A 72089-nucleotide genomic window follows, 5' to 3' on the forward strand; every position below is an offset into this window, starting at 1 on the left:
CAACAACTTGAAAAGAATTTCTCCTAAATTTCTAATTATCTGGACTTAACGAGATACGTGACCTCTTATATTTGGGTAATTAGGGTTTTTGTGGCATATAAACTAGAATTGAACTTCAACCTCTAATTGGAATTAAGTGACCCAGGAATTGGCGATTGATGAAGGTTAGATGAGACTAAAAAGTTCTAAGGAATTAGGGTTTAGTCACATATAGTTTTCCATGAATTGAATCTTGGATGATTAAAATAGTTAGTTAGAAAAGTCAATCTGGAAGATAGATATCTCTGAAGCCTTAACTGTTTCTCCATATATATTTCACAACTTGTTTATTGCTTGCTTTCTGATATTCTGAATTTACTGTTAATGCTTTTGAACTCTCGTAACACCATTTTCTATTTGTCTAACTAAGTAAATCACTTAACCATTGCTGCTTAGTCCATCAATCTTCGTGGGATCGACCCTCACTCACCTGAGGTATTACTTGGTACGACCGGGTGCACTTGCTGGTTAGTTTGTGGGTTATAAATTCCGCACCAAGTTTTTGGCACCGTTGCCGGAGATTGACTGTGATTGACAACTATTAGTTGTTTAATTGCTTAGATTAGGCATTTTAGTTTTAATTTTGTTTAATTTTACTTAGTAATTTTCGAAAATTAAGTACTTGTATTTTTCCTATTTTCTAAAATTAAGTTTGGTGTTACTTAGTTGATTTTATTTTAATTTTCTTAGTAAATTTCAAAATTTTTTGCTTAATTTCAGTCATCATTTTCGAAAATTTTTTTTCATTAATTAGTAAGTGTTTTTATTTTATTATTTTGCATAGGTTATCTCATTGGGAATTTTCTACACTCTGACGTAGAGAGTCCCATCTTTTCTTATCTTTTGTCTGTTTATGAGCAGGAACAGGGACAAGGAACCTCTTATAGAGTTTGATCCCGAACCTGAAAGGAATTTGAGGCAGCGCTTACAACAAGCTAGACTTTACAAGGCTAGTAAAAATCTGAGTGAAACCTCTATGGATTATAATCGTGATGTGAATGCCAATATGGCAAATCTGAATGAGAATAAGCAACCTAGAAGAGTGCTTGGCTCATACACTGCTTCCAATGAAGATCTCTATGGCAAAAGTTTTATGGTGCCTCCTATAGCTGCAAACAATTTTGAACTAAAGCCTCAGCTAGTCACTCTTGTGCAACAAAATTGCCAATATCATGGACTTCCTCATGAAGACCCAAATCAGTTTATTTCTAATTTTCCACAGATTTGTGATATTGTGAAAACTAACGGAGTGAATCCTGCGGTATATAAACTCATGCTCTTCCCATTCGCTGTGAGGGATAGAGAAAAGCTGTGGTTAGATTCTCAACCCAAGGAGAGTCTGGATACTTGGGATAAGGTGGTCACTAGATTTCTGACTAAATTTTTCTCACTACAAAAGTTGACAAAGCTGAGGGTGGAGGTTCAGACCTTCTGACAAAAAGATGGTGAGACCCTTTATGAAGCTTGGGAAAGATTTAAGCTACTGACTAGGCAATGCCCTCCGAACATGTTTTCTAAATTGACTCAGCTGGATATCTTTTATGAGGGCCTATGTGAAATATCCAAGATGTATTTAGATAATTCTGCAGGTGGTTCACTACACATGAAGAAGACACCAGAGGAGACCACTCAGCTTATTGAATTGGTTGCTAAAAACCAATATTTATACTCATCTAACAGGAATCCTGTGAACTATGGAACTCCTTAGAAGAACGGTGTCATGAAAGTAGAAGCTTTTGATGCACTTTTTACTCAAAACAAAATCTTGTCTCAGCAGATGAATTTACTTACTCAACAATTGAGTGGGATGCAGGTTTCATTAGTCAACACTCAGACTGCACCTCAAGAGGCCCCTTATGACATAACTGGTAACTCTATGCAAGGTGAGAATTATGATTATGTTCAATCTTCTACTGAACAGGTCAATTACATGGGGAATGCTCCTAGAAACACCAATAATGATCCATACTCTAAGACCTATAATCAAGGATGGAGAAATCACCCAAATTTTAGGTGGAGAGAGAAACCTCAAAGATCACAGAATTTTAACAATAATTCTCAGGGCAATTTTCAATAGAACAATCAAAATAACCGCCATTTTCAATCTTATCAATAACAACCACCTCAGTACGCAAATTCTCAGCCCCAACAGAACACTAATTGGGAAACACTACTGAATAATTTTATGCAGGAAACTCAAGCTTCCATCAGAAACTTGGAGGTACAAGTAGGCCAGTTGAGCAAGCAATTACCTGAGAGGCCTCCAAGTACATTTCCTGGTGATATAGTGGTGAATCCAAGAGAAGACTACAAGGTCAAACAATTGAGAAGTGGTAAAGTAGCTGGTTCTGAGACTAAGGTCAATGAAGAACTAGTTGAAAAAGGGGCTCCAGAGGAGAAGAAAGAAGAAGAGGAGCAAGCCTCTCCTAGGCGTGCAGATAACCATTCCCAGTCTCTCTTGACACTCATCCTACATTGCCAAAGGTGCCTGAATACAATCCTAAAATGCCATATCCTCAGAGGCTTTAGAAGGCTTCCAAGGACAAGTAATTTTCTAGATTTTTAGAAGTCTTCAAGAAGCTGCAGATCAACATTCCTTTTGATGAGGCTCTTGAGCAAATGCCTCTTTATGCTAAATTCATGAAAGAACTGTTGACTAACAAGAGGAATTGGAAGGAACAAGAGACAATGGTGTTAACTAAGGAATGCAGTGCTATTATTCAACATAACCTTCCTGAGAAGATGTAGGATCCAGGGAGCTTTGTAATTCCTTGCACCATTGGGGATGTCACTATTCAGAGAGCTTTGTGTGATCTTGGAGCTAGCATCAATCTTATGCCATTTTCAGTGATTAAAAAGCTCCAAATTGAGGAGGTAAAACCTACTCCTATTTCTCTTTAACTTGCTGATCTTTCTATTAAATTTCCTGTGGGGGTTGTTGAAGATTTACTTGTAAAAGTAGGGCCATTTATTTTTCTTGATGATTTTGTTATATTGGATATGGAAGAGGATAAAAGGTCCTCTATTATTCTTGGAAGATCCTTTTTAGCTACAGGTAGAGCTCTGATTGATGTACAAAAGGGTGAATTAACCCTGAGGGTCAATGAAGAACAGGTGGTCCTTAATGTATTTGAAGCCCTCAAACACCCTAATGATTCTGAAGGGTGTATGAGAGTTGATGTTGTTGAACCACTTGTTCAAGAGGTACTAGAAGTTGAGGTACTTGATGATATTCTGGATCGTCTTTCTGAATATGAATTACTTGAGATTAATGATTCACCACCCCAGAAGAACTTGGTGAACACGCCTAAGGTGGAGGAAGAAGTCCCCAAGCTTGAGCTAAAGCCTTTACCTCCTTCTCTGAAATATGTGTTCTTAGGTGAAAATGATTTATATCCAGTGATTATTAGCTCTTCCTTGAAGCCTGGAGAGGAAGAGGTGCTTATTACAGTGCTCAGGAGCCATAAATTAGCTCTTGGATGGACCATTGGTGATTTAAAGGGGATTAGTCCAACCAAGTGTATGCATAAGATCCTTCTTGAAGATGATGCTAAATCGGTTGTGCAACCACAAAGGAGACTTAATCCAACTATAAAAGAGGTGGTCCAAAAAGAGGTAATGAAATTATGGAAAACCGGCATTATATATCCTATTTCTGACAGCCCTTGGGTGAGTCCTGTGCAGGTAGTTCCCAAGAAAGGAGGGATGACAGTGATCAAGAATAAAAAGAATGAGTTAATTCCTACAAGAACCATAACAGGATGGAGAATGTGCATAAACTACAGGAGGTTCAACACTACTACAAGGAAGGATCATTTCCCCTTGCATTTCATTGATCAGATGCTTGAGAGGTTAGCTAGTCATGCTTTTTATTATTTTCTAGATGGATATTCTGGATATAACCAAATTGCAGTAGACCCTCAAGATCAAGAGAAAATAGTATTCACATGTCCTTTTGGAGTATTTGCTTACAGGAGAATGTCATTTGGACTTTGTAATCCTCCAACAACTTTTCAGAGGTGTATGCTTTCAATTTTTTCTGATATGGTTGAAAAGTCCATTGAGGTGTTTATGGAGGATTTTTCTATTTTTGGTAATTCTTTTGAATCCCGCCTTAAGCATTTATCTCTGGTCTTGAAACGGTGTCAACAATCAAACCTTGTTTTAAATTGGAAAAAAAATGTCATTTTATGATTACAGAATGTATTGTTCTTGGACACCGGATTTCAAGCAAATGGATTGAGGTTGATAGAGCCAAGGTGGAGTTAATTGAAAAACTACCACCACCATCTAATGTTAAGGCAGTTAGGAATTTCTTAGGTCATGCAGGATTTTACAGAAGATTTATAAAGGATTTTTCTAAAATTGCTAAACCATTGAGCAATCTCTTAGTTACTGATGTTCCTTTTGTATTTGACACTGAATGTCTGCATGCTTTTGAAACTCTAAAAGCAAACCTTACCTCTGCGCCCATCATAGCCCCCCCACGGAGATTTACCATTTGAATTGATGTGTGATGCTAGTGATTATGCTATAGGAGCTATTTTAGGACAGAGGCATAGCAAGCTTATACATGTCATTTATTATGCTAGTCGTGTGTTAAATAATGCTCCACGATTTGATATATAATTTTCCATAGTGGCCATAGAGCTAGGCGATGCGAACGCGTGCTCCACGCGGACGCATCACAGTGACAAAATTCAGCGTGGCAGATTTCGCCCCCAGCAGATTTCTGGGCTGTTTCTGGCCCAGTTTTCGGCCCAGAAAACACAAATTAGAGGCTATAAAGTGGGGGAATCCATTCATTCATAAAAAAGCTTTGATATACACAATTTTAGGATTAGATGTAGTTTTAGAGAGAGAGGTTCTCTCCTCTCTCTTAGGATTAGGATTAGGATTAGGATTAGGATTAGGATTGCTTCTCAATTTCCAGGTTCAATGTTTCTTTTATTTATTTTTCCCAATTTAATTTATGAATTTCCATGTTAGATTTGAATATTCTATTTAATATAATTTGAGGTATTTCAGATTTAAGATTTCTTTCTTTTATTTATGTTACTGTTGCTTCCCATCTGAAGGCATTTTTATTCGAATAGATTTTCCTCGCTTTTGGTTTCGGTTAAGTAATTAGTAACACTTGAGTTATCAAACTCAGCTGTTGATTGAAATTGGAATTCTTTGCTGGTTAATTTGTACTCCAATAACTCTAGTCTTTCCATAGGAGTTGACTAGGACTTGAGGATCAAATTAATTAGTCTACTTGACTTTTCTTTGTTTAGCAAGGGTTAATTAGTGTGGGAGCAGAATCCAATTCTCATCACACCTGATAAGGATAACTAGGATAGGACTTCAATTTCTCATACCTTGCCAAGAGATTTTATTAATTATTAATTTATTTTTCTTGTTATTTAAATTACTTGTTCCCTATTTCAAAAAAAACCCAAAAATATATCTTTTTACATAACCAATAATAAATCATACCTCCCTGCAATTCCTTGAGAAGACGACCCGAGGTTTCAATACTTCGGTTATCAATTTTATTGGGTTTGCTTTAGTGACAAACAAAACTTTTGTACGAAAGGATTCTCTGTTGGTTTAGAAACTATACTTACATTGTGATTATATTGTTTTATATAAAATCTCTTTACCGATAGAAAATCCGATCGTCAAAATGGCACCGTTGCTGAGGAATTGCAAACGTGTGCCTTATTATTGGTTATTGTAAATATTTACTTTTAAATTGATTTTTTTTCGGAAAAAACAAATTCAGATTTTTATTTTAAAATTTTTATCTTATCTTATCTTAGTTTATATTTCAAAATTCAAAACTTTTTCAAAAAATCATATCTTTTTCAAAATCTTATCTTATCTTATTTCAAATTCAATTTTCAAATTTCAATTAAATTCCATAATTCAAAATTCAAATTTTAAAATTTAAATTTAAAATTTAAAAAATCAAACCTTTTCAAAATTTAAACCTTTTTCAAATCTTTATCTTATATTGTTGTCAGTGTTTCTAGTTTTAGGAGTTTATTTTCATAATTTTTTTATTAGTTTTTGTTTTTATTTTGTTTTGCTACTATGAATTCTCACACCTTTGGTTTCAAGTTTGGTTCCAATGTTGTTGTAAGGAATGGAAACTATAATGAAAATAGGCATCAAGGTTGGAAGAATTAAAGATGGGAAGAGCCACAAGGATTTGATCAACCCTCTTGGCAACAACCCCCTCCAATGCGCTATAACCAACAACCATTCTGTGATGTATACCAAGACAATAGTTATGGTGGATCCTTTCGTGACGAACAACCTCCACCAAATTACTATAGTCAAGAGCCATTCCAGAGAGCGTACCAAGATGATGGATATGGTGGACCCCCTTGTAGTTACCAACAAAGCCCACCATATGATTATGAACTGCCTCCTCAACACAACTCACAAGCCCCCTACTACCAAACACCATCACATGATTCTAACATTTATCCACCATATCAACCATCCTATGAGCCATATGAGCCATACATAGATCCACCCCAATTCCAACCCAGTTACTCCCAATGACCACCACCTCCATATACACCACATCCATATCCATCAATCCAAGAGCCTTATGATCCTACTTATGATATCCGAGTAGAATAAGAATCAAGGGATCCTCTCAAGGAAACAATGGATCGATTTCAAGTAACCCTGTGTCAATTGGACCGAGCGATAAACCAAACAGCACCCGAAGCTTTCATGGCTAAGGAATCTCAATTTGAGAGCAAGGAATTGAAGTGTGCTGTGCAACAAGTGGAAAAGATGGAGAGTGATGAACCACCCTCTTATCATGAACCTTTCCTCCCAAATAATGAGCCCTCACATCTACCTCAACCTTCAATGCATGATACTATTGGTGTTCTTCTTCAAGGGCAAAGAGAGATGAAATGGGGAGTACTAAAATTCGTGACTGCCTTTACCGAGGTAGTAAATCGATTAGCTTCCCAACATCGGAGTACTCAAAGTAATCCCATCGCTACATGTGGAGAATCAAAAGAAGAGCGTAGCATAAAAGAGACACTAGAAACTCTGGTGGACAACGAGGAACATGGCTTTGTATTGGAAAGAAACTCTGGTGGACAACGAGAAACATGGCTTTGTATTGGAACAAGTGGAGGAAGCCATAATAGTTGCAGACGAAGAAGTGGTTGAAGATTTAGGAGATGCTAAACCTCCATGGGAATCTAGAATTGTAGAGTACTCCTCCAATAAGATTGAAATTGATGTCAAGAAGACCAGTGCACAACCTCCATGGCATATTCCTTATGAAGACTTGGATGGGATAGATCAAGAAGAAAGTTCCCTTGGTGATGTGAATCATGCATCAAGTCCTCCTAGTGATAAATCTACATCCACAAACGAACTCCTTGAGTATGAAGACTCTTCTCTGATTGAGTCTGCAAATGATGTGGAAGTAGAAGCCCTTCGAAAAGGATGGACGGGAGTTATGTACGCTTTGTCAAGAACGTTGGAGACTTCTCAACCTAGGTTGTCGTCTACTCCTTCACTTGAGTGGGTAAAACTTATCTCTGTTCGTCTTCCTATCCCACTTGAGTACGGTATTCTTGAAACGAACGGCCAACTTAGGAACCTTTGTGGCATAAAGTGTAAGAGGAGACTGTTTAGTGGTTGGAGTTGCAAATCAAGGCTCATCAAAGTTGATATTTCAAGGGCTAGATATAAGGGCTCAACTGGTGATAATTTAGTTAGATCTAAAAGAAGAATTTGGTACTCCGTAGAGAATTCAGATTGCTTACCACCCGGATGGAATCATCATGTTCCACTTGAAGACGGGTGCAGAAACAGGATTTGGGATCCAGGCATACATGAGGATCCACTTTGGGAGCTCAAGACTTGTGAAGAACTCCCTCAAGGCTTGGCAAATTCACTTGAGGATAATGAAGATTATTGGAAGTCCAAGCATTGGTGGCAGTTTCAGGATGAATTCAAGCTCAAGCCTCCATGACAAAGAGCTCAACAAATGTCCAACTTAAGGACTTTAACTAAAATTACTAGGTGGGAGACAACCCACCATGGTATGATCATTCTCTTTCAGTTTTAGTTTTATTTTAATTTGTTGATTGCTTATTTTTATTAGTGTTCATTCATAATTCCTACATATTCATCTGCATTTGCATTTGCATTCTGCATAAAAAAAAAGCACGCAGGCAACGCGACAGCGTCGCTGACGCGTCCTCGTCACCAGTGCGATTTGAAGAAAAGAGAATAGGACAGCAAGTCACACGAAAGCGTGGCTGGAGTCGTGCCTTAGGCACAACCATTACCACGCGACCGCGTCACCCATGTAGCCACGTCATTTGAAAAATAAGCCTCCCACGCATCCACGTCACCCACGCGAACGCGTGCCCTTAAAAATCGACGTAAAAGAGGTGTATGGCAGCAAGTTATGATGGAGTGGGGCTGGAGTGATGCTAGAAGCACCAGCCCTATCATGCGACCGCGTGCCCCACGCATCCGTATCGTCCTCCAAACATGGCCATCCACGTGATCGTGTCAACCACGCAATCGCGTCACCTAAATATTTTGGCAAAATGAGTTTGAGACAGAGAGTTGCGCGAACGCGTCGCTGCCCTCGCGCCATTCGCACAAATCAAGTCACGCGACCGCGTGACCCACGCGTCCGCGTCACTTGACAAAAATCACACACCACGCGATCGCGTGACCCAGGCGTCCGCGTCATATGCAACGCACAACTTATCCAGATCAGCCAAGATATCTTATCTTTTCTTCCCGAAATCCTAATTTCTTTCTTCTTTCTTTATTTTCTTCTCCCCCTTTACTCTTCTATCCCTTTAATTTAATGCATTTATTTGTTCTTTTTTTCTTCTCAATTTCATTTTAGCTTAATTCCTTTTGGTTTCTTTTTCAATTCTTTTTCATGCATTTTTATGTTGGTGTTGGAGTTTTATTTGGATAGTACCTTATTTTATTTGAGCATGTGGCTATTCTGAGGAGAGATTTGACAATTGACATTTACTTATGGCTCTCATATACATTTGGATTACATTATTTTCATCCTTATTTTAACTTGCACACCCAGTGTTTATGAAAAAGATTTTATGGCATTTTGAATCTTATTTTATTTTACTCTTTCACTTGCATACCTCTTTTTCACAACACTTGTGCTCCACATGTATTTAGGATTATCATTCACAATTGTCATCATTACACATGCTCTTTAATTTGACACATTTTATTACTTGATGCTTGAGCTATGCTTCTCATGCCTATTATTTGCATGTTTTTACCCTCTTGCATCTAATTATTTTGAATTGCCCTTTTTTTATCTTTATTGTGGTCTTCCCTACATGTTGTAGCTACCATGTAGTTGGGCTATCATCTTTTCTTTGGCATTCCTTATCACTTGGAATTTCCTCCCTTCCAGTCTTAGTTTTCTATATTTCACACTATTCCTTTTTGTTCTTCCTTAGGCATGGGTACCAAGAAAGGAAAAGAAAAGGCCACTGACAAGACACCGGCACGGAGAGGAACCAAGAGACCTCCAGCTAAGGCGCCTCTATCTACAAGCATCAGTTGTAGCAACCCGTCCACTTGTACATCTCAGCATGCACCGTGGATGGTGAAATCTTTAAGTGTGGGGAGGTCGATACCGATCTCCATGGGTTCGTTACTCTTCTATCTCAACACCAATGTTTTATTTTCTTTATTTGTTCATTGTTGCATTTGCATATTTGATTGCATATTTGTTTGATTTTGTGCATATTTTACCACTTGGTTGAAGTAATATTTTCTTTTTCAAGAAACTTTTTATAGCATTTCACTAATTTGAAATAAACCTTTTGAAAAACTTGTTTGAAGAAATTTTAATTTGGAACATAGTTTAACAAGCTAAATAACACACAACCCGTAAGATTTTGAGCCTAATTACATGGTTTCATTATTTAACCAAAAATTTTTATTCTTGTGTGTTTACTTCCCTATGATTGCAATCTTTGCTTTGTTCCACTCTATATGTCCATTATTTAGTGTATTTACATGCTTGCATATGATTGAGACCATTATTTATTTTTGCTCACTTATCCCAAATAAGCCTACCCTTTCAATTACTTTTGTTAGCCATTTTGAGCCTTTTAATCCCATTTGTTCTATATTTTACCACATCACTAGCCTTAAGCGGAAAAATAAGTAATCACCCCAATTGAATCATTGGTTAGCTTAAGATAGAGATTGTGTATCAATTAAGTGTGGGAAAACTGTGGGAACATGGATTAATAAGGGAATGTGTTATGTTTTTACTTTGATAAAATATTGGGAATTTGGGTACCTACTCATGTGAAACTAGAAAAATTAAAAATTCATGTGCATTGATAAGTTATGTTTACTTTTACTTTTATTTATAGATTTAAAAAAAATCCAAAAATATTCAAGTAATTAAGTAATTAAATAAATAAGGGGACAAAATTACCCCAATGTTAAGTCTAATGAAAAATCAATGCATATGTGATGCAAGTTAAGAGAAAAGTTGATACATGAGTATGTGAAATATGAAAAAGTGGGAAAATTATGGGTAGCTAGGCGTGATTCTAGGGTTATATAGAGTGTATGTATGTTAGGTGATAGCTTAGGTTACTCAAAGATTCAATTTATAGCTCACTTGGCCATACATATATCCTCACCCTTACCTTAACCCCATTACAACCTTGAAAAGACCTCATGATGTTTGCATTGGTGCATTAAATAATTGTTGATTAGTTAGATGAAGAACAAAGTTTTAGAAAGCATGACTAGATAAGACTAGAGTGGACTACCCTATACACCTGAGAGATTAGAGTGCATATACACTACCAATGAGGGTTTAATGTTTAATTATATGTTCCCTGCTTTCATGAGCTATCTTCTTACAAGTTTACTTGTCTTTTATTGTATAATTTGAATTAGTGAAATCTGATTTATGTTTGTCTTGAAGAGCTTATTTACTTTTAACCAAGTAGGTAGAAATATTTTACATGTAGTTGCATTCATATAGATAGGTTGCATTTCATATTCTTTACCATTCCCCTTCACTCTTTTAGTTCTCTTGAGCTTAACATGAGGACATGCTAATGTTTAAGTGTGGGGAGGTTGATAAACCACTATTTTATGGTTTATATTGTGCTAAATTGAGTGGTTTTTCATTCATTATTCTCACGCTTATTCATAGAAATCGCATGTTTTACATTTTCCTTCCTGATTTTATGCTATGATTGAAACCATGCTTCTTTGGCCTTATATTTGCTAATATTAATCCTCTCTTATTACAATTCGATACCGTGATATGTGCATTAAGTGATTTCAGGATTACAGGACAGGAATGGCTTGGAGGATGGAAAGGAAGCATGCAAAAGTGGAAGGAATACAAGAAATTGAAGGAACTGCAAAGCTGTCAGCCTGACCCTCTCGCACTAAAATGCACATAACTTGAGCTACATAGGTCCAAATGATGCGGTTCCAATTGCGTTGGAAAGCTAACGTCCGGGGCTTCGCGAACGCGTGCTCCATGCGGACGCGTCGCAGTGACAAAAATCAACGTCCCAGTTTTCGGCCCAGAAAACACAGATTAGAGGCTATAAAGTGGGTGAATCTATTCATTCATAAAAAAGATTTAATATACACAATTTTAGGATTAGATGTAGTTTTAGAGAGAGAGGTTCTCTCCTCTCTCTTAGGATTAGGATTAGGATTAGGATTTAGTATTTCTCTTAATTTTAGGATTGCTTCTCAATTTCCAGGTTCAATGTTCCTTTTATTTATTTTTTCCAATTTAATTTATGAATTTCCATGTTAGATTTGAATATTCTATTTAATATAATTTGAGGTATTTCAGATTTAAGATTTCTTTCTTTTATTTATGTTACTAGTGCTTCCCATCTGAAGGCATTTTTATTCAAATAGATTTTCCTCCCTTTTGGTTTCGGTTAAGTAATTAGTAACACTTGAGTTATCAAACTCAGCTGTTGACTGAAATTGGAATTCTTTGCTGGTTAATTTGTACTCCAATAACTCTAGTCTTTCCATAGGAGTTGACTAGGACTTGAGGATCAAATTAATTAGTCTACCTGACTCTCCTTTGTTTAGCAAGGGTTAATTAGAGTGGGAGCAGAATCCAATTATCATCACACCTGATAAGGATAACTAGGATAGGACTTCAATTTCTCATACCTTACCGAGAGATTTTATTAATTATTAATTTATTTTTCTTGTTATTTAAATTACTTGTTCCCTATTTCAAAAAAACCCAAAAATATATATTTTTACATAACCAATAATAAATCATACCTCCCTGCAATTCCTTGAGAAGACGACCCGAGGTTTCAATACTTCGGTTATCAATTTTATTGGGTTTGCTTTAGTGACAAACAAAACTTTTGTACGAAAGGATTTTCTGTTGGTTTAGAAACTATACTTACAACGTGATTATATTATTTTTATAAAATCTCTTTACCGATAGAAAATCCGATCGTCAGGCACCTAACTTTGCAAACTTGAGTTAGGTGCTACATTCATGCCAGGATTGGAATTCCTCTCGGGAGGGGTGGCGCCTAACTTGAAGTTTCTCAAGTTAGGTGCCACATAAAGCGTTGAGCACCATTGTCTGGGAGTAACTGAAAGAATAATTAAAACTTAAAGAGAGTTCCCCAGTTAAGTGCTTGTGGTGTTTTTCTGTCAAGTGAAGCTTGAGACAAAATATTTAAAGTCACGGCTAGGCTCAAGGTGCAAAGAACCAAAGAAAAGAGAATTAATGGAAAATTGCTGTGTTCAAGGATTAAACTGAAGTATAAAAGATTAGAGAATTCATAATATTATCTGGATTCTAACTCCGAATGACAGTGACATTCCTTTGATTCAAAGGATAGTGGGATGCCAAAACTATTCAGGATTGCAGTGTGTAAACCCCACTTTAAGAAGAGACGTGAGCCTAACTGAACTATCACTTCTCATGCAAATTCACATTTTAAACCTGTATTAGTTTTGGTTGTTTGAGGACAAGCAACAATTCACGTTTGGTGTTGTGATGCGTGAGCATCTTTCCTATCTTTTCCTAGTGAATTTGCATTCAAATTGTCGAGTTTAATCAAGAATTAATTATCTTTTAGCCACTATGGATTCTACTTTGAGTCGTGTGCAATTCTGTTTATTTCAGGTAGTATTCAGATGGATTTCATGGATTTTCTGTAGAAAAAGAGAAAAAGGCGAATGATGCTGTCAACCCTGACCTCTCTGAACTCTAACGAAAATAAATCGAGCTACAAAGGTCCAATTGATGTGCTTCAAATGGCGTTGGAAAGCCAACTTCTAGAGCTTTCCAACGATGTATAATAGTCCATACTTCTTTTCCACAATTTAGCAAGGGTGGCACCTAACTTGAGGTTTCTCAAGTTAGGCGCCAAGATCAACTATATACACGAATCCAAGGCTGAACAAGTGGCGCCTAACTTGAGATTTCTCAAGTTAGGCACCAGGACAAAGCAAGGGGCGTCCAAGGAGTCTGCCAAGGTGGCGCTGATGAACGGATAATTTATACGCCTTTTGGCATTGTTTTTACATAGTTTTTAGTATGATTTAGTTAGATTTTAGTATATTTCTATTAGTTTTTAAATAAAAATCACATTTCTGGACTTTACTATGAGTTTGTGTGTTTTTCTATGATTTCAAGAATTTTCAGGCTGAAATTGAGGGACTTGAGCAAAAATCTGATTTAGAGGCTGAAGAAGGACTGCAAATGCTGTTGGATTCTGACCTCCTTGCACTCAAAGTGGATTTTCTGGAGCTACAAGAGTCCAAATGGCACGCTCTCAACTGCGTTGGAAAGTAGACATCCAGGGCTTTCCAGAAATATATAATAGTTTATACTTTGCTCAAGTTTAGATGACGAAAACTCGCGTTCAACGCCAGCTTTCTGCCCTATTCTGGCGTTAAACGCCAGAAACAAGTTGCAAAGCAGAGTTAAACGCCAGAAACAAGTTACAAACTGGCGTTCAACTCCAAGGAGGACCTCTACACGTGAAAGCTTCAATGCTCAGCCCAAAAACACACCAAGTGGCGCTGGAAGTGGATTTCTGCATCATTTACTCATTTCTGTAAACCCTAGTTACTAGTTTAGTATAAAAACTACTTTTAGTGATTTATTTCACATCTCTGGAACACATTATGTAACTTTTACGTTCTGAGACCTCCATGGGAGGCTGGCCACTCGGCCATGTCTACCCCATTTTCACTTATGTATTTTCAACGGTAGAGTTTCTACACACCATAGATTAAGGTGTGGAGCTCTGCTGTTCCTCATGAATTAATGCAAAGTACTATTGTTTTTCTATTCAACTCAAGCCTATTTCTTCTCTAAGATATTCATTCACACACAAGAACATGATGAATGTGATAATTATGTGACGCTCATCATCATTCTCACTTATGAACGCGTGCCTGACAACCACTTCCGTTCTACATGCAAACAAGCTTGAATGCATATCTCTTAGCCTCTTGATCTACGATCAGAGTCTTCGTGGTATAGGCTAGAATTATTGGCAGCCATTCTTGAGATCTAGAATGTCTAAACCTTGTCTGTGGTATTCCGAGTAGAATCTAAGAAGGGATGGCTGTGACGAGCTTCAAACTTGCGAGTGCTGGGCATAGTGACAGACGCAAAAGAATTACTGAATCCTATTCCAGCATGATCGAGAACCGACAGATGATTAGCCGTGCAGTGACAGCGCATTTGGACCATTTTCACTGAGAGGACGGGATGTAGCCATTGACAACGGTGATGCCCAACATACAGCTTGCCATGGAAAGGAGTATGAAGGATTGGATGAAAGCAGTAGGAAAGCAGAGGTTCAGAAGGAATAAAAGCATCTCTATACGCTTATCTGAAATTCTCACCAATGAATTATATAAGTATCTCTCTCTTTATTTTACGTTTTATTTATCTTTTAATTATTAAAACTCTATAACCATTTGAATCCGCCTGACTGAGACTTACAAGGTGACCATAGCTTGCTTCAAACCGACAATCTCCGTGGGATCGACCCTTACTCACGTAAGGTTTATTACTTGGACGACCCAGTGCACTTGCTGGTTAGTTGTGCGAAGTTGTGACAAAGAACAAAAATTATGAACGTGCGCATGAAGTTTTTGGCGCCGTTACCAAGGAATGAACGATCACAATTTCGTGCACCAGGCGCCTAACTTGAGATTTCTCAAGTTAGGCGCCAGACACAACATCAACACGCAAATTGGTTCTGATTCCTTCAAGTTAGGTGCAACTCCTTCTCAAGTTAGGCTCAGCAACACACACACAAATTGTCCAAACCACTCTGCCCCTTCCAAGTTAGGTACCAACATTAATGAGCAAAATGGTCCCCACGCCTAAATTACAGAGCCACGAAGATCTCTTTTAATTCTGATTAAACTTTAATTCATTTAAAAATAGAAAAATATATTATTTAGTTTTTAAAAATATATTTTACATTAATTAGGATTAGATATAAAAGGGAAAAGAATCAGCCCTTTGGGCACTCTTTTCTTCTCTCTACCTCATTCCGTAATTTACAGTTTTTCAGAATCCTTGTTTTCTCTCTGAACCATGAGCAACTAAACCTCCACTGTTAAGGTTAGGAGCTCTGTCAATTGTATGGATTGATACTATTATTTTTCTATTTTAATTCATGTACTGATTTCTTTTTCAAGAATTCTTCTCGTTCTTTATCTTATGAATCTGGGTGGAACGGAAGTATGACCCTTATTCTAATTGAGTTCTTGTAAAACTTGGAAAAGCTCTTTACTTGAACAACAGCTTGAAAATAATTTCTCCTAAATTTCTAATTATCTGGACTTAACGGGATACGTGACATATAATCCCATTATATTTGGGTAATTAGGGTTTTTGTGGCACATAAACTAGAATTGAACTTCACCCTCTAATTGGAATTAAGTGACCCAGGAATTGGCGGTTGATGAAGGTTAGATGAGACTAAAAAGGTCTAAAGAATTATGGTTTAGTCAAATATAGTTTGCCATGAATTGAATCTTGCATGATTAAAATAGTTAGTAAGAAAAGTCAATCCGGAAGATAGATATCTCTGAAAGCCTTAACCGTTTCTCCATATATATTTCACAACTTGTTTACTGCTTGCTTTCTAATATTCTGAATTTACTGTTAATGCTTTTGAACTCTCTCAACACCATTTTCTGTTTGTCTAACTAAGTAAATCACTTAGCCATTGTCTTAGTCCATCAATCCTCGTGGGATCGACCCTTACTCACTTGAGGTATTACTTGGTACGACCCGGTGCACTTGCCGGTTAGTTTGTGGGTTATAAATCCCGCACCACCTACTAGAAGTAGGATTTTTAAGGGAGGTAAAATATCCTCTTTGGCTGGCCAACATCGTATTGGTTAAAAAGCAAAATGGTAAATGGAAAATGTGTGTTAATTACACTGACCTCGACAAAGTCTGCCCTAAAGATCCTTACTCACTCCCCAGCATTGATACTCTGGTCGACTCAGCCTCAGGCTATAGATATCTTTCCTTCATGTATGGCTACTCAGGGTATAATCAAATCCCAATGCATGAATCAGATCAAGAAAAGACCTCGTTCATAACTCCAAACACAAACTATTATTACGTGGTAATGCCTTTTGGGCTGAAAAATGCTAGAGCTACATACCAATGATTGATGAATAAAGTATTTTTCACCCACATAGGAAAACTAATGGAGGTATTTGTGGATGACATGCTTGTCAAGACCCAAGAAGAGGAGACACTACTATCTGACCTCTCTGAGGTATTTTCCACCATAAGGAAGCACGAAAGGAGGTTAAATCCCTCAAAATATACATTCGCAATAGAAGTTGGAAATTTTTTGGGATTTATGCTAATCCAAAGAGGCATAGAAGTGAACCGGGACAAACGCCAGGCTATACTTAACATGGAGAGTTCGACTTGCATCAAAGAAGTTCAACAGTTAATAGAAAGTTGGTAGCTCTATCCAGATTCTTAGCTGGATTAGCCTTAAAATCATTTTCCCTCTACACAATCCTAAGAAAAGGGAAGCAATTTGAGAGCACCCCAGAGTGTGATCAAGCCTTTCAAAGCCTTAAAGCATTCTTGGGACAACCATCATACTTACCCGACCTTTTAAAGGGGAAGAACTCGTGTTATATTTGTTAGTTGGTAGTCGGGCCATTGCTTCAGCCTTGGTCTGAGAAGACGAAGAAGGGCAATGACCCATCTATTTCATTAGCAAAGCCCTACAAGGGGCCAAGTTGAATTATCAAAAGATAGAAAAATTTGCTTACGCCCTCATTCTCACATCCAGAAGGCTCCGGCCTTACTTTCAGGCTCACACCATTAAAGTCCACATTTACCAGCCCATAAAATATATCCTACAAAAAATGGACTTGGCTGGAAGGATTCTACAATGGGCGGTAGAACTGTCCGAGTTCGACCTCAGGTACAAAACTCAGACAACCATTAAGTTGCAATATCTGGCCAACTTTATTGCTGAATACAATGAAAGCCCAGGAAATCACATCGTGTGGAATTTATATGTAGATGGGTCGTCTAATAAAGCCGAAAGCAGAGCTGGTATCATCCTAGAAAGTGATCAAGGAACTCAGATAGAGCTATCTTTAAAATTCGAGTTACTTGCCTCTAATAACCAAGCAGAGTATGAACCCTTACTTGCTGGCTTAAAGCTGGCTAAGGAGATTAGAGCAAAAAAAGGTGATAGTTTTCAGTGATTCACAAGTAATCACTTCGCAAATCAATGGCACCTACTAAGCTAAAGACCCCACTTCGCAAATCACACACTTTACAGAAAGTGAGGTACAACATATAGCTCGGGAATCCAACGCCTGATCTTATGCCCTTTCAAAATTAGCCAACACCAAGCTAGGGGGCAACAATAGAATCCTCATTCAAGAGACTCTACAATCACCATCAATATCAAAAGAGGAAGAAGTACTAACTATATCCAATCAAAATTTAGGATGGATGACTCCCATAGTCAACTACCTTAAATTCGATGTACTTTCCAAAGAGGAAACAGAGGCTAGAAAATATATAAAAGAAGCCCAAAATTACACGCTCGTACACAATGTCTTGTACAAAGGAGGGATTTCAACACCCCTCTTAAAGTGCGTCCCGACCTCCAACACAAAGGAAATATTAGAGGATGTCCACAACGGCATATGTGGAAACCACCTTGGAGCTCGAGCACTAGCCAAGAAAGTGATCCGAGCCGGCTTCTTTTGGTCGACCTTACAGAGGGAGGCGGCCAAGTTTGTCAAAACGTGCTCACCTTACCAAAAGCATGTAATTTTCATGTGGCGCTTCCTGAAGAGCTCATCAGTGTTACCTCGCCATGGCCATTTGCAAAACAGAGCCTTGACCTGCCCGTACCATTTTCATAGGCCCCAAGGCAAGTCAAATACTTCATAGTATGGGTTGACTAGCTACTTCACTAAGTGGATTAAGGTAGAGCCATTGGCAACTATCACCGCACAAAGAAATCGAAAGTTCTTATAAAAAAACATTGTCACAAGGTTTGGAGTTTCTCACTCTATCACCACGGATAATGGGACTTAATTTACCGACTCAACTTTTAGGAGCTTGGTGTCCGATCTAAAAATCAAACACCAGTTAACCTCAGTAGAGCACCCTCAAGACAATGGACAAGCTGAAGTAGCAAATAAAGTCACATTGGCCAGGTGGTGCACGAATTCCCACACTTTTGTATTGCTATACCAACAAGTGCACTGGGTCGTCCAAGTAATACCTGAGCGAGTCAGGGTCAATCCTATAAGGATTGTGGTTTGAAGCAAGTTATGGTTATCCTGCAGGTCTTAGTCAGGCGAGTCAGAATTCAGTTGGATTGATGCAAGGGCAATTAATAATAGGAATAAATTGTATAAATTAAAATTAGTAATAGAAATTTAGTTGAAGATTGGAGTTGCTTTGTCTTTTTGAATTAACTCTGGTATCACTGTCTTCTCTGCTTGTGAATAATCTCTTCTATGGCAGGTTGTATGTGATCAAAGCCATTACCCGTGGTCATTGATCTCCTCCGCTCCAGATCAAACGCCATTGCCCATGGTCATCCAATATGACAGAGGGTGAAGCTATAGCAGTTCATTTTCTTGGCGATCCTACTTAAAATGCCACAGACAAGGTCGAATCTTCCAGATCAGAGAATGCTGCTTCTTTGGATTCTAGACTATCCCACAAAGACCCTAATCTCCCTTGAAATCGGCTGAACTAGTGTCTGAGAAGTCCCCAACAAAGTTGTGGATTAGCCGTCTGAGAGATGTATAAACATAGATGTTGGTTCGCGCTTTCCGGCCACGTATTCACACGAACCCAAGTAGACGCGGGTGTTTGTCAGACACGTTCGTCTTAGTATGATGAACAGAGTTGATTGTCACTGATCATTCTATTCACCATGTTGAAGAACGAATATACATCTTAGAAATAAATCTGACATAGATCGAAGAAGAAACAGTAATACTTTTATTAATTCATAGGACTCAGCAGGGCTCCTCCCCTCAACATAGGAGGTTTAGAAACTCATAGTGATGTGAAAAACAAAGTGATACACAAAAATATGCTGAATGATGGTAAAAGATGTTCAAATAACATAAATCAAATCCCTTAAATATTAAACTAATGACTAGTAAGGGTAAAATAGACTTTTTAGTGCTAAAATTCACTTCTGAGGCCCACTTGGTGAGTGTTTGGACTGAGCTTAAATGAGAGCCAGGTTCTATGAGGTCTTTTGGGCATGAAATGCTGGTTAGGGGGTCCTCTCTAGGCATTTGGATGCTGGGCTCTACTCCTTGGGTGCTGGACGCCATAAAGGGGGCAGGAGGCTGGCATTGGATGCCAGTTTTGGGCCTTCTAATTCACAATAAAGTATGAACTATTATCCATTACTGGAAAGCTCTGGAAGTCATCTTTCCATAGCCATTGAGAATGCTCCATTTGGACTTCTGTAGCTCCAGAAAAGCTCTTCCGAGTGCAAGGAGGTCAGATCTGGACAACATCTGCAGTTTTTTCTCTCTCTCTAAATTAGACTTTTGTTCCAGCTCCTCAATTTCAGCCGGAAAAATACCTGAAATGGTACAAAAACACACAAACTCAAAGTGGAATCCAAAAATGTGAATTTAACACTAAAACCTGTAAAAACTTAATAAAAACTAAACAAAACATGTTAAAAACTTCATGAAAACTAGGCCAAAAAGCGTATAAAATATTCGCTCATCACAATACCAAACTTAACTGTTGCTTGTCCCCAAGCAGCTAAAAATATAATAGGATGAAAAGAAGAGTAGGATGCAATAAATCTCTGAGTTTCCAATGAGCTCAGTTTCAATTAGATGAGCGGGACTTAGTAGCTTTTTGCTTTTGAATAGTCTTGGCATCTCACTATCCATTGAAAATCAGAATGGCTGGCATCTTTAGGAACTTAGAATCTGGATGATATTATTGATTCTCCTAGTTCAGCTCTTTTTGATTCTTGAACACAGCTTTTTAGAGTCTTGCAAATCCGCCATAGATCTACCAAATGATTGAGAAAGGAGTTGAAACCAATTTGATTTAGGGAGGATTACAGTACCTCCAATCCCTGATGAAGTACTTTTTCTTTGAATTCCTTCCACTGTGATTTCTCTACACTTGCTGCAATTTATATTCACTAGTTCTGTTTTGATTTCCAGCACCCAAATCCTTTTATTATTCATGCAATTCAAGTTTCCTTGCTATTTAATATTCCTACACTCTTAATTCCAGCACTTTAATATTCAGTCATTTACTTTTCTTGCAATTTAAGATCTAGTTCTTTTAATTTCTTGCACCTTAAGTTTCAGTCAATTTAGCTTTCTACCATTTACTTTCTTGTCAATTTACATTCTGCCTTTTTGAATTCCAGCTATTTCCTTCTGTTAATCTAATTCATCAATATTAGCTTAACTAAATTCATCACTTGAGCATACTTTTAATTCATTCATGCAAAACTATCGAACCTCACCTCACAGTTTCTCATTTGAAAATTCTTCATCATCTGACTATGCCTCAACACAAAGTTTCTTCCAAAATCCATACAACTCATTTCACCAACCACAAAATCCATTACACTACACAGAAGACTCACTTCAACATTCACAAAATTCATTCCATATCCCTCAACACAACTTCACCACAACACATCCATGTCACCAAAATTACTCTCAACCTTCATCTCTTGAGCTAGCAGTTGAGGATTACCTTCAATGGTCCAAAGAATCTTTGGAAAGCCGAGACCAAGTCCTTAAAAGACAAGAACAACTCTTGGAAAGACATAAAAAATCCTGGAAAGAAATCCTCCTCCAGAAGATTGATGGGCACTTAGAGCAAAGTAGGAGAAACATAGGATTGCTAAGCAAAGAAGATGAAGACCAATCTGTAGGTATAAAGGAGGAAGTAGAAGAGCAAGATGAAGAGGCCCCTGTATCAAGTGAAATTTCAATGAAGAATGAGGTGGTGGAGGTATTTGAACCTGTAGCTCCATATTCACAGAAGCTAATTGAGGTGACAGGGGAACATGAAACTTTACCCCAAAGGACTCAATGGAGTATCATGTAGAAGAAGGGGAGGAAGTCAATCAAGGAAGTTCACACTCAATGGAAGTAGAGAGCTACATGGATGAAGGGCTCATTGAACCACTAATTCAAGAGGCTTTTGGTGAAGAGAACACTCCAATAATCACATAATTACCAAGTCTTAGAATCAAAGAAGTAAAGGCAACTGACAAGAGCACCAAATAGGGGATTGTGACCAAGCTACAAAGGACAACATTCATGAAGCAAGAAAGGTCAACTGAAAATAATCCAGCCCCTAAACTACCAGCAAGCAAGGTTAATCAAGCAAATAACCAAAAGACGCTTGCTGGGAAGAAGCTAAGAAAGGGGGCATTGACTGGCTCTTCCTTCTACCAGAGGTCACTTCTCTTAACAAACTGGAAGAAGAGGAAGAAAGTTGAGCACAACATGTCAAGCTAATGACATTAAAAGAGCACTTGTTGGGAGGCAACCCAACCTTAGGTAACATTTCATTTCTCTGCTTTGTTGAAAATAAACAAAGTTTGGTGTTGCCCTGCAACAATCTGTTTTCAATATTTTTGGATAATTTCATCAATTTCAAGAAAAAGTGTCACACTAAGTTTCTAAGTTTGGTGTGCCACTTATATTTTTTTTATGGAATGAGTTTAGCAACACCACTTGTTTGTGTAATCATAACGCCTCTGCATTGTTATCTTTCTTTTGGTGTGGCATTCTTTTTCTTTCTTTTGGTTTTAGTCATTATTTTGTTTTTGATACTTTCTTTTATTTTGCTTTTCAACTGTTGTTGTTAATACCTCACCAAGAAATCCTTATTCGTGACAAATATTTCTCTTGGTGATTGTGTTATTAGCATAGAACAGGTTCTTTTATTTAGTTGTATTTCAAATAAATTGACATATGATTGCATTCTAAGTTTGGTGTTACTATGCAACAAAATTGATTCCCAATCTTCACTGGATACTTGCATCAATTCCAAGTGAAAGTGTCACACTATGTTTGGTGTACCACTTATCTTTTATGCAATGTATCATGCACACCCTCTTATCTTTGCAATCACAATGTCTCTGTTTCCTATGCCTTCATTGTTATTTTTCATTTTGCTTGCTTAAACACCTGTGCTACTGACATTTCATTGTGTAAGACACTCATGACCCATCACAAATCCCATAACCATTGTTTTAATTGTTGCTTGAGGATAAGCAATCATTCTAAGTTTAGTGTAGAAAGGGGAAGAATAGGAGGAAAATGACAACAACAGTGAAGATGGACTACAAGGAGGTAAAGTTCCTTTTCCTCTTATTTATTTCCAATACATTCAATTGCATGATTGTCTCTTATTTTCTCTGTATGTATGTGTGTTATGAATAAGCATAGCTTGAATTTTGAATTGTAACATGTTGCTGTGATATTATGACTACCATCTTGAATTCTGTGAGTTCAAAGCAATTTAGTATCATGATCATAAACAAACAAGGGCATTAAAGAAGAACTTACCATGGGCATATGAGTACTGAGAGGCTAGCATGATTAATTGTTATTGCTCAATTGTATTTGGCACTACAAGAAAAACACCCATTCAGGTACACTTGGAAAGTGTAGCTAAAAGTGAAAAAAATGATGCCTTAGGCTACGGCTATGCTTTTTGGGCTACGGCTGCGCTTTTTGGGGTGATTCCTATTCGGCCGTTGCCTATTCTCAAAGGCTACGCTTTTCTGCACCAAGAGCTACGTTGTTGGTGTTTGGGAATAGGCTACGCTTTTCAAGTGATGCTGTTCAGGACCAAAGGCTACGCTTTTCAGCTTTCATTCTTCCAGAATAGGCTACACTTTTCAACGCTACTGCATCACTTGTAAAGCGTAGCCCCATTGTATACCATAGCTACTTTTTATAAGCGTAGCCTTAGGTCCCTCTTTTTTTTTTGTATACTATAGCTACTGTATATAAGTGTAGCCTTAGATCTCTTTTTTTTCCTCTATATTATAACTACTGTATATAAGTGTAGCCTTAGATCTCATTTTTTTTTCTGTTTGTATATATATATATATATATATATATATATAATTTTCTAATAATTATTAATACAACATAATAATTAATAATATGATTACATGTATAATAATTTTGTATTTTTATTTAAATAAGTTAAATATTATAAAATAAAAATAAATACATAATTATACTAAATAATTTCTTTAAATAATAAAAATCTCAGTGCAGGACTTATGTAGCAAAAGGAATCCAAGCTTTTCAAATATGACAAAGGTTGCACTCCCTGAGGAATCAATAAGTTTCACCTTAATTCTATACCTATTTTTATAATATATACAAATGAAATAATCAACATAAATAAACCTCATACTAACACTATAACTTCAAGGAAAACAAATCAACATGCTTTGAAGACTTTTCACAATAGTATGACCCAAGCTTCAGAACAACTTCAGTGCCACATCTACATTAAGCAACAAACCAATCAGGTCCACCAATCACTCCCATAATTGTACCATACATAGCATAATCACCATCCTAAAAGAAAAGTAATAATAAAAAGGGCATTAGTATTTTAATTTGGACTTGAATGATGAACATAAAAAGAAAATAAAAAATAATAAAAAAATAACTAACCTCTTTACATTCCTTCAATTCTCCAATTATCTTCTGAGGTGTAATCTCGAGAAAATCTTCCGCAAGTGAGTAATAGTGATCACGTTTTTGAGCACTATTTGATTTTAAAGATCATATAAAGAAAGCAAAATTTTAGATATTATGTAAAGGAATATAGTAATACTATAGCATAGCCATGAAGCTTTAAAAAAAGGTTGAACCTCGTATTAACGTTGGAAAGGGGTTTCTGACTAATCAGAAATCTATCAAAGTTTTGTTTATGCTTAATGGTGCTATCAACCTGTTGCAACAATTCGGTACAACAAAAGGGAAATAGAAAATTTAGTTAGCAAAGACAGTAAACTTTAAGATTAAAAGAAACAGAGGAGTGGCGGCAAAGACAGTAGATGCTGGTGGCGCTGGGTGAGTAGTGAGAAGCAGTTAGAAGATGATGGCAACAGAAAAATCACGCAGTATAGAAATCATAGTAACAACCTAAATAGAAAATCATAGTTAAAAAAATATGGAAAAAGAAAAATAACAAGAACATGAATCAACTAATAGAATCAACCAACAGAATAGAATCACAGTAATAATAAGTTAACTACAATAATTAAAAAAGAAAACTCAAGTAATAACAACATAAATTAGATATGGATAGCACTCAAGATATAAGCAGAAAGACAGCAAATCAGAAATCTATGGGAATCTGCAGGCTGTGTTTATAGAAATGGATAGCACTCAAGATATAAGCATAAACCTTCAAACCTTGTCCCAATTAAAACTATTTGTGCTGACCTAACTTAGAATTTTAGGAACATGAAGCACAAATCAAAACACATGAAATTAGTTAACAGATAGAGTGAAGAGGAGGTACCTGTCACAAATTTGAACCTATTCCATCATGGATGCCATTCTTTGCTGATCAGCTTCTAGAAGTGATTCAAAACCAGCTAACATGCTCTTATCCATGATTCAACCAGGGATTTTGGAGAAGAAACTCAAACCCAAGGAACGAAATTGAAACCAGTTAACTAATAATAATATAGGATGAAACTAAAGTCCAAAAAAAATAGAAAGCAAACAAAACTTAACTAAAGATGAAGCAGAATTTTGTGCAGAAGATGAAGCCTACTAGTTCTTCTGGGAATTTGTGCAGCTTCCTCTGAATTCATGTTTCCTCTAATAAAATCAACAATGGAATAATCAATTTGGAATCAAAAGTGATCAGAAGCATTAATAAAAAATAAATAAGCACGAGTGACCAGAAGCACTAATAATATGCCTTATAATAAAAAATAATATGCATAATAAACTAAATTCACTAATGAATCCAGCAAGAGTGATTAGAAGCACTAATGAAACAGAAATAATAGAGTTGTTGTACAACAACAAAAAATATTCACTAACCCTTCGGCAAGCTTTAACTATATCTGACTCTGGGAATTGAGCACCACCTCGAATGTCCTATCACCATAAATAAAAGCAAATAACTCAGCCTCACTAAATGGAAGTAGAAAGAGGGAATTTGGATGCACAAAGTATACCTTGCTATAGTACCGCTTCAGCAACATTTCCTTTGCCACCCTGCACATGCCACAAAAATAGAGTAAATTTGACATGACTTGCATATGTTACCAAAATCATAAGAAAGAAGTAACATTTATTTTTACAAGACAACATAGTGTTTTAGGTATAGAAAAAGAACCTTGTTGCACAACCACTCAGTCCAAGATGGTTCTTTGCATAGAGGTGAAACAAGTATCAAACCAAGTACACGTTGTCTATACTTCATCTATTGTAAACAGTAAACACATAAAAACATTAAAAAAATTGAACGATCCATCATTGAAACTCTAATGTAATTTAAAAAGGGGAGAGGCTGTATAGCACCAACATAATAACTTACAGCAAATAAGGTAAGAATGTAAGCCCCGGAAGCTACTCCCATGCACATTACTGCACTAAGACTGCAGACAAAAAGAATGTTGGGGTTAGATTGCCTTCTCAAAACAAATAACTGCCAATATTCAAAGCCTAATGGAAATTGGTGTAAACTAATTTTCTTTATGTCATTAAATGGAAATCAATTACAGATTAAGCTTGAACTTACTCACCCAAAAAAGTTGAGAACATCAGCTATTTGATCTGCTAGGTCGTCAACAGAAAGAATTGGATAATCTGGAACAATCTCAGGAGCTCCCAACTGTAACAACTCTTGAACAAAGTACAAGATGATAAGAAAGCAAGAACTTAAAATATTATCAATGAAGGAATTTATAACAGTGAGGAGATATATACATCAAGTAATACTGCAAAACAATCAAACACAGCTTAACATGATGAGCACAAAACAATCAAACACAGCTTAACATGATGGAAGCAGGAAATGAATGCTTAAATTACAAAATGTTGAAGAAACTGGGATCAAAAAACTTCAAAATCAAGAGAAGTAACATATTAAACCTTTTTTCTCAACCTTGTGCCTGCCATTCATGGCACTTTCCTGAAACAAAAATCACGAAAATATCAACAAGAGAATTTCAAGTCAGAAAAAATCGTGTAATCCAATGTCAATCATATAACACACGTTGAAACACCGAAGCAAATCCTTGGCCTGTTCCGCATTATAATCCTCAGCCAGAGTAGTCCATAAACCAACAACCCCTTAACCCAGCAGCCACATACCTGAAAACCTGAAAATAATTTGGAAACATCAAAACCAAAAACAAATTAAAAATAGAACATGATGCTTCTTAATTAAAAAACAAATAATCACAGAACCTCCCCTAATCAGAACAATAATCAAAACCCTAATCAGAAGTTCCAATCATCAAAATCCCTAATCAAAACAATAATTATTTACCTGAGCTTGAGTAGAGGTTAAAGAAGAGAAGAAGAAGAAGACTAGCGGCAGAGAAGAAGAGGACGACTGGGGACAACACCGTCGTGACCGAGACAGGAAAACTAGTCTTCGTCTTTGAGGGTCAGAGAAGCGCCGTCGCATTTTGCGTTCGTTGTCGCTGAGGGTCATCAACTCGTCATCACCGAGAGGCGAGAAGCAGCGCAGCACCGTCGTGACTCTGAGGCTGGTGAGTGGTGACGGAAGCCATGACGGTGGCTGGTGAGAGACAAATAGAGGGTTGAGAAGAAAAGGGTGATGGCAGATGGTGAGACGCGCAGTAGAGAGAGGGCTGAGAGAGGAAAGGTGGTGACACCGTTCGTGAGCCGTGAGGGGGACCGATGGTGCATGGCTACATCTTGTGGTGCTGAGAGAAGAGGGATGTGTGCAGACCCTAGAGTGTAGTATGTGATTTGATGAAAAGGAAACAAAAAATTACTAAGTTTTTGTGAGTTGTGTTAAATTTTTTTGCACTAGATACATTAGGCATCACTTTTAAAATGCACCCAAAACTTAACAAATAGGCTACCCTCTAAAAGCGTCTCCTTTGATACGAAAAGTGAACCTATAGATATCAACCTACGGCTACACTTTATAAGTGATTTCTATAATACCTAAGGCTACACTTTTTAAATGATGCAACAATTGTGTATCCTTTTTCTCTTATAAAAAGGCAACACGGAGAAAAGCATAGCCTATTCATAGAATAGGCTACGCTTTTCAAATGTAGCTTAAAAAAGTGTGGCTGAATGGGTATTTTTCTTGTAGTGTGGATTTGTTTAATTGAAGTTTTCATTTAGGACATTTTATGAAATCTTTGAAATCTTGAAAACCTTGAAGAAACAAATGTAATTAAGGCAAGAAAAGAAAAAGGGAAAGAATGAGAAAGCTAAAGGCTCTGAGTACCAATGACAATTGTCAAGTACTTGTGGTGTTTCTGTATCAAGCAAAAAGCTTGAAAACAGAACACTTAGAGTCAAGGCTAGGCTCAAGTGCAAAAGCACTCCCTCAAAGCTCAAGGCTCTGAGCATCAATGATTAGAGAGTAAAGAAAAGAAACAAATGAGCTAAAAAGGACCTATAATTAAATGCTTGTGGTGCTTATGTATCAAGTAGTAATACTTGAAAACAAAGCATTTAAAGTCGTACACTACAAGAAAAATACCCATTCAACCACACTTTTTTTAAGCTACATTTGAAAAGCGTAGCCTATTCTATGAATAGGCTACGCTTTTCTCCATGTTGCCTTTTTATATGGGAAAAGGATACAAAATTGTGGCATCATTTAAAAAGTGTATCCTTAGGTATTTTAGAAATCACTTATAAAGCGTAGCCGTAGGTTGATATCTATAGATTCACTTTTCATATCAAAGGGGATGCTTTTAGAGAGTAGCCTATTTATTAAGTTTTGGGTGCGTTTTAAAAGTGATGCCTAATGTGTCTAGAGAAAAAAATTTGATGCTTAGTAAATTTTTTCCCTCTTCTCTTAACTTTTTCCCGGTGTAAAGCACACACACTGTAAGCTAACACTTAGTGAAAATTTTCATTCCCTCTAAAGCTCAGAATTGAAGTCACCCTTTCAGTAGAGAAGAAAACCCTCCTGCACTCCTGCACCGCGAGAAGGAAACCCTACCTCCTGCACCGCGCGAAGAGCGTGAAGCCTCATCGTCGTGAAGATCATCGTACCCCAGTGCCCACTCACCACTCAGCGCCACACCGTCGTGAAGATCGTGAAGCTCACACCGTCGTGAACCCTCCTGCACTGATCATCGCGCGCCGCCCATACCACCGTCGTGAACCCTCCTGCACTGATCTCCGCACCACTTACGACTCCGCCACTCACCGTCACCTGCGCCCTCCTGCATTGATCATCAGCTGCGCCCTCACCATCGTCGTCTCTGTGCTCAGCTCATCCTATCTACACTCACATCGTCGAGAAGGTATTCTATAGATTTCCGTTTGGTTCTGAAATTTGGGTGGTTTAGAGTTCTAATTTTAGGGTTTTTAATTTGGGGGTTTGGTATAATAATCTGGTTTATATGCAATTGTGAAATGTGAATTGATGAACAAGCCATGTATTGTTGATGAAAATGTATACTATTTATTTATTTCTATCCGCGTCTACTCGTTCTTCTTGCCTCTGCGCATTCTGGTTCCTTTCTCCTTTGAATCTACTGCTGCTTGTGCAATTTGATAATGAGGATTTTTTTTAATGGTTGAGTATATGGCTAAATTTATTGCTTTAATCACTAGGTGCTGTGTTAAGGAAGAAACAAATTTTTTTCTGCAACCCAGCATGTTTAAGGAGAGTCGCAAGCTTCTACTGCTGTCTCTGGATGAGAAATCCACAGGCTGCTGTTAGGGAGGTCTAGAAGACGATGGAGGCATAGGATGCCAAATGCTGGCAGGTAAATTCGGAGATGAACTACATAGATATGGGGAGTAAGCTTCGCTTCTGCAATAGTGTGCCAGATACCTTGGCATGGCTTGTTTTGTTGCTTCTGCATTATTGTGCCAGATACCTTGGCATGGCTTGTTTTATTGCTATGCCAAATGATTTTTATTATTTAATTAGCAGAGTATAGAAGTTGAGACCCTGTTCTAGTTATATTACTATCTTATCTGTCGACTGATATTTGCATCACTTTACTAGCTTCTTTTAGCTTTTCGAATTAATTGTTTTAAAAGGCAATGCAATTTCATGGCGCTCACTGCCTCCTTGATTTCTAGGTTTAGCATATCAATGTCATTATTATTTTAGATCACATAGGTTTGGACTGGCTGGCTGTCATTAGATCACAAAAAATGATCAACTGAATAGGGTATTTACTGAAATTATTTTTGTGATAGAAAAGAATTTCAAATTTGTTTGGGACAATATGCAAAAGAGAAGGTTGTTACTTGTTAGTGGATTAGCAACTTATTTGGAAGGTGAAAATATCCTGGTAGCTTTCTCATGTAATTTCACCTGAAATTCGAATGAGTTCTATTGCACTTTGCTACTTGCAAGGTGGGACTGTTTTGGCTATGACATTAGATATGGGAATACTTCTTGGGGCAAGCATTTCAACAGGAATAGAGAAAGAATCTGAAAGTCTCAATTTTAGGTGTATGAAACAAGACTGAGCTAGTTTTTAAGGAGCCTATTGTCTCTGCTGAATAGGAATAGAGAAAGAATCTGTGTTGGTTCAATATTCTATTAAGGAATGTCAAACAAAGAGAAGGGGTTGCACTCCCCGGAGAGAGATATTGAGAGCTATTTCAAAGAAAAATGATGAAATAATTAAATTAAGAACTAGCTAGATTTGTCTCAAATTGGTTTAATGAAAATGTTAACAAATTATAAGTAAAACTGACCAGCCATTAAATTGTAAATTGATAAAGTTTGAACTGAGGGCTTTTCAATAATTTATAAGTTAACCTCATAATTGAGGCGTCTTAGCACCACCAAGGCGAATACTTTGCCAACTTAGTTTATTGAAATTCGATTGTTTTTAGGTTTTTTTATACTACAATATCTAGGAATATCAATATGTATCATTTCTCCTTTTGTTCATAGTTAGTTTTTTCATTAGCTTATTCATTAAGACTGAATCCAAATGCATGTTGAGGATTAATAATTTTTTTCGTCCGAAATTGTGTTTCCTTTTCAGGAGCAAAATTTGGTGGCTGCCATGAGCTTTAGATTATTTTGATCACTCTCTTTCTGGCTCTTTGATCTCAACAAGAAACGCAGCGTTTGCTCAGTGAGCCAGGTAACTTCTCATTTCTCAGCTCCATTATTGTGGTTGCATGCATAATTTGAAGTTTCCCTTCTTGTGTGTATTTGAGTAGGCACACTCGTCTCAATAAACTTGCTCATTCTGGTAAAGCTTTTTTCCTTTTTAATTTTCCCCACTTAAATCACCTCAAGTTAAGATATTTCTGGTACTTTCTCCAATTTTAATATGTACCCCGTACTGGGTATTTCAATTTGATTCATTTATTTATTTTTCTTATATTAATATAATAATAATAATAATAATAATAGTTTTTTTTATTATGGTTATGAAATCTAGGTTCTGATTTTCTGGTCTTCTGAAGGATATGTGTGTGTGTGTGTGGCTTTTTTCCCTTTTTTCTGAATTACTTAAAATGCACAAGTGTTAGCTTGGATCTTTATCTTTTGGTTGGTCATCCTAATAAATGGGGTTGCTTGGTGGTTTAGTATTGAGGGTTGTTCTAGCTGCTCTGTTTAATTGTTTTGAGCGTACGGTTTATAATATTAGGAGTATGTACGGTCTATTCCAAAGAAATTTCCTTATTATGATTTTGCCCATGAAATTTTCTAACTCCAGTTTCTTTTCACTGGTTTAGGTGGATACCTTTTTGGATTACGATAATTTATCAAAGGAAATTGTCTTTACTATAGATCGGCCGTATCAACCAGGTGAGCAGGTAAACATAGATTGAAAGATTGGAATTTATTATCTAGGATAAAGTTAGCACAAAGCAAACAAGTTCCAAACAAATGATAAGCTATTAATTGATTAAAGGTTTATTTGATCATGATATTTTTCACCAGTATGGCATCATTGGAGTAGTTTAAGTGTTAAGTCCAAAGATTATATTTGACTGCTTGTATCATACTACCTAGGTGTTCATTTCATATGGAAAAAAATCAAATGGGGAGCTTCTATTATCGTATGGGTTTGTTCCAAGGGAAGGCGCCAATCCTTGTGATTCAGTTGAGTTGTCAGTGTCACTCAAGAAATCTGATCAATCCTACAAGGAGAAATTAGAACTCTTGAAGAAGTATGGATTATCAGGGTGAGTACCTAGAACTCCAAAATTTTACCACCATTTGTATATGGTTGAAGTTCCTTCTTTTTCAATAAGATATTTCCAAAACAATTCTATTTTGATCCGTAGTTATTTGACATTTTCTAATTTACATAATAGCTTTTCCCATGACAAAAGTAACGTCCAAAATATCCATTTTTGAACTGTGGAACACTAATGAAAAATAACTAAATGTACTACCATTTTTTAAGCAAATTCGTTATTTATTAGAATTTTATTTATTTACTGATATAGCTTCTGTTTTCATAATGGCCATAAGCCATAACCTTTCGTTTCTTACTCTCTCTTGATGACTTTATATTATCTGATATGCCTTTAAGATATCATTCCGATGAATACTTTTAACTTTAATTGTTACCAACTTATTTTGTTCTATTTTTGGTCAAATCTCAATGTTTTCCAATACAGATTACTGGTTGGCCATTAGAGTTAATGGCTTATGCTTATTTAGCTGTTAGTCCTCCAAGCATGATAGCGTGATTTGAAGAGGTATGAACTAAACTAACTTTTCTGATATTGTTGTTGTAGAACTCAACTAGTGATTCTTTTGACAGATGGCTGCAGCAGCATCAAATAAAATAGAGGAGCAAGTATTGTGCGAATCCAGTATATCAAAATACAACAATTTCTTACAGGTAAGAAACCTTTTGATGCCTTCATCTCTTACTTTTAGAACGGTCATAGCTTTTGAGAACCTTGTGTTTCTTTGGTGATAAATCGAGTTAAAATTAAGATAAAAAAAAGGTGATTTCTTTGGTGGTCTTTTTATAATTACGAATGTCATTATGAATATTTTTTTAACTACTTTTCTATATAATTATGCAGGGTAACAATGAAGATTAAGCTGACTATTATTGTGGTTTATTGGCTAAGATAGAGTGCTATTTAGAATCTTTACATGTATTTGACTAATGACTTTTATTATAAGATACTATTATTGGCTAAGTGATATTATGGTTTTGAGATGGCTATGCTTACTTTAGGTTGAGATGTATGAATTTTTACAGTTAACTTCATTCTAGTACTTTTGGATCAATATTATAAATATATTTTGGTTAGAAATAATTTTTATTATATAAAGAAATTATTTAGTATAATTATGTATTTATTTTTATTTTGTAATATTCAACTCATTTAAATAAAAATGCAGAATTATTATACATATAATCATATTAACTATTATATTGTATTAATAATTATTAGATATATATATATATATATATATATATATATATGTAATATATATACATATATATATATCTAATAAACCCTAAACCCTAAACCCTATACATATAATCATATTAACTATTATATTGTATTAATAATTATTATATATATATATATATATATATATATATAGATAGTTTCATGTCGGATTGCACACTAGCTTTGCCTTTCAGTCGAATGAGTTTCACTATTCGTTTCAAATGAGTGTAACTATGTGAAACTAAGGGAGAGGAACTGCCGCATACAAAGCCCATATGGTAAGGTTCTCTTCGAAGGTGAAAAACAACAGCTTGCCCGCTGAGAAGCCTTGACTTCTATTCGGGGCTATGGAGCGCGAACTTTCACTCATGAGCAGTGGGATATGGAAAATGGGAAGTGTTTTAGCCAGGTATGAATGAATAGATTGATTGTCGGTATATATATATATATATATATATATATATATATATATATATATATATAGACCTAAGGCTACACTTATATACAGTAGCTATAGTATACAAAAAAAAAGAGGGACCTAAGTCTACGCTTATAAAAATTAGCTATGGTATACAATGTGGCTACGCTTTACAAGTGATGCAGTAGCGTTGAAAAGCGTAGCCTATTCTGGAAAAATGAAAGCTAAAAAGCGTAGCCTTTGGTCCTGGACAGCATCACTTGAAAAGCGTAGTCTATTCCCAAACGCCAAAAGCGTAACCCTTGGTGCAGAAAAGCGTAGCCTTTGAGAATAGGCAACGGCCGAATAGGAATCACCCCAAAAAGCGTAGCCGTAGCCTAAGGCATCATTTTTTTTTTCACTTTTGGCTACACTTTTCAAGTGTACCTGAATGGATATTTTTCTTGTAGTGGTAGCTTTTCAACTCATGGTGCAAAGCACCCAAAAGGATAAGCTAAGAAGAGAATTAAAAGCTTGTTTTAAGGAAGGAACATAAAGAAAAGATTTCATAAAATGAGCTAGATAAAAGCATCAATCATTTCAATTTCTTTTGTGATTGTTGCATGCATAGAAAACTAGCTAACCATGAACATCAACTTGCTATTCTTCTCACCTTGGATTGTCAAACTTCATTGCATGATTCTTTTCTTGCTTGGGGACAAGCAAGGTTTATGTTTGGTGTTGTGATGATTGCGCATCATGTTAGGTTTTTCTATGCTTTTTTATACAAGAAATTGATGATTAATGCTTAATTATTGAGTATTTTTATGCTTAAATAGTATGTTGCTTTGATCTTTTGATTTTATAAATTTTGTAGGAAATAAGTAGAAAAAGAAGCAAAAGAAGGACAAATTAAGCTCAAAAAGAGAAAAGAAGAATTTTGGGGCACACTTTGAAATTTGAGCACGCTTTGGAACCTTAGGTCACGCTTTAAAAGGGTGGCCCATGACCCATGAAGCCTTGGCATTAGTAACGTGATACATTAATGCCTTATGCATGCATTATCATTGAATTAATAAATAAGGCATGCATGCATTTAATTATTAATGCCAATTGGGAATGAATGAAACAAATGAAGCTTTACGTTAATTAAGTAATGCATTGGCATTACTAATTAATGTAATAAAGCCAATGAAAGCGTGCATGCAATATTATTAATGCCATCAATTCATGAACCATGCGTTAATATAATATGCAAGCTAAGGCATTAATAATATTTATGCATGCAATGAGCCATTTAATTTGCTAGCATGGGGCCATTAATAAAAAGGAAGCTTAGCGTGAATAAAGCAAGGAACGCTGCGCTCTTTCAAGAACGCTCCATCAAGAGCGCTATGTTCATGAAAAGAACGCTACGTTCTCCCATTCAAGAATGCATGGGACAAGTGGAGTGGGAAAATTCAGCTAGCGACGCATACGTATGGGTTACACGTACGTGTCGATGAGCCAAAACACCAGAGATGCGCACGTGTATAGCACGCATACGCGTGGGTGCCCGAACGCTCCGTTCTTCAAATGAACACTACACTCTCCTGGAAGTGAATTTTTGCTAAAGTTAACTTCATTCCAAGCCCATTTGAACTACAAGCCAAGCAAGAGAAGTACATCCAAAATCTCTATTAATGGAAGAATATATTCCACACTACTAAAGAGCATAGGTATCTGGATCGAATAGAGTATGACATAGAGACTCAGGCAAAGCTCAACTACATGTTTGTGGCATGCCAGTGATCAACTGAGAGATCAAAACCATTTGTTGAATGTCATGAATTAGTCAACCATCAAGATGAAAGAGTTAAAAGAAATGTAGATAGAATGGAGAAAAGGTTGAAGGAGGCTGGACTCTAGGATCAGATAGACCAGTCTTGGGATCGGAGATGCCCTGCTGAAGAACAACAAGAAACAAGAAAGAAGAAGAAGCAGGAGCCGAAGAAGAAAGGAGAGTCCAGCAAAGGAAAAGAACACAAAAACTAGAGGTGGTGGAGTTCCTTTCGTAACCTTAGTCAATAAGGAAGATGCATATCTGAAAAATGATATGCCTTCCAAGTTTTCATGTGTTGCACATTTATGATTAAGTGTTTATGTTCTGCACCTTTATGTTTGGTTATTTTCTGATTTTAAATTGTTTGTTCAGCATAGTTTTCTTGTGGCTTAACAATAATGATTGCTTGATATTTCACAATACTATACTCTTGAAAATTTGCTTGCACTCAATATTTCAAAAATGCATAAGAGAACAGTTCTTTGAAAAGAAGGATTCAGGAATCAAAAATTTGTTTTGAGGCAAGCAAAGGATTAAGAGAAGTGGTGGTTCTAGTTGTATGATTGCGTAATGAGGTTGCATGTTTATGAAAACCTGCATAGGAGCTCATAGGCAGGAAATAGAGTTCAAAAAAATGTTGTGGAGATTCTCAAACATTTATTGATCCAAGAAGCAGCAACAAAATAAAAAAAAAAGAAGCAGAAAACAAAAGAACAGGGCAAAAGGCTCTGAGCATCAATTACTAGGAAGAGAAAAAGAAGAAATAAGAACTCAAAGAGTTACTATCCTAGTTAAATGCTTGTGGTAGAATTGTGTCAAAGAGAGAGGCTTGGGCAAGTAAATCCTAAGTGGTGCTTTAACACCTAATACCTTAAAACCAACTGGTTTGGGAGTATTGATTGAAAACTTATCTAAAGAGCCGCTTTGAGACATGACACTTAGAGTTAATGTAACAACCCTGATTTTCGAGTATACAAGATCTTTTTCGAAGGCACGGAATCCTCCGGAAGATCAGTAAGGGGAGAACCTCTTCTATATCATCAAGAATTTCAATCCTCATTGTCATTATGTCATCTTTAAGGTAGAACCCTTTTTGAGGCAAGCTCAATAACGCAGTCATGTAGAACCTAGTTTTTGAACCGTATCGGTTAGGAGTTTTTCTTCTAGTTTTCGTAAATAGTCTCAGTTTGTCGAACCGGACTCGATTCATGAGAGAAGAGAGATAATAGGATAATATTATCATTATATTAGTATTAGAAAATACTTGAATGATATTATAAGGTTACCTGGTCTGTTTTAGTTAAAAACAGAAAACCGGTTTAACCGGGTTCACAATTTACTGGTGCAACTTAGCACCAGCACTCTCTGATGACTTTAGCAATGCTAAGGCCTCATTATTCATGTTTTATTCTCATAATAAATATGTTACTAGTGTCATTTATTCTAGTAGCTCAGAAAATAATTTTTAGAGATGTTTTTGCAAGTGTTCCAATACATCTAGTTTTAGTAGTTATACACCTGAGATATTTTAATATTATTTTAATCCACCTCCAAGCCAACCAATCACAACTCACCTTATACCCCCAATACCCCCAAGGCTGCCTCATTTGCTCATTGTGGCCGAAATTGAAAGGAGAGAAAAGAGAGAAAACTTCATGAACACTTAATCTTCAAAGCTTGATTTCTTCTGAACTAAAACTCAAATCAAAATTCCGATTTCACCAAAATGATCCTCTCTTCTTCCTCTACATAACTATATAACATATCAAGGCTGGAAATAAGGTGAGATGGCTGTCTCCCTCCCTCTTCAATTCGGTTTTCAAGGAAAACCATGCAAAACATGTGTTTTCTTGATGTTTTTCCTTAGGAATCATGCTTAACTTGACTTGAGGGCCAAGAAACGTGAATTTACAGCAAGTCTAAGGTTAGAAATCACTTCCTAACATGCTGAGGGAGATTTGGTTTGTTGAGGGTTTTTGGATTTAAAGTTGTTCTTGATGTGATTTAGGAGGAAAAAGTGCTTAAGGACCACCTGAAAGTCTAACTGAATTAGGAGTAGCAAAACTAGGTAGGGTGTCACGAAATTAATCTTGATTATTTGTGTTTGAGTTGTGTGAATGTTGTATAAATTGGCTGTGCTAAAAATTGGTTGCATATATGATTGATTCTTGGTGAAAATTTGGTGAAATTTTGATGAAATTTGATGAAATTCAAGCTTTAAAGTTCATGTTCTTGGGCAGCTGAAAAAACGAAACCCTAAGCTTAAATTGAGGTTCAATTTGTTTTGAAATCATGTAGAAAAGATGGGGTTTTAGTGGCTGCTAATTTATTATGAATTATAGTAAAAATCGGTTACTGAAAAGACTGAAAAACGGGTAAAAACAGAGAAGGAATCTGAAGAATTTATGAAGAACATGAAGAACACTTTGAGTGTGATGAAGAACAATGAAGAATACCTTTTTTATTCATAAAAGGGCAAGGAAGTAATTAATTTGGTGTTTGGGGGGTTATTTGGTAATTTCTGAAAGTTAGGGTGGTAAAAGTAGAAATATTAAAAGTTACGGGTGGTAAAAAGTGAATTTTAAAGGTTAAAAGTAAAAGTAAGTTAATTTTCGAAAATTTAATGATAAAATAATAAATAATAATAAAATATTAAATAATAATATTTAATTAAAAATATTATTTTAATAAAAATAATAAAATAATGCGAAAAATGCAGTTTTCTGTAAAAGCTTTAGAAAGACAACTTTAAGCACAGAATCTCATAATTACTTTCATAAAACACTTAGGGAGTGGTAAAAACATATTAGTGAGGCAAAGATAAATAAAAGATAAAAAGTTGAAGAAAAGATAAAAATCAAAGAAAAAGTCTGTAAAGTTTTAATGACAGAAAAACAGACAGAGACTAGTGAACGAACTAGGGCAACATAGTTAGTCCTGGAATTGCGAATAGGGTTAGGTATTATATGAAAAGTTAAACTGTTTCAATATATACTTAATGAACCTATACTTGGGACAGACTAACTATTCATACCGAAATTTACATAAGCTTTAAATACATACGTTAAACAGAGAAATCAGAGCAGAGTAAAGAAACACAGAGAACAGAGTAATCAGAGCAGAATAAAGGGATACAGAGAAAAGAGTAATCAGAGCAAAGTAAAAAGACAAAGAGAAAAGAGTAATGTGATAAAGAGAAATGGTTTGAATTAAGATGTTGTAAAAGTAAAAGCTGTAGAGTTTGTATAGCATGATTGAACAGAGAAAGAAAGAAGTACTGCATAAGAATGTGAAATTGACGATGAATAATGAGAATGTTAATGAATGATGATAATGAGACTGATTATGTAAGAATCTGCTGCAGAGAGGCAGTCATATAGATGGTGGTACGACCACTGAGAACGCTTTCCTGGGATACCTTGCTATAATGCTTTGCTGTAAGACAGAGGTTGCTTACAGAGGTATCGAGATGAGTGTGCTCCTGTAAGACAGAGGTTGCTTATAGTGGGTGTGTTGTTGCTCCTGTAAGACAGAGGTTGCTTACAGTGAGTATGTTGTTGCTCCCTTCCCCCTTCAGATGGAAGCTTGGGTACACTTCCGTAGTTCGCTGATGACCGTTCACAAAGAGAATTCCACTCTAGGTAGTCTTCTGAGTCTAGGGTGAATCCCGTTCTCTGTTCATATCTATATACGGTGAGACCAGCCAACGTCTGCACCCTACTTATCTACAAACTTTAACCTAAGTCCTCCGTACGATGTTGCTGTTATGTGGCCACTCGATGAAGTACTTGAGAGACGCTCTTTGATGACATATGATCATGCAAAGGATTAGTAGACGACCTTCCACCTTTTGATGACGATCCACCTGACTTGAGTTTTGAAGACATAGAACGTACTTTCCCTCGCTTTAGTAGTTTAGAGGGACTAGGTGAGTATAGAGTCTAGGCTAGCCTGGGTGCCAGCTTAGGGACTTCTTGAACAGGTCAGGGCCTGGGATGTTGTATGTATATATATATATATATATTATTTAGCTATATCTAGGGGTGTTCTAACTAAAAGGCTATACTCTAATAAAGATGGATCACAGAATGTTATCAACTGCTTGAGATGTATTTATGTGTGGTTGTTTATAACCATTTTATCTATTATTATTTGTGAATTGCTTATGAATGATTCTATTTATTAATCCAAACATTTAAAAAAAAAAGTACCTCGCAAACTAATTACGCTTTTAATAACGAATAAGGCTCATATAATAAATAATAGATAATAATTAGGTAGACAAGTTGGTAGCGCTCAGTTTCTAGTATGATCATGACGTACCAGAAATTGGGTCGTTATAGTTAATGCCAAAACACAGAAACCATGAGCTGCTTCAAGGTGATTACCTATAGAGAGATCTCCATGATATCATTTGAAGGAAAATCCTAAGATCTAAGACTTCCAAAATGTAGGGACTAGTAAGCACTGAAGCCCTTGCATGAACATATAATTTAGAGTTCACCCCACTATCACTTAATCACTTCACTAACAAAGCATTACAAGTTATTTTTCAATCCATTCCAATTAAAAGAACCTTTGTGCATAATTCTTTTCTTGCTTGGGGACAAGCAAGGTTTAAGTTTGGTGTGGTGATGACAAGTCATCTTATGCTAGTTTTACTAGCATTTTTCCTTGCTTTTATTAGGTTTATTACACTTTCTTGCACAATAAGTGATTGGAGTGGTATTTTATGTTTATCTTGACTCAATCAAACATTGTTGATTTTATGCAAAATCATGAGGTTTATGCACAATTTAGTTGATTATTATGAACCTTATGATTTTGATGAGACTTTGATTGCTTGTTTGATTAATGGCAAGTGCAAAATTGATGAAAAGAAAAAGCAAAGAAGCAAGGTGCAGATGAACGCTGCGTTCATTTGATGAACGCTACGTTCACACGCGACGTGCACGCGTACAAGACTCCTCCGCATGGGAAGCAACTTTGGAAATTCACGCGTACGCACGCATGGCGCGCACGCGTGGATAGAGGATCAGCATTTACCAACAACGAATGCTACGTTCATTTTAAGTGAACGCCTGCGATACTTTCAGAATTTGAATTTGAAGGTAGCATCGATGCGCACGTGTGTATGACGCGCACGCGTCGATGTGACAAAAGTGGTGATTGGCGCAGACGCATACATGACGCTGGGACGCAGAAGTAATCTTTCATCATCCACGCGCACGCGCAAAGGACGCGTATGCGTGAAGAGCATTCATAGCGCGAACATAGCATTCAGTCAATGAACGCTGTCAAGGGATGCGCACGCATGTAGTACACAAATGCGTCGATGGGGAAGAATGCAAGGGACGGGCACGCGTCGGTGAAAGAATGCTACGTTCATTTTGAGAATACTACGTTCACCTGATGCTGCATGGAAGTATCACTTTCTGACCCACTTCATCAGAAGGCCAAAAAGCCCATTCCAACTACTTGATGACCAAATTAGAAAGTGAATAAGTAGGAGAACATTTGATTTCAGAGGGGAGAGCTCTTCTTTTTACCTTTTTGCCTTCTCTTTTGCGCTTCTTTGGAAATTTTAGATCTGAGTTAGTTTTCTTTGGTTTTTCTTCTGCTGCATAATTTTCTTTTTTGTTTTGGGTTTTACTTGAGCTATGATGAACTAATCCCCAAATTCATTAGGGGGAGGAGCTCTATTGTAATTCCAATGAATCAATGAAACTCTTCTTCTCCTCAATTCAATTTAGTAGCTATTGGATATCTTCTATTTTGATTTAGAATTTTTCACTCCGGAAGGGGGTTAAATTCCATTGAATGCTTGTGTGAGCTTCGGAAGGGGAATCACTTGCATTAGTATTGGAGCTCTATTCTTCACTACTCTCTTGATCAACACCATTCGGAAGGAATTGGGATCTTGAGAGTTAGTGTGGCTTATGGATGAGTGATTTGCACTTAACCTCTTCTCATGACAATTAGATCTAGGAATTGGCAAGATTGATTGTGATTTGAGAGATTGGATTGCCAAAGAATTGGGATCCAATCAATTTCAATGCGCCATAGATCTACCAAATGATTGAGAAAAGAGTTGAAACCAATTTGATTTAGGGAGGATTATAGTACCTCCAATCCCTGATGAAGCACTTTTTCTTTGAATTCCTTCCACTGTGATTTCTCTACAGTTGCTGCAATTTATATTCACTAGTTCTGTTTTGATTCCCAGCACCCAAATCCTTTTATTATTCATGCAATTTAAGTTTCCTTGCTATTTAATATTCCTGCACTCTTAATTTCAGCACTTTAATATTCAGTCATTTACTTTTCTTGCAATTTAAGATCCAGTTCTTTTAATTTCTTGCACCTTAACTTTCAGTCAATTTAACTTTCTGCCATTTACTTTCTTGTCAATTTACATTCTGCCTTTTTGAATTCCAACTATTTCCATCTGTTAATCCAATTCATCAATATTAGCTTAACTAAATTCATCACCTAACTAAAGTTGCTCAATCCTTCAATCCCTGTGGGATCGACCTCACTCTTGTGAGTTATTACTAATTGATGCAACACGTTGTACTTGCCGGTTAGTTTGTGTGAAGTCCATTTTCACGCCATCAGCCGTGGCCCTAAGCACTTTGTTTTCCAGTATTACCACCGGATACATAAATGCCACAAACACTTTACCTGGGTGAACCCTTTCAGATTGTGATCCAGCTTTGCTTGAATCCCCAGATAGAGGTGTTCAGAATTCTTCAGCACACTCTTTTTGCTTTAGATCACGACTTTAACCGCTCAGTCTCAAACTTGTCACTTGACACCTTCACGCCATAAGCACATGGTTAGGGACAGCTTAGTTGAGCCGCTTAGGCTAGGATTTTGTTTCCTTTGGGCCCTCCTAACCACTAATGCTCAAAGCCTTGGATCATTTTACTCTTGCCTTTTGAATAGAAGAGCTGTAGGCTTTTTGCTCTTGCCTTTTGGTTTAAAGAGCTAATGGCTTTTTTTTGCTGCTTTTTCTTTCTTCAAGAACCAAATTGTTGGATTTCTCAGATCATCAATAATATTTTTCCTTTTTCTTCATTCTTTCAAGAGCCAGCATCCTAAAATTCAACTTCAAATATGCACTGTTTATTCATACATTAAGAAAACTAAAGTAATGTCACCACATCAAAATAATTGACTATTCTTCACTGTAAAATCGAAAATTCATGCATCTTTAATCCTTCTAAAAAAAATCTACTATTTTATTCATGTTTAATGATGATAAGAGGAATAATTCATAGCTAATTGGAAAAGTAAAAATTAATTAAATACTACTAATGCTTATGTTATCCTAAAATTTAAAATGAATAAAAACTTAATTACTACTAGTAATCATGTAAACCTAAATGTAAGATAGAGGAATTAAAATAACAGAAATATAAGAAATAGGAATTAGAATAGCCACAGAGTTGAAACTCAACAACCTTCAGCTTAAGGGATGATGGGCTCTTCAGGTTGTGGGACGCATGGCTCTTCAACTTGAGGGGCACGGGGCTCTTCAACTTGAGGGGCACGGGGCTCTTCAGGGGAGAGCTTCTGGCGTTTCAACTCCTCCAGCTCATGCCCTTGCTTCTCTTGCTCCTTGATCAGTTTGTAAATCATGCTAGTCTGATCTTTCAGCTCCTCTCTGAGCTGATCTAAAGTGCTCTGCAAGTGTATTACAGACGCCTTTAGCTGGTCCTAATACTAAATTAGAGGGATCTCTTGGGGAGGCTCAGGTGTCTTCCTTTTAGGGTGGTATTCTTCTATCTTGGGATTCTCCATCACCCACTTGGTGATTGGGCCTTTCACTGGAATAAAGTTGTCCACTTGGATCAGAACCTTAGCCTCTTGACATAGGCAAAAGATGAGATTTGGATAAGCCAGCATGGCATTAGTAGGCACCTTGTTTGCCAGCTTGTAAATTTCACGGGGAATTATTTGGTGGACTTCCACCTCATTCCCCATCATGATGCAGTGAATCATCACAACTCTTGGAATATTGACTTCAGAGCGGTTACTTGTGGGGAGTATAGAACGCCCAATGAAGTTTAGCCAACCTCTAGCAACTAGCTTGAGGTTCGCCCAATGGCTGGCCTTTTGTGTTTTCAATTCATTGAGTTCTAGGCAAGCATATGTCCTCTAGGACTTGATCCAGCTTTTGGTTGGCTACAACCCTTCTGTTGTAGGATTCATGGTCATCTCTCTACAGGGGTAATTTGAAGATCTCTCTCACCCTATCCAGATGAAAATACATGATCTTTCCCCTGACCATAGTGCAAAAGGTATGGAATGTTGTTCCATCTTTCTTTTGCTTATCTGTCATCCACAGATTTGCATAGAATTCACGGATCATGTTGTATCCAATATTTAATTTAGGATTACTTAGAATCTCTTAGCCTCTCCTTCGAATTTGCTCTTGGATCTTTGGGTATTCTTCTTCTCCTAAGTTGAATCCCACTTTAGGGATTACTGGCCTTCTACTCATTATCTTGTGGTAATGTTATTTATGTTGCTTGGTAAGGAATCGAACAGGTTTGAAAACAACTGTTGAGTTGTCTTTGATACGTAAAAAAGTAGATTTCACATATAACTATCGGCAAGTATACTGGGTCGTATCAAGTAATAAAACTCACTAAGAGTGAGGTTGATCCCACGAGGATTAAAGAATTAAGCAATCAATAGTTAGTTGATTATTCTAGTTAGACGGTTCAGAATAGAGTGATAAGCAAACAATGGATGTAAATGGCTAGAAATTAAAAGGGAGCAATAAAATGCAAGGAATGTAAATGACGTAAAAGAAAAGTGCAGGAAAGTAAAGTGCTGGAAAATTAAAGAACAAGAAAGTAAGGTACGGGAAAGTAAAGTGCAAGAAATAAAAGTACAAGGAAATAAATTGCAAGAAAGTAAATGACGTAAAGTAAAGATGGCAAACATAAGGGATTGGAGATGTTAATTTCTCTTGAATCAATGGGTCTCACTCCTTCTCAATCATGTAAGATAGATTCATGGCAGATTGTAGATAATTGGGTCGCAATATCTTGGTGACTCAATTTCTCTCAACACAATCAATTTCCACTCTCGTGATCTAATTGGTCATGAGAAGAGATGAAGCTCAATTTCTAATCCAAAAGCCACACAACCCTCAAGACCTCAACTCAAAGAGGTTACATCTCACATACCAACTAAGAGTGTATTAATCAGGAGGATTACGAGATAAGAGCCTCAAACTGAATTCCATGATCCCTTTCTTAAGGCTCACATGTAAATCAAATAGATCCAATTCCCCTCTCGGTAGTAATTGGATCTTTGAAGCATATAAGCTCTTTCTTAGAAAAAAAAAGATGTCTAATCTCATACTACATAAATCCAAAGACCCCAATATTAGAGTTATTATATGCATGTACCAACTCTAAATCAAGAATCAACTTTATTATGCCAAGAGAACTCAAACTGAAACCCATGATTTCTCTCTCGAGGTTCTCAATAGGATTCTAATAGATCCAAGGATCTTTGAAGAACAAAACTCTCTTGCAAGGATTCTAATAGATATCCAAGTATGAAAATAGAATGAAGAAGAGAAGAAGAAATAAACATCAATTCAATCAAAATTGAAACAGAGCCCCTTTCCCAAATGTAGAGGGAATTAAGTGGTCATTGCTCTCAAATAAAAATCAAATGGCATGAAACTAAAGTGCATGAAAATAAAAAGTAAGAATTCAAAACAGAAATTGAAAATTTAAGATTCATAAATAAAAAGTATCAACTAAGAAATAACCACTACTAGGGAAGAAAGAAGAGAAAATAGAGAAGAGTGTATGAGGGGAGGGGTCCGAAGACCCACTCCCCTTGGAGTACCAATTCACAGAATTTCAAATTGGTCTTCACTCTCTCCTCAGAATCCAGAGTATCTCCCCAATTCTATGAAACAAAGGCCTTTATATAGGCTTTCCTAAATTACAAATTAAAAATGAAATTGAAAACAAATTACACTCAAATAAAAATTAACTATTCTAGATGATTCTTATGGCCTTGATTGAGTGATATGAGTGGGCTTGCTTGCTTGTAGTTTAAATGGGATTGGAATGAGATTAATCCAACCAAAATTTTTCTCCCAGGAGAACGTAGCACTCTCCAGACGAGCGTAGCGCTCTTTTTCTACTTGTGCGTACGCACACTGGGTTGTGCGTACGCACCCAGCGCTCTTTTGGTCCTCCTGTGCGTACGCACATAGAATGTGTTTCTTCCAGAAGAGCGTAGCACTCTCCATGACAACGTAGCGCTCTTCCTCCTGTGCGTACGCACACTGAGTTGTGCGTACGCACTAGTGCAAGACTGTCCTTTGTGCGTGGGCATCCGGCTCTGTGCACGTGCATACGTCCCTTTTCTTCCTCCCGTGCGTACGCACACATGGTTGTGCATACACACACTAACAAATTCTCATGCTCACTTAGGAAATTATCGTAGGCGCTCTTGATGGAGAACGTAGCGCTCTTCCTGGGAGCGCCAAGCTTCTTGATTTAGTCATGGGCCACGCTTTTAAAAAGCGTGGCGTAAGGTTCCAACACATGCTTAAGCTTCAAAGTGTATCCAAAAATTCTTCTTTTCTTCTTTTGAGCTCAATTTGTGCTTTTTGCTTCTTTTTTCTACTTATTTCCTACAAGATTTATCAAATCAAAAGATCAAAGCAATATCCTATTTAAGCACTAGATCACTCAATAATTAAGCATGATTAATTAACTTTAAATGTGAAAAAGCATAGAAAAACCTAACATGATGCGCAGTCATCAGTCTTCTTTCTTGGTCTTTGGGGCGATCTTGCCACTTCCTGGAGACATGGGATTGAATTCTTGATGAGAGAACAAGGCTCCTTCCACACCAAACTTAGAAGATTTGCTCGTTCTCGAGCAAAAGGTAAGAAAGAAAGAAGAAGAGAAGTGAAGTAAAAGAAGAAAAAGAGAATATAATTCGAATGAGAGGTAATGAATGAGTGAGAGGGGCACGGGCATGCATATATATAGGGAGGGGAGAGGGATTCTCGAAAACAATTATAATAGAAAGATAAAGATTTTTGAAAAAGATAGAAAAAGATAAGTTGTTAAACTCGAAAGATAAAAGAAGATTTTAAAAAGCTATAAAAAGATTTTAAAGATAAGATAGGAAGTACGAAAAAGATTTGAATGTTTAATAAAAGATATGGACAAGATAAGAAAAGATTTTGAAAGAATTTGAAAATAAGTTGGAAAAGATATGAAATTTTGAAAAGAATTTGAAAGGTTTTGAAAAAAATGTTTTAATTTTGAAATTAAATTGAAATTGAGGTATTTGAACAAGATTTGGTTTAAAAATCAAAGAATATTTGAAATTGAATTGGAAAAAGATGAGTTGAATTAAGAGAAGATTAGAATTTTGAAGTTACCTTCATGCTACCTTGCTGGCATTTAAACGCCCAGAATGCTGGCATTCTGGCGTTTAACGCCAGAGTAGTCCTCCCTCTTGGGCGTTAAACGCCCAACCAGGGCTCCCTAGCTGGCGTTTAACGCCAGATACGTGCTCCTTCTTGGGCGTTAAATGCCAGGCTTGTGCTCCCCTTTGGGCGTTAAATGCCAGCCAGTGCTCCCTGGATGGCGTTTAATGCCAGGCTTGCTGCCTCCATGGGCGTTTAAACCCCCAATTTTCTTCCCTTTCTGGCGTTAAACGCCAGAAAGATCCTTACTCCAGGGTATTGTATTTGCTATTCTGCATCATTCTATCTCTGTTTAAGCACTGTTCATGATCACTAACATTAAAATTAACTTAAAACATAATCCAAAACTAATTAAAAAGAAAACTAATTTAAAATAGAAATAACTAGAAAATTAAGAAAGTATGAGTGAATATTGGGTTGCCTCCCAATAAGCGCTTCTTTAATGTCTTTAGCTGGACTTCACTGTACTTAACTTAGTAACAGTGTTGAGCCTCTTGCCTCTATATCTCCTTCAAGGTAATGCTTAACCCTCTGTTAATTGACAGTGAACCTGGTTTCTTTACCTTGAAGTTCTATGTGTTCGTAAGGTGATACATTGGTAATCACAAACGGTCCCATCCAACGAGATTTGAGTTTCCCAGGAAACAGTTTGAGTCTTGAGTTGAAGAGCAGGACTTTTTGTCCTGGTTCAAAGACTCTGGAAGATAACTTCCTATCATGACACCTTTTTTCCTTTTCCTTATAAATTTTTGCATTTTCAAATGCATTTAAGCGGAATTCGTCCAACTCATTTAGTTGGAGAAGCCGTTTTTCTCCGGCTGCCTTAGCATCAAGGTTGAGTAATCTAGTAGCCCAATAGGCTTTGTGTTCTAGTTATACTGGAAAATGATAGGACTTCTTATATACTAACTGATATGGTGAAGTTCCAATGGGGATTTTGAAAGCTGTTCTGTATGCCCATAGAGTATCATCAAGCTTTCTAGCCCAATCCTTTCTAGAGGCACTTACTGTCCTCTCTAGGATTTGCTTTAGTTCTCTATTTGAGACTTCAACTTGCCCATTTGTTTGGGGATGATACAATGTTGCTACTTTATGGCGAACTCCGTAATGGCTTAAGACAAAATCCAGCTGTCTATTGCAGAAATGAGTACCTCCATCACTAATTAATGTCCTAGGGCCATCAAATCTGCTGAAGATGTTCCTTTGGAGGAACTTCATTACTACTCTGGTGTCATTAATGGGTGTTGCTATTGCTTCAACCCATTTTGACACATAATCTATTGCCATAAGGATGTAGGTGTTTGAGTATGAAGGCGGGAATGATCCCATGAAATCTATACCACATATGTCAAACAACTCAATCTCTAGGATTCCTTGCTGAGGCATGCTGTGACCATGAGGGAGATTGCCAGCCCTTTGACAACTATCACAGTTACGGACGAACTCTCTAGAATCCTTAAAGAGAGTAGGCCAGTTAAAGCCACTTTGGAGAACCTTGGTGGCTATCCGCTCACCTCTAAAGTGTCCTCCATAGTCTGAACTATGGCAATGCCATAAAATTCTCTGTGCCACTTCTTTAGACACATAGCGTCGGATTATTCCATCCGATAATCTCTTAAAGAGATATGGCTCATCCCATAGGTAATATTTTGCATCATACATGAGTTTTTGGGCTTGCTGCTTGGTAAACTCCTTCGGAATGAACCTTATAGCCTTGTAATTTACAATGTCTGCAAACCAAGGTACTGTCCGGATGGCATAGAGTTGCTAATCTAGAAAGGATTTGGATATGTCAGTGGAGGGAGAAGAAGTCCCTGCTACTGGCTCAATCCAGGACAAATGATCAGCCACCTGATTTTCTGTGCCTTTTCTGTCTCTAATTTCTATATCAAACTCTTGCAGGAGTAATACCCATCTTATAAGTCTGGGTTTAGAAACTTGCTTAGTGAGTAGATACTTTAGAGCAGCATGGTCAGTATAAATAATGACCTTAGTTCCTACTAAGTAGGATCTGAACTTGTCAATGGCATAGACCACTGCAAGTAACTCCTTTTCTATAGTAGTGTAGTTTTTCTACGCATCATTTAATACACGACTAGCATAATAAATGACATGCAGAAGCTTGTCATGTCTCTGCCCTAGGACCGCGCCAATTGTATGATCACTGGCATCACACATTAGCCCAAATGGTAAATCCCAGTTGGGTGCAGAGATGATAAAAGTAGTGACAAGCTTGGCTTTCAGAGTTTCAAAGGCTTGCAGGCATTCTTGGTCAAAGACGAATGGAACATCAGTGGCTAAGAGATTACACAGGAGTTTTGTGATTTTTGAAAAATTTTTTATGAACCTCCTGTAAAATCCTGCATGTCCTAAGAAGCTTCTGATTGCCTTAACATTAGTAGGTAAAGGTAATTTTTCAATCACTTCTACCTTAGGTTGATCCACTTCTATCCCTTTACTTGAGATCCGGTGTCCAAGAACAATGCCTTCAGTTATCATGAAATGGCATTTTTCCCAGTTTAGAACTAGGTTTGTTTGTTGATATCTTTTTAGAACTCAGGTCAGATGATCAAGACAAGAGTCAAATGAGTCTCCGAAAATAGAGAAGTCATCCATGAATACTTCTAGGAACTTCTCTACCATATCAGAGAAGATGGATAACATACATCTCTGAAAGGTGGCAGGCGCATTGCAAGGCCAAATGGCATTCGTCTATAGGCAAACACGTGAGATGGACATGTGAATGCTGTCTTCTCTTGATCCTGTGGATCCACTGCTATTTGATTGTACCTAGAATATCCATCCAGGAAGCAGTAAAAAGCATGACCTGCTAGTCTTTCTAGCATTTGGTCAATGAAGGGTAAAGGAAAGTGATCTTTCTTGGTGGCGTCATTGAGTCTTCTATAGTCAATACACATACGCCACCCTATAACTGTCTTTTTAGGGATCAGTTCATTCTTTTCATTATGAACCATTGTCATGCCTCCCTTCTTGGGAACAACTTGGACAGGGCTCACCCATGGGCTATCAAAAATGGGATAAATAATCCCGGCCTCATAGAGCTTAGTGACTTCCTTCATAGCTGGATTCAATCACCTCTGTGGTTGCACCACTAGTTTGGCATTATCCTCCAATAGGATTTTATGCATGCATCGGGCTAGGCTAATGCCCTTAAGGTCAATTATAGTCCACCCAAGGGCAGTCCTATGTGTTTAAAGCACTTAAATTAATGCCTCTTCTTTCCGTGGCTCTAAGGCAGAACTTATGATTACAGGATAGTTGTCTCCATCTACCAAAAATACATATTTCAGGGAGGATGGTAATATCTTAAGTTCAACCCTTGGAGGCTTCTCCTATTCCTCAGAGGTCTCTAGAGGTTCCTCTGAATCAGGCTGAGTATCATCAAGGATCTCATTTAGCCCTTCCTTGAGGCTTTCGGCCATATTGACCTCTTCTACCAGGGAATCAATGAGGTCAATGCTCATGCATTCCTTAGGAATGTCTGGATGCTGCATAGCCTTGACAGCATTCAGTACAAACTTTTTTTCATTGACTCTCAAGGTTACTACCCCTTTTTCTACATCAATAAAGGTCCGTCTTGTAACTAGGAAAGGGTCTCCCTAGGATAAGGGATGCACTCTTGTGCCCTTCCATGTCCAACACCACAAAGTCAATGGGAAAAGCGAAGGGTCCAACCCTGACAATCATGTCTTCAATTACTCCTGATGGTATCTTAATAGAACCATTAGCAAGTTGAAGGCATATGCGGGTCGATTTGTCTTCCTCAGTCAAACAGAGCTTCTTTATTAAAGAAGCATGGATTAGGTTGATGCTTGCTCCAAGGTCACAAAGGGTTGTCCTTATACAAGCATCACCTAGAGTGCATGGTATCATAAAGCTTCCAAGATCATTAAGTTTCTCTGGTAAGTCATTTTGAATGATTACACTGTACTCTTCAGTGAGGAGAACTGTTTCTATCTCTCTCTAATCCTTCTTATCACTTAAGATGTCTTTCATGAACTTTGCATAAGAAGGAATCTGTTCAAGAGCCTTTGCAAAAGGAATTTTGATTTCTAATGTTCTGAGATATTCTGCAAAGCGGGCAAACTGTTTATCTTTTTCCTCTTGACAGAGTTTCTGAGTAAATGGCATCTTATCCTTGTACTCATCAATCTTGGTTGATGAAGGCCGAGTGCTATGTGTGTTGGAAGGGGGTTATTGCCTTGCTTAGGAGGGTTGTTATCAGTATGTGACTATCCTCCTATGCTTGGGCGTTCAACGCCCTTGTTGCTGCCCCCGTTCTGGCGTTCAACGCCAAGAGTGCATCCTCCTTGGGCATTTGAACGCCTAGTCTCTGCCCTTTCCTGGCGTTCAACGCCAGGAGTGATACTTCCCTGGGCGTTTGAACGCCAGAGTCATCTTGTATAGAGACCTGGTTATCCTCTATGGGATTTTCGTTCTTATTGTTGTGAGGTTGGGTGTTCAAGGTTTTCCCACTCCTCTGTTGAATAGCCTGGCATTAATCCGTTATCTGCTTAGATAACTGCTGCCTTGTTTGACTCAACTGGACTTCTATATTTCTGTTAGAAGCTTGAGTTTCTCGCAAAGCCTCTTGTAGTTCCAGTATTTGCTGGGCAAGGGCGCGTAGTAGTGGAATCAATGGGCTATCTTGCTCTGGAGGGTTAGGTTCAGTAGATATTGCCTTAACCTCTCCTTTTATAGGAGTCTCAGCAGCTGAGTATAGATGCTGATTAGTGGCAACTGTCTCAATAAACTCTTGAGCTTCTTCAATAGTCTTTCTCATGTGTATGGAACCACTAGCAGAGTGGTCCAAAGACATTTTAACCATGTCTAAAATTCCATAATAGAAGATGTCCAATTGTACCCATTCTGAAAATATTTTAGAGGGATATTTCTTTAGCATCCTCCTATACCTTCCTCAGGCATCATAAAGAGATTCACTATCTCCTTGTTTGAAACCTTGGATGTCCAATCTCAACTGGGTCATCTTCCTTGGGGGAAAGTATTGGTTTAAAAATTTTTCTACTAACTGTGTCGAAGTTTTCAAACTAGATCTGGGCTAGTTATCTAACTACCTATTTGCTTGATCCTTTACAGCAAAAGGAAAGAGCAATAATCTGTAGACATCTTGGTCTATTCCCTCATGGTGTACAGTGTCAGCAATTTTTAAGAAATCTGTTAAGAATTCGGTAGGCTCTTCATGTGGAAGTCCAGAAAACTGGTAAGTTTACTGTACTATGGTAATAAGTTGAGGGTTTAGTTCAAAGCTACTTGCTCTGATGTGAGGTATGCTAATACTTCTTCCATAGAAGTTAGCAGTGGGCTTTGTATAGGACCACAGAGTTCTTCTAAACTCTGCATTCCCATTTGGGTTCATGGTGAAGAAAGGTAGAAGAGGAAAGAGGAAAATGAAGATAGAGGATGTAGAAGAAGAAGAGATAAATCAGAATTAAAATATTTTTGTTTTTATTTTATTTTATTTATTTAATACCAAATTAAAATTAATTAAGTAAAAAGAATTGAAAATTTAATTATTAAATTTTACAAATAGAAGAGAGAGAAGAAGAAGAGAATTTTCAAAAAATTTAAGAGAGAAGAGAGTTTGTTAGGACGTTTTGAAAAAGAGGAGAGAGAAGAGAAGTAATTAATTAAGAATAGATTTAAATTTAAAATAAGATAAGAGATAACGGTAAGAGAAGAATTGAAATTAAAATTGAAATTTTAAAATTAAATTTTAAAATTTTGAAAATTGAAATTGAAGTTTGAAATTTTAAATTTGAAATAAGATAAGATAAGATTTTGAAAAAGACGTTATTTTTTATTTTGAAAAGATTTGATTTTGAAAATTGAAAACTAAGATAAGATAAGATAAAATTTTGAAATTGAAATCTGAATTTTTATTTAAAAATTTTGAAAATTTTTTTAAAATAAAGTTAGAAAAGATTTTTTTTATTTTTGAATTTTAATGATGAAAGAGAAAAATAAGTAAAAGACACAAGACTTAAAATTTTTAGATCTAATGCCCAAATTTTTGAAACTTTTTGCAGGGAAACACAAAGGGACACCAAACTTAAAAATTTTAAGATCAAAACACAAGGAAAACTCACGAACACTTTAAAGACTAACAAGAACAAGAAGAACAAAACTCAAGAAACTTAAATAACACAAGAACATAAAAAGGACACCAAACTTAAAATTTTTAGCAAACCAAAAAGGAATTTTCAAAAAATATAAAAGAAAAACACAAGAAGACACCAAACTTAGAAATTTGACACAAGATTTAACCAAAGAAATTGTTTTTGAAAAATTTTTTGAAACAAAGATACCAAAAAATCAAAAATTGCAATGTGAATAAAAACAAGGACTCTAAATTTCGAAAATTTAACCAAGAACAAAAACAAAAAGACTCAAATAAAAGAAGACAGTGATAAAAAAGATAAAGGTTTTTGGTAAAGTTTTAAAATTTTTGGAATTGAAAAGCAGGAAACAGGTATGACTCTAACCAAGAACAAAGATCAAAAAAAGAAAAAAAAATATTTTTGAAAAGCTTTCTAAATTTTTTGAAAAAAATAAAGAAGAGAAAAATAAAAATAAAAGACTCAACTAAAATCAAAAGACTCAATTAAAAAATGATCAATAAATAAAGTACCTAATCTAGGGAGAAAGACAATCCGTCAGTTTGTCCAAACTCGAACAATCCCCGGCAACGGTGCCAGAAATTTGGTGCACGAATCCCTACACTTTTGTACAGTTGTACGATCAAGTGCACTGGGTCGTCCAAGTAATACCTGAGCGAGTTAGGGTCGATCCCATGAGGATTGTGGTTTGAAGCAAGCTATGGTTATCATGCAGGTCTTAGTCAGGCGAGTTAGAATTCAGTTGGATTGATGGAAGGGCAATTAATAATAGGAATATATTGTATAAATTAAAATCAGTAATAGGAATATAGTTAAAGATTGGAGTTGCTTTGTCTTTCTGAATTAACTCTGGTATCACTGTCTTCTCTGCTTGTGAATGATCTCTTCTATGACAGGCTGTTTGTGATCAAAGCCATTGCCCATGGTCATTGATCTCCTCTGCTCCAGATCAAACGACATTGCCCGTGATCATCCAATCTAACGGAGGGTAAAGCTCTAGTAGTTCATTCTCTTGGCAATCCTACTCAAAACACCACAGACTAGGTCGAATCTTCTGTATCAGAGAATGGTGCTTCTTTGGATTCTAGCCTATACCATGGAGACCCTAATCTCCCTATAATTGGCTGAACTGGTGTCTCGAGAAGTCCCCAATGAAGTCGTAGATTAGCCGTCTGAGAGATGTTTAAACATAGCTGTTGCTTCGCGCTTTCCGGCCACGTATTTACACGAACCTAAGTAGACGCGGGTGTTTGTCAGGCACGTTCATCTTAGTATGATGAATAGAGCTGATTGTCACTGATCATCCTATTCACCATGTTGAAAATGAATATACATCTTAGAAATAAATAAGACACGGATCGAAGAAGAAACAGTAATACTTTTATTAATTCATAGTACTCAGCAGGGCTCCTCCCCTCAACCTAGGATTTTTAGAAACTCATACTGATGTGAAAAAAAAAGAGATACATGAAAATATGCTGAATGATGGGAAAATATGTTCGAATAACATAAATCAAATCCCTTAAATATAAAACTAATGACTAATAAGGGTAAAATAGTCTTTTTAGTGCTAAAATTCACTTTTGGGGCCCACTTAGTGAGTGTTTGGGCTGAGCTATAATGAGATCCACGTGCTATAAGGTCTTTTGGGCATGAAATGCAGGCTAGGGAGTCCTCTCTGGGCGTTTGGACGCTAGGCTCTGCTCCTTGGGTGCTGGACGCCATAAATGGGGCAGGAGACTGGCGTTGGACGCCAGTTTTGGGCCTTCTAATCCGCGACAAAGTATGGACTATTAAACATTGCTGGACAGCTATGGAAGGCAAATTTCCATTTGGACTTCTTTAGCTCCAGAAAAGCTCTTCCGAGTGCAAGGAGGTCAGATCTGGACAGCATCTGCAGTGCTTTCTCTATCTCTGAATCAGACTTTTGCTCCAGCTCCTCAATTTCAGCCAGAAAATACCTGAAATGGTACAAAAACACACAAAGTCAAAGTGGAATCTAAAAATGTGAATTTAAACTAAATCCTGTAAAAACTTAATAAAAACAAAACAAAACATATTAAAAACTACATGAAATCTAGGCCAAATAGCGTATAAAATATTTGCTCATCATCGGGCTAAAACGCTGATTACAAGATGCGAAAGAAACTTCGGCTGACGAGCTCCCTCAAGTACTGTGGGCATATCGGACCATTCCAGACTCCACGATGAGAGAATCACCTTTTTGACTTGCCTACAGAACAGAAGCAGTGATTGCCATAGAAGTAACTGAAGAATCACCTAGGGTAATATTTTATAACGAAGGACCAAACTTTCAAGCGTAAAACCTCCTCCCTGAAGTCCGAGAAAGAGCTCGGATTTAAAAGGAAGCTCTGAAGAAAAAGATGTCTCTAAGATACAACCAAAAGGCAATCAAAAGAAGCTTTGCTGCCAACTACCTCATCCAGATTCGAAACGACATCGGAACACAAAAGTCGGGTGAAGGAAAGTTGGCTGCAAATTGGAAAAGACCTTACAAGATAACCGAAGTCCTAGGCAAGGGTTATTATAAACTGTCCGACCTCCAAGGACGGGAGCTCCCGAGGTCTTGGCATGCTTATGAGCGGATAATTTATACGCTTTTTGGCATTATTTTTACATAGTTTTTAGTATGATTTAGTTTGTTTTTAATATATTTTTATTATTCTTTAAATAAAAATCACATTTCTGGACTTTACTATGATTTTGTGTGTTTTTCTGTGATTTCAGGTAATTTCTGGCTGAAATTGAGGGACTTGAGCAAAAATCTTATTCAGAGGCTGAAGAAGGGCTGCAGATGCTGTTGGATTCTGACCTCCCTGCACTCGCAGTGGATTTTCTGGAGCTACAGAAACCCAATTGGAGAGCTCTCATTTGCGTTGGAAAGTAGACATCCATGGCTTTCCAGCAATATATAATAGTCCATATTTTGCCCAAGTTTAGATGACGCAAACTGGCATTTAACGCTAGCTTTCTGCCCTATTCTGGCATTAAACGCCAGAATCAAGTTGCAAAGCAGAGTTAAATGCCAGAAACAAGTTACAAATTGGCGTTTAACTCCAAGGAAGATCTCTACACGTGAAAGCTTCAATGCTCAGCCCAAGCACACACCAAGTGGGCCCGGAAGTGGATTTCTGCATCATTTACTTATCTCTATAAACCCTAGTAACTAGTTTAGTATAAATAGGACTTTTTACTATTGTATTTACATCTTTTGTATATCTTTTGATCATCCTTGATCAGGGATCGGTCTTTTTCCCTATTTTTGAATTCATATGCCATTTGGGGAGGCTGGCCATTCGGCCATGCCTAGACCTTGTTCTTATGTATTTTCAACGGTGTGGAGCTCTGCTGTTCCTCATGAATTAATGCAAAGTACTATTGTTTTTCTATTCAACTCAAGCCTATTTCTTCTCTATGATATTCATTCGTACACAAGAACATGATGAATGTGATGATTATGTGACGCTCATCACCATTCTCACTTATGAACGCATGCCTGATAAACACGTCCGTTCTACATGAAAGCAAGCTTGAATGCATATCTCTTAGCCTCCTGATTTATGATCAGAGTCTTCGTGGTATAGGCTCGAATTATTGGCGGCCATTCTTGAGATCCGAAAAGTCTAAACCTTGTCTGTGGTTTTCCGAGTAGGATCTGGGAAGGGATGGCTGTGACGAGCTTCAAACTCGCGAGTGCTGGGTGTAGTGACAGACGCAAAAGGATCACTGGATCCTATTCCAGCATGATCGAGAACCGACAGATGATTAGCCATGCGGTGATAACGCATTTGGACCATTTTCACTGAGAGGACGGGATGTAGCCATTGACAATGGTGATGCCTAACATACAGCTTGCCATGGAAAGGAGTATGAATGACTGGATGATAGCAGTAGGAAAGCAGAAGTTTAGAAGGAAAAAAGCAACTCCATACGCTTATCTGAAATTCTCACCAATGAATTACATAAGTATTTCTATCCTACTTTATATTTTAATTATATTTTAATTATCAACTCACCATAGCCATTTGAATCTGCCTGACTGAGATTTACAAGATGACTATAGCTTGCTTCAAGCCGACAATCTCCGTGGGATCGACCCTTACTCACGTAAGATTTATTACTTGGACGACCCAGTGCACTTGCTGGTTAGTTGTGCGATATTGTGGAAAAGAACTAAGATTATGAACGTGCATATTAAGTTTTTAACGCCGTTACCAAGGAATGAACAATCATGATTTCGTGCACCAAGTTTTTGGTGCCGTTGCCGGGGATTGTTTGAGTTTGGACAACTGACGGTTCATCTTGTTGCTCAGATTAGGTAATTTTATTTTAATTTTAAGTTCTTGTTTTTATTCTTTTTATTTTCGAAAAATTTTTAAGAAAAAAAAATTTTCAATAATAAATTATTCTATGGCTTCAGAATTTTTAAGAATGAATTCTAGAGTTTCATGATGATCTGTTGAAGTCTGGCTGGCTGTAAAGTCATGTCTAATTCTTTGGACCGAGATTTCAACTTATCATCACAAGAGTCCTTGGACTCCCATCTGATCAGCTATTGTATGCCTGATTTGTATGCTAAAGCTTGGCTGGCCATTGGCCATGTCTAGTGTTTTGGACCGGTGCTTTCACTGAAAGCTTGGCTAGCTAGTAAGCCATGTCTAATTCCTGGACTGGAGCTTTAGACTAACATTGCATGATTCTTGGAATTTTCATTAGAAATTTTGAAATCTTTATTTTTCTTTTTCCAATTAATTTTCGAAAAATACCAAAAAAAATTTAATAAAATCATCAAAACCAAAAATAATTTTATGTTTCTTGTTTGAGTCTAGTGTCAATTTCTAAGTTTGGTGTCTTGCATGTTTTTCTTTTCTTAAAAATTTTCAAAAGTTCTTGGTGTTCATTTTGACATTCAAAGTGTTCTTGGTGTTCATCTTGACATTTAAAGTGTTCTTGCATGCATCATGTGTTTTGATCTTGAATTCTCATGTTTTGAGTCTTTTCATTGTTTTTCTCTTTCATCATTAAAAATTCAAAAAACAAAAAAATATCTTTCCCTTTTTCTTCTCATAAAATTCGAAAATTTGAGTTGACTTTTTCAAAAATTTTTAAAATCTAGTTGTTTCTTATGAGTCAAATCAAATTTTCAATTTAAAAATTCTATCTTTTTCAAATCTTTTTCAAAAATCAAATCTTTTTCATTTTCTCTTTCATAATTTCGAAATTTTCAAAATTTATTTTCAAAATAAAATCTTTTTAAATTTCTTTTTCAAATCTTTTTCAAAATAAATTTCAATCACATCTTTTTCAAAATCAATTTCAAAATCTTTTCTAACTTCTTATCTTTTCAAAATTGATTTTCAAATCTTTTTCAATTAATCTTATCTTGTTTGATTCTTATCTTTTTCAAAACTACCTAACTAATTCTCTCTCTCTAATTTTCAAAAATCACTAACCACTTTTTCAAAATTCCTTTTCATTAACTAATTATTTTAAATTTTAATTTTAATTTTATTCCTTTTCGTATTTTCGAATTATAACTAATATTTAAAATAAAACAAAAATATTTTTATTGTATTTTATTTAAGTTTTGAATTCTTCCCCCTCTCATCTCCTTCTATTTATTTATTTATCTACTAACACCCCTCTTTCACTCAAAAATTCGAACCCACTCTTCTCCTCTGTGTTCGAATTCTTATCTTTTCCTTCTTCTATTCTTCACTTCTTATACTCATATAAGGAATCTTTATTCTGTGACATAGAGGATTCCATATTTTCTTTTCTGTTTTCTTCCTTTTCATATGAGCAGGAACAAGGATAAGAACATTCTTGTTGAAGCTGATCCTGAACCTAAAAGGACTCTAAAGAGGAAGCTAAGGGAAGCTAAAGCACAACTCTCTGGAGAAAATCTGACAGAAATTTTCGAAAAAGAAGGAGACATGGCCAAACCCAACAACAATGCAAGGAAGATGCTTGGTGACTTCACTGCACCAAATTCCAACTTACATGGAAGAAGCATCTCAATCCCTGCCATTGGAGTAAATAATTTTGAGCTAAAGCCTCAATTAGTTTCTCTGATGCAACAGAATTGCAAGTTTTATGGACTTCCATCAGAAGATCTTTTTTAGTGCTTAACTGAATTCTTGCAGATCTGTGATACTGTTAAGACCAATGGGGTTGATCCCGAGGTCTACAGGCTTATGCTTTTCCCATTTGCTGTAAGAGACAGAGCTAGAATATGGTTGGACTCTCAACCTAAAGATAGCCTGAACTCTTGGGATAAGCTGGTCACGGCTTTCTTAGCCAAGTTCTTTCCTCCTCAAAAGCTTAGCAAGCTTAGAATGGATGTTCAAAACTTCAAACAGAAAGAAGGTGAATCCCTCTATGAAGCTTGGGAGAGATACAAGCAACTGACCAAAAAGTGTCCTTCTGACATGCTTTCAAAATGGACCATCCTGGATATATTCCATGATGGTCTGTCTGAATTATCAAAGATGTCATTGGACCATTCTGCAGGTGGATCCATTCACCTAAAGAAAACGCCTGCAGAAGCTCAGGAACTCATTGACATGGTTGCAAATAACTAGTTCATGTAGACTTCCGAAAGGAATCCTGTGAGTAATGGGATGCCTCAGAGGAAGGGAGTTCTTGAAATTGATACTCTGAATGCCATATTGGCTCAGAATAAAATATTGACTCAGCAAGTCAATATGATTTCCCAGAGTCTGAATGGATTGCAAAATGCATCCAACAGTACTAAAGAAGCATCTTCTGAAGAAGAAGCTTATGATCCTGAGAACCCTGCAATGGCAGAGGTGAACTACATGGGTGAAGCCTATGGAAACACCTATAATCTCTCATGGAGAAATCATCCAAATTTCTCATGGAAGGATCAACAAAAGCCTCAACAAGGCTTTAATAATGGTGGAAAAAACATGTTTAGCAATAGCAAGCCTTTTCCATCATCCTCTCAGCAACAGACAGAGAATTCTGAGCAGAATCCATCTAGCTTAGCAAATATAGTCTCTGATCTATCTAAGGCCACTCTAAGTTTCATGAATGAAACAAGGTCCTCCGTTAGAAATTTAGAGGCACAAGTGGGCCAGCTGAGTAAAAGAGTCACTGAAACTCCTCGTAGTACTCTCTCAAGCAATACAGAAGAGAATCCAAAAAGAGAGTGCAAGGCCATAACCTTACTTGGTGTGGCCGAACCCAGAGAGGAGGAGAAGGATGTGAATCCTAGTGAGGAAGACCTCCTGGGACGTTCACTGACCAATAAGGAGTTTCCCTTTGAGGAACCAAAGGAATCTAAGGTTCATCTAGAGACCATAGAGATTCCATTGAACCTCTTTTTACCATTCATGAGCTCTGATGACTATTTATCTTCTGAAGAAGATGAAGACATTGTTCAAGGGCAAGTTGCCCAGTATTTAGAAGCAATCATGAAGCTGAATGCCAAGCTCTTTGGTAATGAGACTTGGGAGGACGAGCCTCCATTGCTCATTAATGAACTAAATATCTGGGTTCAGCACACTTTACCTCAAAAGAAACAGGATGCTGGTAAATTCCTAATTCCCTGTAACATAGGCACCATGACCTTTGAGAAAGCTCTGTGTGACCTAGGGTCAGGCATAAACTTAATGCCACTCTCTGTAATGGAGAAACTAGGAATCTTTGAGGTACAGGCTGCAAAATTCTCATTAGAAATGGCAGACAAATCCATGAAACAGGCTTATGGACTAGTAGAGGGTGTGTTAGTAGTTGAAGGCCTTTACATCCCTGTGGATTTCATAATCCTAGACACTGGGAAGGATGAGGATGAATCCATCATCCTTGGAAGACCCTTCCTAGCCACAGCAAAAGTTGTGATTGATGTGGACAGAGGAGAGTTGGTCCTTCAACTGAGTGAGGACTACCTTGTATTTAAGACTCAAGGTTCTCCTTCTGTAACCATGGAGAGGAAGCATGAAAAGCTTCTCTCACTGTAGAGTCAACCAAAGCCCCACAGTCAAACTCTAAGTTTGGTGTTGGGAGGCCACAACCAAACTCTAAGTTTGGTGTTGAACCCCCACATTTAAACTCTAAGTTTGGTGTTGGGAGGTCTCAACAATGCTCTGAACATCTGTGAGGCTCCATGAGAGCTCACTGTCAAGTTATTGACATTAAAGAAGCGCTTGTTGGGAGGCAACCCAATGTTATTTAATTATATCTATTTATTTTCTATTGCTATTTTATGTTTTCTTTAGGTTGATGATCATGTGAAGTCACAAAAACTACTGAAAAATCAAAGAATGAAAAATAGCATTAAAAATAGCTCACCCTGGAGGAAGAGCTTACTGGCGTTTAAACGCGAGTAAGAAGCATCAAACTGGCGTTTAACGCCAGAAAGAAGCATCAAGCTAGCGTTAAACGCCAGAAACAAGCACCAGATTGGCATTTAACTCCAGAACAGAGCATGGAATTGGCGTTTAACACCAGAAACAAGCAGCAAGCTGGCGTTTAACGCCAGACATGCATTCTAAGGGCGTTTTGCACGCCTAAATGGAGCAAGGATGCTAAGTCCTTGACCCTTCTGGATTTGTGGACCCCACAGGATCCCCACCTACCCCACCTCTTCTTCTCTCCTATTCACACCTTTTCATGACTCTCTTTCCCAAATACCCTTCACCAATCACCTCCATACCTCTTCCCTAAATACCCTTAACCACTCACATCCATCCACTCTTCCCCATAAACCCCACATTTCAAATTATTTTCCCTCCCAAACCCAACCTTAATGGCCAAAACCTAACTTTCCCCCCACCCCTATATAAACCCCTCAAAACTACTCCATTTTCACACATTACAACCACCACTTCTCCTCCTTGGCCCAATACACCTTCTCCCTCCATCTCCTCCATTTTCCTCTTCTTCTACTACTTCCTTTCTTCTTTTGCTCAGGGACGAGCAAACCTTTTAAGTTTGGTGTGGTAAAAGCATTACTTTTTGTTTTTCCAGAACCATTAATGGCACCTAAGGCCAGAGAAACCTCAAGAAAAAGGAAAGGGAAGGCAATTGCTTCCACCTCTGAGTCATGGGAGATGGAGAGATTCATCTCAAAGGTCCATCAAGACCACTTCTATGAAGTTGTGGCCAAGAAAAAGGTAATCCCTGAGTTCCCTTTTAAGCTCAAAAAGAGCGAATATCCTGAGATCCGACAAGAGATTAGAAGAAGAGGATGGGAAGTTCTCTCTAATCCTATTCAACAAGTCGAGATCTTAATGGTTCAAGAGTTCTATTCAAACGCATGGATCACTAGGAACCATGATCAAAGTAGGAACCCGAATCCAAAGAATTGGCATACAATTGTTCGGGGGAAATACTTAGATTTCAGTCTGGAAAATGTAAGGTTGGCGTTCAACTTGCCAATGATGCAAGAAAACGCATGCCCCTACACTAGAAGGGTCAACTTTGATCAAAGGTTGGATCAAGTCCTCATGGAAATATGTGTGGAAGGAGCTCAATGGAAAGTTGACTCAAGAGGCAAACCGGTTCAATTGAGAAGACCGGACCTTAAGCATGTGGCTAGAGGATCGTTGGAGTTCATTCAACGCTCAATTATTCCTACTAGCAACCGGTCTGAAATTACTGAAGACAGGACCATCATGATCAATAGTATCATGATTGGGAAGGAAGTGGAAGTTCATGAGATTATACCTCAAGAATTCTACAAGGTTGCTGACAAGTCCTCCACTTTAGCAAGGTTAGCCTTTCCTCACTTCATTTGCCACCTCTGCAATTCGGCTAGAATTGACATAGAGGGAGACATCCTCATTGATGAGGACAAGCCCATCACTAAGAAAATGATGGAACAAACAAGAGATCACGGACCTCAACAAGAGCATGAGGAAATTCCTCACCATGAAATCCCTGAGATGCCTCAAAATACTAGGAGAATTAAGTTCCAACATGGGACAACTAAAGATGGAGCACCAAGAGAACTCCATCATCCTCCATGAGATTAGAGAAGATCAAAGAGCTATGAGGGAGGAGCAACAAAAGCAAGGAAGAGACATAGAGGAGCTGAAGAACACCATTGGTTCTTCAAGAGGAAGAAGACGCCACCCTCACTAAGGTGGACCCCTTAATCTCCTTGTTCTTATTTTTCTGTTTTTCGTTTACTATGCTCTATGTTTTATTTATGTTTGTGTCTTTATTACATGATCATTAGTGTTTAAGTGTCTATGTCTTAAAGCTATGAATGTCCTATGAATCCATCACCTTTCTTAAATGAAAAATTTTCTAAAAACAAAAGAACAAGAAGTACATGGTTTCGAATTCATCCTTGAAATTAGTTTAATTATTTTGATGTGGTGACAATACTTTTTGTTTTCTGAATGAATGCTTGAACAGTGCATATGTCTTTTGAATTTGTTGTTTAAGAATGTTAAAATTGTTAGCTCTTGAAAGAAAGATGAAAAAGGAGAAATGTTATTTGATAATCTGAAAAATTATAAAAATGATTATTGAAGCATGAAAAAGCAATGAAGAACAAAGCTTACAGAAAAAAAAATTGGCGAAAAAAATAACAAAGAAAAAGAAAAAGCAAGCAGAAAAAGCCAATAGCCCTTAAAACCAAAAGGCAAGGGTAAAAAGGGATCCAAGGCTTTGAGCATCAGTGGATAGGAGGGCCCAAAGGAATAAAATCCTGGCCTAAGTGGCTAAACCAAGCTGTCCCTAACCATGTGCTTGTGGCGTGAAGGAGTCAAGTGAAAACTTGAGACTGAGCGGTTAAAGTCAAGGTCCAAAGCAAAAAAAGAGTGTGCTTAAGAACCCTGGACACCTCTAACTGGGGACTCTAGCAAAGCTGAGTCACAATCTGAAAAGGTTCACCCAGTTATGTGTCTGTGACATTTATGTATCCAGTGGTAATACTGGAAAACAAAGTGCTTAGGGCCACGGCCAAGACTCAAAAAGTAGCTGTGTTCAATAATCAACATATTGAACTAGGAGAATCAATATCACTATCTGAATTCTGAGTTCCTATAGATGCCAATCATTCTGAACTTCAAGGGATAAAGTGAGATGCCAAAACTGTTCAGAGGCAAAAAGCTACTAGTCCCGCTCATTTGATTGGAGCTAAGTTTCACTGATATTTTGGGATTAATAGTATATTTTCTTCTTTTTATCCTAATTGATTTTCAGTTGCTTGGGGACAAGCAACAATTTAAGTTTGGTGTTGTGATGAGCGGATAATTTATACGCTTTTTGGCATTGTTTTTACATAGTTTTTAGTATGATTTTGTTAGTTTTTAATATATTTTTATTAGTTTTTAAATAAAAATCATATTTTCTGGACTTTACTATGAGATTGTGTGTTTTTCTGTGATTTCAGGTAATTTTTGGCTGAAATTGAGGGACATGAGCAAAAATCTGATTCAGAGGCTGAAGAAGGACTGCAGATGCTGTTGGATTCTGACCTCCCTGCACTCGAAGTGGATTTGCTGGAACTACAAAAACCCGATTGGTGCGCTCTTAATTGGGTTGGAAAGTAGACATCCAGGGCTTTCCAGAAATATATAATAGTCCAAACTTTGCCCGAGTTTAGACGATGCAAACTGGCGTTTAACGCCAGCTTTCTGCCCTATTCTGGCGTTAAACGCCAGAAACAAGTTGCAAAGCAAAGTTAAACGCCAGAAACAAGTTACAAATTGACGTTTAACTCCAAGGAAGACCTCTACACGTGAAAGCTTCAATGCTCAGCCCAAGAACACACCAAGTGGGCCCGGAAGTGGATTTCTGCATCATTTACTTATCTCTGTAAACCCTAGTAACTAGTTTAGTATAAATAGGACTTTTTACTATTGTATTTACATCTTTTGTATATCTTTTGATCATCCTTGATCATGGATCAGTCTATTTTCCTATTTTTGAATTCATATGCTATTTGGGGAGGCTGGCCATTCGGCCATGCCTAGACCTTGTTCTTATGTATTTTCAACGGTGGAGTTTCTACACACCATAGATTAAGCTGTGGAGCTCTGCTGTTCCTCATGAATTAATGCAAAGTACTATTGTTTTTTTATTCAACTCAAGCCTATTTCTTGTCTAAGATATTCATTCGTACACAAGAACATGATGAATGTGATGATTATGTGACGCTCATCACCATTCTCACTTATGAATGCGTGCCTGACAAACACGTCCGTTCTACATGAAAGCAAGCTTAAATGTATATCTCTTAGCCTCCTGATTTATGATCAGAGTCTTCGTGGTATAGGCTAGAATTATTGGCGGCCATTCTTGAGATCCGGAAAGTATAAACCTTGTCTGTAGTATTCCGAGTAGGATCTGGGAAGGGATGGCTGTGACGAGCTTTAAACTCGCGAGTGCTGGGCGTAGTGACAGACGCAAAAGGATCACTAGATCCTATTCCAGCATGATCGAGAACCAACAGATGATTAGCCATGCGATGACAGCACATTTGGACCATTTTCACTGAGAGGACGGGATGGCCATTGACAACGGTGATACCCAACATTCAGCTTGCCATGGAAAGGAGTATGAATGACTGGATGAAAGCAGTAGGAAAGCAGAAGTTCAGAAGGAACAAAAGCAACTCCATATGCTTATCTGAAATTCTCACCAATGAATTACATAAGTATTTCTATCCTATTTTATATTTTAATTATATTTTAATTATCAACTCACCATAACCATTTGAATCCGCCTGACTGAGATTTATAAGATGACCATAGCTTGCTTCAAGCTGACAATCTCCATGGGATCGACCCTTACTCAGGTAAGGTTTATTACTTGGACGACCCAGTGCACTTGCTGGTTAGTTGTGCAAAGTTGTGGAAAGGAACTAAGATTATGAACGTGCGTATTAAGTTTTTAGCGCCGTTACCAAGGAATGAACAATCACGATTTCGTGCACCACATGCCTGTAACCTAAAAAGGTACTATAGCTAAAAGCCTTGAACCTAGATGCACTCTTTTTCCCAATAGTAAGGATTTTTTAATGAGGCACCAAGACAAGGGCTAAGGGAACTCAAGCCTTTAGTAACTATCTTTGTAATAAAAATTTTTTAAATACCAATAAAATTCCTATTTTACTTCTTTAAAGGTTTCCTATCTCAAACACATTAATTTAAGCTCGACAGAGTGCTAAAATCATTGCCCAACCTAAAATGGTTGGCAAGATGAAGTGATGAGGTATAAGTTAATGTAATAAGTTATACAAACAACTCGTACAAAGCAACCTCAAACAGCTCAGATAAAAAACAGAGTTGTAAAAGTAACTTGAGTCGAGGCCGATTACACAAAGTCGGACATAAGTAAGGAAATTAATAAAATTTAAGAACCAATTATGCCCTACCATAAGTATTCGACAAAAAGATACTGTGATAAGGCTTTGAACATTACTTAGTAAAATTTTTGAAAAACAACTAAACAGAAAGGTAAAATGTTCAAAATACTACTAACTATTACAACATGTTAAAGTATCATAAATGCCCACATGTCGGCCTACCATAAACCTAAAGAACATAAAAAACTCAAGACTTCTCGCCCATATAAGGATTAAGAGTCTCGCCAGTCTCAGCATCTTGACCCTCGGCCGGAGGGGTCGGAGGAAGCATGGAGACTGACACTGCCGAAATAACTTCAGAAATAGAAGAGGAAGGATCTGCCATATCAGCCCAGGGCTGGACACCCGAGGCAGTAGCCGGGCTAACCTGAGGCCCTGAAGTCTTCGAGTCGGGAAGAGTCTCCTCCTCATCACCCGACTCAGGGGCAGGAACAATCTTCCCATCCTATACCATGTTGTTCATCCTGAAAAGGGAGAGATCGAGATTGGGAGCAAAGACCCTAACTTGGGCTTTCAAGTTTTCAAACATTTCATCTATGCCCATAGCAGCTAACTCTTGAAAACTAGCAAGCTCCCCCTTCAACCTTTTGATGAACAACTATTTTATGACTTATTTTGGATCGAATCGAGTGGATTTTATCAACTTTACTCACACTTATCCATATAATTTGCATATTTTTAAATTTCCTTCTGAATTTTGTGCTATGAATGAAAACATGCTTCTTTGTCCTTAAAATTGCTAATTTTTAATCCTCTTTTATTACCATTCGATGCAATGATGTGTGTTAAGTAATTTCATGGTTTATAGGGCAGGATTGGTTTAGAGGATGGAAAGGGAGCATGCAAAAGTGGAAGGAACACAAAAAATCAAGGATTTGAGAAGCTGGGACTGACGCGCACGCATGACTGACGCGTGCACGTGATCAGGAGCGTCGTCCACTGACCCTTACGTGTGACCTTGCACATAGTTAAACGACGCGTACGCGTGGCTGACGCATACGCGTGACAAGCATCACATGCCTCAGTAAAGGAAAAATGATAGGGGCAATTTTTGGGCTGCTTTTGGCCCAGCTTCAAGCCCGAAAGTGAAGACAAGTGGCTGGCGAGTGGAGCTGGATTTTCATTGGGGATTAATTCATTCATTCACACACTTTAGTTTTAGATGTAGAGTTCTAGAGAGAGAGGCTCTCTCCTCTCTCTAGGTTTTAAGGTTTCTTCTTTTATTTTCAGTTTCATCTACGTTTATATTCAACTTCTCATATTGTTTCAAGTTCCTCTTTTAATTTCTTGTTATTACTTCTTTGCTTTCTTAGTTTTATATGTTGTTTCCTTTACCTTGTTGCTTTATTGTTCATGACTCTTTGTTGATTCTAATTTCTTTTTAATGTATTTGAGGTATTTTATGTTTATTGTCGCTTTCTTTAATTTCTTGTTATTGTCTTCTTTCAATTGTTAATCTTAGATTTTACTATTTCTTCTTAATTTGCTATGTTTTTATTTTGTGTCTTCCAAGTGTTTGATAAAAAGCTTGGTTGGATTTTAAAATAAATTTTTGTGTTCTACGCTTGGATTGAGTAATGTGGAAACTCTTGAATTGTCAAGTCTCTTGTTGACTGGTGATGGAAAGTTGCTAGTTGGCTTGAGCTTCACTAAATCTAGTCTTTGATTAGGACCTATGAACTCAAGTTGATTTTTCTCACTTGACTTTCTTTCAATTGTTAGAGGTTAACTAAGTGACAGCAAAAGGCAATTACCATCACAATTGACGATGATAATGAGGATGAGAATTCCAATTCTCAACCCTTGCTAGGACTTTTCTTAGTTGTTAGTTTACTTTATTGCTATTCACTTTCTTGTTCATCATTTCAAAACCCCAAAAATATTTTCCCACAACCAATAATAAGTACACTTCCCTGCAATTCCTTTGAGAGACGACACGAGGTTTAAATACTTCGGTTATTTTTTTATTGGTTTGCATTGTGACAAACAAATTAAACGTTGACCGAGGATTGTATGTCAGTTTAGAACTATACTTGCAACGCGATTTATTTGAGAAATTTTTTACCGACATTTTCCTCCATCAAGTTTTTGGCGCCGTTGCCGGGAAATTGCAAATGTGTGCCTTATTATTGTTAATTGTGAATATTGTGAATATGTTTGCCCTTTTCTTTTTTGTTAGTTGTTGCTAATTTTAGGAGTTTATTTTCATTATTTCTTGTTAGTGTTTGTTCTTATTTTCTATTGCCATTATGAATTCTCATCCTTTTGGCTATGAGTATGGTTACAACTATGTTGTAGGAAATGAAAACTATAATGAAGGCTTGCATCAAGGATGGGAGAATCAAAGGTGGGAGGAGCCATATGCTTATGATCAAGCATCTTGGCAACAACCTCCTCCTATGTACTATGAGCAAAAATAACCCCTTGATTCATACCTTTCTAATGGCTATGGTGGACCTCCTTATGACTACTAAGAACCACCACTATATGCTTATGAACCCCTTCCTCAATATAGTTCTCAACCTACCTCACAAGCCCCATTTTACCAAACACCATCCTATGATCCATACCCCTCATACAACCAATCACCATTACCTCATCCTTGTGACCACTATGAAAGAAAACCTATAGAACCACCTACATTCCAACATAATTACTCCCAAAAACCACCATTCTCACATTTACCACCTCGATACCCCTATCAAGATGAACCACCTTCCTATCATGAACCTTTCCTCCCAAGCAATGAACCTTCATATCCACTCCAATCTTCAATGGATGACACCTTTGGTCTTATTCTTCAAGGACAAAGAGAGATGCAAAGGAAGACACTAGAATTCGCGGCTACCTTGACCGAGGTAGTAAATACTCTAGCATGCCAATGCTTAGACACTCAAAGTAATCCCATGGCCACATGTGGGGAATCAATTGAAGAGCGTAGAATGAAGGAGAGATTGGAAACTCCGATGGAAAATAAGAAGTAGGATTTTGTATTGGAACAAATGAAGGAAGCCCAATTAGTTGAAGAGGAGGAAATGGTTGAAGACTTAGGAGATGTTGAAAGTTCATCGGAAGCTAAAGTTATAGAGCCCTCTAAGGGTGAAGAGGTTGATCAAGATATGGATTCAATGATTAAAGAATTTTTATCTACAATTGAATCCTCTCCCATTAGACACGAGTTTGAGATCAAAGAAGAATGTGCACAACCTCACATACCCTTGGTAAATGATGAAGAAGAGTTTGAATTGGAAGAAAGCTACCACGAGGAAGAGGTTGAAGTTGAAGAATCTTTCCAAGAGGTGAAAGTAGTTAAGGAAGAGCACAAGGGAGTGGAGCTTGCATGATCATTAGAAACACCTCTCCTCAAGCTACTACCATCCAATACAATATTCAAGTGGGTAAAATTCTTATCCTTAAACTTTAATTTCCCACTTGAATATGGTTTGCTTGAGACGGATGGTCAACTTAGAGCTCTTTCTAGCTTTAAAAGTAAAAAGGAGATGGTAAGTGGATAGAAACACAATTTTCGGTTCATTGTGGTTGGAAGCTCAAGGTCTATTTGCAAAGGTTGGTGTAGAGCTCAATTTCTTGGGTCTAGGAAGTTGTTTGGTTGTTTGAATGAGAATTCAAAATTCTTGTCACCCAATTAAAATTGTGATGATCAACTTGAAGATGGGCGTAAGAACAAGGTTTGGGATCCCGGCATACAAAAAGATCAATTTTGGGAGCCCTTAGCTTGTGTGGAACTTTATCAAAGCTTGGAGCTATTAATTTTGAAATTTGGAGCTTACTTGAAGTCCAAACATTGGTGGAAGTTCAAGGATGAATACAAGCACAAGCCACCATGACAAAGAGCTCACCAAATGTCCAACTTAAGAACTTTAAATAAATTCTAGGTAGGAGACACCATTATGGTAAATTCTTCCTACTTTCCCTTTTATTTATATTGGTAATAAATTAAATTTTCATTTTTAGTTAGGATTATTTAGTCTAAGTTGTGGTTTAGCTTGTTTAATAATATTTGGTATTGCTTTGGTAGCTTGTTAGTTTCTCAATAAAAAAAAGAAGCGCGTACGCGTGACCAACGCGTGCGCGTCGACGCCCAAATTTTGATGCTGTTGCTGCTGCATGGTACAAAAACCAAAGAGTTGTGCTGAAACCGTGCGAGCATTGTACAAGGAGCACGAAAAGTATCCACGCATACGCGTGACCGACGTGTACGCATCACTTTCTCTTTTCTGCTTCTCATGCGTACGCGTGACTGACGCGTACACGTCGCCTTCTCATTCTGCTATCCACGTGTACGCATGGTCGACGCTTCTCTTCTCCCATTTCTTTCTTCTTTCTTCTTTCTTCTTTCTTCTTTCTTCTCTCCTTCTTCTTTCTTTTTACCTTTCTTCTTCTTCATTCCCTTAACTTCTCATCTTTATTCTCTTTCATTCTCTTTTTCTTGTTGCATTTGCATACTTTTATTCATTGTATTTTAACTTTGTTTTTGTATCTTGTTCTATTTTTCTTCTTAAGATTACTATTTTACTATTGGTGTTTAATTCTCCTACACAACTGTTGAAAATTTATTGAATCATTTTGGTGCTTCTTGACTTGTTTGATATTGATTGGATAATAAAATTTTTAGGCCAATGCTTCATCTTTTATGACACTTGTATTCTTTGTGCATTGATATGAAGTTATATTGTCTTTCATAACCCACTCTTTCTTACTTACTATTTGTAATTTTTGCCCCACACACAAGATTAGTACTTTAGTACTTTCTAACTCATTCTTCTTTGTTTCTGTGTTCTATTATCATTGAGTTAGGATGGGACCGTAATCTCTCATGCTTATAACTAATCTTGCTTGTGTAAATTCTTGTTTGAACTTGATGCTTTTGAGTGTTTTCTTTATGCAATTTACTTATTCTTTGACTTTACTCTTGCATCAAGTGTTAGTTGACATGCCCTTTGCCTACATTGTTTTCTCACTTACATGTTGTAGCTACCATGTAGTTGAGAACCCCACTCTTATTCGGTATTAGCCCCCATCTATATTCTATTTGCTTTGTTTTTGGGCTAATCTTCCGTATTTTTCTCCCCTTTCAGGCTAGCCATCAAGAAGGGAAAGTAAAAGCTTCTAAATGGGCGAACAACAAGTCCCTCTACACAATCTTTTGAAGGAGCTCATCAGTTGTAGCAAACCACCCTAATCCACCATACTCATCTTTGCATGCACCGAGGACGGTGCAATCTTTAAGTGTGGGGAGGTCGAGACCGACTTCTATGGGTAACTACTTCCTTTTCCAACACCAATTCTTAATCTTCTTTGTTAGTTAGTTGTTGCATTGCATGATAGATTGCATGTGTAGTTAGTTGCTTGCATTTAAGTACTACTTGGTTGAAGTGATGATTTCTTTTCCAAGAAACTGTTTTAGGGCATTTCACTAATTTGAATAAAAAAATTTTTTTTTTTGAACTTGCTTGAAGAATTTTATTTTGGAACATGGTTTTAGAACTAGAACACACAAACTCAGTGAGATTTTGAGCCTATTGATTGGTTACATTTTATCAACCAATATTTTGATTCAGTGTGTGTTGTTCTCTCTAAGATTGTGATCT

General features: G+C 37.1%; 1 protein-coding gene and 2 non-coding genes across 3 annotated transcripts; all 3 read right to left on the reverse strand.

The window, feature by feature from the left end:
* Positions 1–1444: 1444 nt before the first annotated feature.
* LOC148552726 (small nucleolar RNA R71) lies at positions 1445–1553 on the reverse strand. Its single transcript, XR_015893280.1, has one exon. It is a non-coding gene; the product is annotated as a small nucleolar RNA R71 (small nucleolar RNA).
* A 22594-nt stretch (positions 1554–24147) lies between these two features.
* Positions 24148–26791, reverse strand: LOC107609854 (protein NDL2). Its single transcript, XM_088494714.1, has 9 exons — positions 26761–26791; positions 26412–26511; positions 26204–26264; positions 26005–26089; positions 25842–25921; positions 25705–25761; positions 25430–25476; positions 24316–24409; positions 24148–24216 (listed from the first exon to the last, which is right to left on the reverse strand). Exons 1-9 carry the CDS (start codon positions 26789–26791, stop codon positions 24148–24150), a joined length of 624 nt encoding a protein of 207 aa, XP_088350840.1.
* A 32667-nt stretch (positions 26792–59458) lies between these two features.
* LOC148552727 (small nucleolar RNA R71) lies at positions 59459–59566 on the reverse strand. Its single transcript, XR_015892654.1, has one exon. It is a non-coding gene; the product is annotated as a small nucleolar RNA R71 (small nucleolar RNA).
* Positions 59567–72089: the final 12523 nt, after the last annotated feature.

Source organism: Arachis ipaensis, chromosome B7 (assembly GCF_059453495.1).
Source record: "Arachis ipaensis isolate K30076 ecotype BB chromosome B7, ASM5945349v1, whole genome shotgun sequence".
Lineage (NCBI taxonomy): Eukaryota > Viridiplantae > Streptophyta > Magnoliopsida > Fabales > Fabaceae > Arachis > Arachis ipaensis.

Bases quoted from the DNA above. Each gene is read 5' to 3' on its own strand.
- LOC107609854 (XM_088494714.1), bottom strand. From the start codon at position 26,791: ATGAATGGCAGGCACAAGGTTGAGAAAAAAG. The intron at 24,410-25,429 runs GTAGGCTTCATC...AAAATCAAATAG, and splicing joins ACAAATTCCCAGAAGAACTA to TGCTCAAAAACGTGATCACT. The intron at 24,217-24,315 runs GTTAGTTATTTT...CTTTTCTTTTAG, and splicing joins AATTGAAGGAATGTAAAGAG to GATGGTGATTATGCTATGTA.